Consider the following 72,089-nt stretch of genomic DNA (forward strand, 5'->3'; position numbering starts at 1 on the left):
AAGTTGAGGTTTAGGAAAATATATATATATTTTTAAAGATATGTGAAGAAAAAGATGTAAAAAGATGTATAAGGGACACGACCGGACAAAAGACAAAGACGTCTGACTGCTACGCCATCTAAGACTTTTGTCATCTAAGAAAATTGTCGATAAATGGAGAAAGTTCAGCACTGTTGCTACTCTCCCTACGAGTGGCCGTGCTGCAAAGATGCCCAATGCAGAATGCTCAATGAGGTTAAGAAGAATCCTAGAGTGTCAGCTAAAGACTTACAGAAATCTCTGGAACATGCTAACATCTCTGTTGACGAGTCTAAGATACATAAAACACTAAACAAGAATGGTGTTCATGGGAGGACACCATGGAAGAAGCCACTCCTGTCCAAAAAAACACTGCTGCACTTCTGAAGTTCGCAAAAGAGAAACTGGATGTTCCACAGCACAGATTAAACTAAAGTTGAGTTTGGAAGGAACACACAACACTATGTATGGAGAAAAAAAGGCATAGCACACCAACATCAAAACCTCATCCCAACTGTAAAGTATGGTGGAGGGAGCATCATGGTTTGGAGCTGCTTTGCTGCCTCAGGTCCTGGACAGCTTGCTATCATCGACGGAAAAATGAATTCCCAAGTTTATCAAGACATTTTGCAGGAGAATGTCAGGCTATCTGTCCACCAATTGAAGCTCAGCAGAAGATGGGTGATGCAACAGGACAACGACCCAAAACACAGAAGTAAATCAACAACAGACTGGCTTCAACAGAAGAAAATACCCCTTCTGGAGTGGCCCAGTCAGAGTCCTGACCTCAACCCAATTGAGATGCTGTGGCATGACCTCAAGAGCAGTTCACACCAGACATCCCAAGAACATTGCTGAACTGAAACAGTTTTATAAAGATGAATGGTTGAAAATTCCTCCTGACCATTGTGCAGGTCTGGTCCACAACTACAGAAAGCATTTGGTTGAGTTTATTGCTGCTAAAGGAGGGTCAACCAGTTATTAAATCCAAGGGTTCACATATTTTTTCCACCCTACACTGTGAAACTTTACACAGTGTGTTCAATAAAGACATGAAAATGTATAATTGCTTGTGTGTTATTAGTGTAAGCAGACTGTGTTTGTCTATTTTGACTTCGATGAAGATCAGGTCAAATTTTATGACCAATTTATGCAGAAATCCAGGTAATTCCAAAGGGTTTGCATGTTTTTTCTTGCCACTGTACTGTCTGCCGACTGACTGTTCTCAAAACTAGTACACAAAATGAAATATTGTGTAAGTGCTCTAAGATATTGTATTTTACTTTAAAGAGTAAGATATTTCCTATCTGACCTTATTGGAACATATTGTCTATATATGACTATGTTATTACATACCGTGGTGATCATCTGATCCGAGATGCTATTTATGTCAGTAGTGAGGCATTATGCAGTAGTGCCTATTGTCTGAACACAATGGTTGTTCTTTGCCCTGAGGTCACAGCAGACGGTCACTCCACCAGGCCAGAGTGTGTCACCTGTTCCTTAAAGCATACCACCACAGACTCCTCCTCCCGTTAACACTCAGACAAAGCGGGGGTTGTTGTTCAGAAAAGTTTCAAAAGTTTGTCACCTACTTTTTCTGAATTACATTCTGAATGATTTAATCCTCCATGTTTGCCTGTCACTTATTGTGTGGTTCACTAGAGGATACAAATATGCGTCTTATATAAATTCCAAATTAAACTGGATTACAAACGCTTATTTGACTACTTTAAGAATAATTTAAGCTACTGCTTAATGCAAGGAGATCTCACTCCCAATTATAGTCAATCTGTCACCTCCTGAGATGAGGGTGGTGGTATGATCCTGTCTCACACCCCTTACAGGAACACCTGTCGGATTGTAAATCACCTCTTTGTCTCCACGGCCCCTCTCCTTGGATTACCATGGCAACCTCTATTTAGGCACTACAGCAATAGACCGAATAATATAGAAAGGGCTTCACAAGCAATTATCAATCAGGAAAATGCAGTTTTTTTTGGGTGATACCGTTTTCTAGCACACTGCTGTGTCTGCTTGAAAATGAAAGCCTTAAAACCTGCGGTATTGTATGTGTGTGGCTATTGCCAGGGGTATTCTACCTGGAGCCTGTTGATAGGATGCAACATTATAGAATGTTCCGATATAAAAGTGTTATGTAGAACCAATATGATTGACTGTAAAGTATCTACAAATAAGAGGCAGCTTTATTCATGACATTTCCATCTGCGATATTCTGACATCGAACATCACGGAATACACCCCTGGTTGGTGTTCCCATTTGGGTTTGAAGATGGTCTCATACAGCCAGATATACACTTGAGGGGACATAACATTAAGAATACGTTCCTTAATATTGAGTTGCACCCCCTTCTGCCCTCAGAACAGCCTCAATTCGTCGGGGTATGGACTCTACAAGGTGTTGAAAGTGTTCCACAGGGATGCTGGCCCATGTTGACTCCAATGCTTTCCACAGTTGTGTCAAGTTCGCTGGATGTCCTTTAGTGGACCATTCTTGATACACACAGGAAACTGTTGAGCATCAAAAACCCAGCAGCATTGCAGTTCTTGACATAAACTGGTGCACCTGGCACCTACTATCATACCCTGTTCAAAGGCACTTAAAACTTTTATCTTGCCCATTCACCTTCTGAATGGCACACATACACAATCATGTGTCAATTGTCTCAAGGCTTAAAAATCTTTCTTTAACCCATCTCTTCTCCTTCATCTACACTGATTGAAGTGGATTTAACAAGTGACATCAATAAGGGATCATAGCTTTCACCTGGTCAGTCTGTCATGGAAAGATGTAATGTTTTCTACACTCAGTGTATGGCAATGTTTATGGCATGATTTAATGACATGAAAATGCAAAAATATATAAACAATGGACCATGGTTTAATAAAACAATCACGTAAACACACACTGTTTATATTATATGTTGTGAAATGTCATTTCCTAAAGAATGTAATGAAATTCTATGAAGCTGCTATACAGAGCAAAAGTTATATTACAAAAGCTCAGTCCATACAAAAGCAATTCAAACAAAGGAACAAGGACAATATAAGCATTAGTAATGCAGGTTACAAACTGGGAAAGTGAACACGATATACAGGGTTTATGCATCTAAACTTGTAATACTTCAACAGACCATAAACTGACAAGCATCAAAACATACTAAATCAAATGTCAGACCGTTGCAAATTGATCAACCTTCATTTCAGTATTGCATTTAAAAACAGCTTCACAAAACACAGTATTTACAAAGGAAAACCAGGTTTCTCCTTTTGGATCGAAGCAAATCATTCACATTGGTTACTGGGATAAATCCAATCCTCAATTTATACCATCTCTGGATGTTTTACTTTGTCTTTAGGTTTAACTCCGGTCCAGAGAATAGCTTTTTTATAACATATTGCTATTAAGGCCACACACATTTATTTAAATATTTGTGAAAAGTAGACTCACTCTTGTTAAAATACTATAGTGACCTTAGTTTAACACCTGGTGACCTAATCAAGAGATTTTAGCCTCTTGGGGAGACAAAAAGAGGTACAATTCAGCCATAATCAGAGAGGAAGTTGTATATCTCTACTGGAAGCCTCACAACATTGTTTTTTTGCTATAATCTTGCATTTCTTCCAACAATATCAGATTTCTCAAAAAATATATATATATATGTTGAGGGGCATCCGTTAAACATTTTATTAAATTTGTATGGCCTAATCAACTTTCAAATGATCTATCAAGATACTGTCTCAACTAATCTTTCACATACACAGCACATACATATAACATTTCCATAGCCTTATATAGGCCTAGCTATCTCATATCATTACACTTGTAATTTCGCGTTCAGTCATATGATATCCATGTGCACATATCGGTGAATGTGGTAAAACGGATTCAGCAATATTGAGCTCATGGAGATTGTATTAATCATCATACTATCAGTCCATTTAATCACAATAACGAATAAGCAGCAACCACTCAAATAATATCACTGGCATAAATAAAAGTTGAAAAGTTTCTGCCTGGCTAAAACTGCCTTCTCTGTCTTGCATTGTTAAAAGTATTATGTATAACAAATGGATTATTAATAACACAAATATGTACTGTAGTGTATATCAAAATCTTAACCGAATAATCAGAAACACAACTACAACCCATACTTTATCCTACTCATAAAAATCTACTAAAACAGCATTATTATGTCTAGGTCCAGATACAAACCAACCACACTTCTTATACATTCAATACATTCAGGGACCAGGATACAACACTCACTTGACACTGCCTCATGACATTTACATGTCTTACCTTCAACTATGGGCTACTGTACATTCAAGGATGAGCCGACTGGAAAAAGGACCTGAACACAAATATATAGCAGGCTAAATGTGGTATTTCAGTGAGTTTTTTTTATTTTAAAGATTTTAAAGAATGAGTTTCTGTAGCTATATACTATGTGTTTTGATTACACAATGGCGAATTGGCTATTGTACATACTGAGAACAATAAAGCTGATACACTACACGTTCATCACCATGCCTACTATTCATGTGTGGCGTCCTCAGAGGAAGTAATTGAGTAATAAGAAGATTGTAATAACAGGCTTATTGTCACAGTTGCTCCCTCCCAAAAGCTGGAGATCTATTAAGATCTTAGTGACTCATACATTCCCTCTCTAAGGAACACACCTCATCCTATGATCTCATCTCATACCAAACAAGCTGACCTGGCTTTCTTCAGGTTCTCTCCATCTAGGCCTCAGCCTTCTCCTTCTTCTTATTCATTTTTAGGAAGGAGGGAGTGCGAAACTTTTTCTTCTTCTTTGGGGACTTGGTTTGGCTCTCAGGGGTCTTGTCTCCCCCTGATTTCTCTGTTATGGAGATTTCAACCGTTTCTGTGGTGCTGACGCTGATCTTGGATACCTTGATGTTCAGTTTCTCCTCCAGTTCTTCCATATAGTCTTTCCCATTGGGTATGATCTCTGTTAACAGGAAGAAACCAAGTCAGCGAGGAAGGGTTGGTGAACGAAGCACTTAATACACTTTTTTTTAAAGAATACTCCTTTACAGGAAGTATGAAGATGACAATTTTGCCTGTAGTGCAACCTTTCCAAAACTATATGTATTAGAACCAATTCAACGTTAAAGAGAAGGAATGCCCTGATTTAGGAATTAAGCATCTCACTGAAACTTTATTTCACACAATGGTCTTGTTCCTTTCTAATGAAATATCCTATACCTTTGACTGGAGACATGAGTGGAGACAGGGACAGCGAGATGGTGGACTCGTCAAAAGTTGTCATCTCATCTGCATCTGTGACATCATCAGCATCTGCAAGTTCAAAGTTCAAGGGTTATCAATAGGGCCTGGAGTTTTATCCTGACCATGTGACCTGGCCAGGTAAAACATTGGGCCCTAGTCATCACTACTGTAGATAACAGAGGTGGGAATAAAATTATCTTCATCATGACAGAGTTGATATTTGTAATGAGATAGGGGAGAATCATACCATCCTGACCCAGCTGCCTTTGCTCCAAAACACTCTTATACTCTTCTAGCATTTTCTCTGTCAGCTCACTGAAGGGGTTGGGAGGAAGAGAGCGTGTCTGCTCCTCATCCTCAATGATAAAGGCCTGAGGGGAGAGAGGTACATACAAATGGGGTTAAACTTTTAACTGCTAGACTTACTGCTTAGTAACCAATGAGCTCCACAAATTCAGTTTAACCTAAAACCATTGGTAAGGCCAATACATACCTGTGATCTCCAACCCAACTACTTCGCTGAACACATAATATAAGGTCTTCTGAGCATGACAACTATGAAACTCACTACCATATGGGCCGTTCCACCAATTAGGTGCCTTTTGAGAAGTGTAACTTGCAATTTTTTTTGTTGATTTCACCTAATTTTAACATTCTTTCATGAAGATCACATGTTCAACTTTATAAAAAACAAGTCCCCCCCCCCCCCCATCTCAACAGGTTAAATAAAAAATGGACTATAGTAAGTGCTATACACAGTGCCAAATAATGTAACAGGGTTGACAATTTAATCTTGAATCAGCCATAAAATCTCTTGTGACAAATCAAATGTTATTTGTCACGTACACATGTTTAGCAGATGTTTTTGCGGGTGTAGTGAAATGCTTGTGTTTCTAGCTCCAACAGTGCAGTAACATTCTGTCATAAAGAGCACATTTTCAACTTGACAAAAAAACTAGTTGGAATGGAAGCGTGTTGTGTGCAACAGGGATGGGCAATTGCATGCAAGCTTCACAACAAAACAAAAACTTCTAGCCTATGGATAACAGGGTTGACGTGTTGTGCTCGACACACTCAGTTTTCCACCACAAAACACCAGAAAATGGCCAAAAATAGTAGAAGCAACTCATCTACTTTTACACTATGATATGACTATTAGATGTTCTTTGTTCCTTTTGAAAAATATATTTAAAAAAGGAATAGTTTCACCATTATAAAATGAGAATTGAGTTCAGGTAACTGGGTTGACTTTATAATAAGGGACAGATGTAAATGAATCACATTAAATAAATAATCATCTTCAGAAATGACTGTGAAAGCAACAAAATAACTTGGGCTTTAGAATGATAGTAAAAACTTGGCGAAACGATGGGGTTAAAATCTTCCTAGAGGTGACACAGGGTTGACGGACATGTCAAAATGGAAATGTTAAAATGCTTAATTTTGGCACTTTAGCAAGTCCCTTAGTCATAATATACATCTGATTTATTGAATTCTCCATGTGGTCTATATTAGAGGGCAATTCATTTAATATAACAGGCTTTTTATTAATTTTATTGGTGCCCAATTTCTACTTAAAATATCAAAGGGACGCAAAAGGCAAACATTTTGTGGAACGCCATCTATCATGTTAGGGTTGTGTGGTGTGAAGTTGATCCAAGTACTTACAGGTCCTGGTATGGTGTCCACAACGATGCCAGCTAGAAGATGGGACTTTGGTCCTGAAGTCATGTGATCACCAGTGTTCTGTTGCCTTATCTAAAATGTTTTTATAATAATAACAAATTTAAAATAATTGTAAGTTCTGTTTTCAAGACATTGGCATAACTCTCTGGGTAATTAGAACTATCTACTACACCCAAATGTGTCCCTAGACTAACGGGTGTCTATTATTCTGTCTATTTTTGTTCTGAAATTACTCAGTGACACCACATTTGGACTCCATCAAAATGAACAGAAAGGCTTTATGACTGATTGATCCTCTGGTCCACCCAGCTGTCATGCCAGAGGGAGACAGGTTGCACCCTATAGGTCACTGCAATCAATACGAATTTGCTTGGGAAAGAGAGTTCAATAGTATGGTCAAGCTGTTGAACTCAACATTTAACCCAGCCCAATATGTCCGAACTTTCAATCAGGAACATGATTAGAAAACACTATGTTCTAGCTCACCAGGTTCCTCTTCTCCAGAACATCAGTGGGGTTTGTGTTAAGGGGAACAAACTGGTTGGGGTCCTCAATCTTTATGGGGGTGCCAGTGCCATTGCTGGTCTCTTCAGATTTCATCCACTAAAAGGAAAGATATTGGTTTAATAAAAATACATTTCAGACTGGAGCTCATTAACACATTTGATGCATTGGGTAAGCTAAGAAGATTTTATGTAGAAAGATGTTGGTGTTTCATACATACAGTTACAAGATTCCACAAGAGGGCAGGCTAATCCACACATTTAAAACTGCTCTGGCAACCTACAGAAAAGCCTCATATTTGAGCAAATATTTTAGCTCTGCCATAGGAACACAGACTGTCAGGTTGAAGCAATATAGATATTACTGCAAGTCTACCGGTACACAAGGTAGATTGAAGAACAATGGTGTATAGCAGCTCACCATGGTCTTGGTCCTGGGGCTGCACTCTCCACTGGGTGAACTTTCAGGCACATTGACCTTCAGGTAGCTGTTGGGAGAGTTGAGCCAGCGGGTCCTCTCCCTCTTCTGTTTCTGAACCAGGACGTTAAACGGTTTTCTCTGACCCAGTTGACTGTCCACCAATGGGACAGTGTAGACTGTGGCAGGAATCTCCACGTCGTTTTTGGTCCGAATCTTTTCCCTCACTATGGGGTGGTGGTATGCGTAGCCTGTCCGGTAACCCTAGAAACACAGAGACATTGTTTCAGTCCACTTGTCAAAATGGACTCCATGAAAACTGCCGCCGGTTATCCATCAACCATAAAGCCTTTATACATGAATATTAATTAGGAAATGTGATTTCCAAGGAAAAGGTTTCCGCGACATAATTACGCTCAGTACCACAAGGTACTGTTAAGTGATTTGCACCTTGGCAGCATATAAAATCAATCTCCCAAAGACACGTTTTCGGACATTGGTCCTGCAGTTTCCCATCACAAAGTGTGTAAGATCATTTCCATCTTTAACCACGTGAAACATTACACTCCATAAAAAATGACTAAAGCCAGTGGTTTAAGCAGTTCGTAGAACACCCAATGTTCAGCCTCTCCAGTGAAGACCTTCTTTACATTGTTGGAACACTTTGTACAGTACATATAAACGACGCTTTCAGAAGTGCCTGGTTTCAAAGGGAATAAGATAAAGTCTGGCCACACAGGGGAAATGTTGTGTGGAACACATCAAAGAAAAGGGGGGTGGGGGACCGCAAACCCCAAACTCAACCATGTTGAGCGGAACCCAGGGAGTGTGTTGAGTATTCCAGTCAATCGACTCTGAAGGATTGTGTGGTCTGTGCTCTTTACTCCACACAGCATGGCCTGCCATCTGGAATCCATGATGGGGGAGGCGGGCTATGATGACACAGGGCTGTACAAGCTAACACAGCTGTAGCCTACCCAGGAAGTGGCATGTCATTAGTAGTTTCAATAGAGGATTTCTCAGAGTAGGGTGTGCTGTGCCCAGAGATTGTGTCTGTCCCTTATCATTAGTAGTGATGTTGAGATAGTAGTGTTTAAAGGGGAGAAGCCTTCTGAACATCACAGTTATCTACAGGGGATGCTAGACCCAGCATTAGCAAACAGTCTGCTAGCCGCAGGCTAAGATTGGACGTTCATCTTTGATAAACCCCCAACGGTGTGGCACTCTTTAATAGGTTATATTGGACAATAATCATGCATTAGTTCAAGGAGCTACAGCTGGCATTCATGATCTCCCATGTTTGATTCATGGGAGATCTGGTTGGGATTATGATGTCAATGTATTCCCACACATCCTCAGGATGGAAATGCTAAGCATTGTGGGAAAAGTCAGATAAAATAGTGAGGTCACTTACCAGGTTGTCCAGCATCCTCATGAGTGACTCGAACTCTGCCTCGCCCACTTTCCATTTGACCTCGCTGTCCACGGTGACCCCAGCAGCAGCCACTCCGTGGGTCAGGGGCTTGAGCCTCTCCCTGTCCAGGAGCACCAGGTCCTCCACTCCTGCAGAGCACCGCAGAGCACGGACCTGAAAGACCACATCAAAAACACATCATAGTTAAGACCGGGAGTTTGTCTTGACCATGTGAGAAGACCAGGTCTGGTGAATAATGAGTAAAGTCTAAAACTACAGACATAGGATCTTAATTTGAACCAGTTTGCTACAGCAGGAAAAATGATCCTGCAGCAACTTGAAATGTTAATTATTATGTGGATAATAATTAATGGACATCTTTGTAGGAGTTGATAAAAAAAATTGTAAGGAAAAAATCTATTCAAATTTCAAGGTGCAAATTACAAACTTCAAAAGCCTTTTAAGCCTCAAATACACTACACGTTTTACAATTCCTGAATTGCAAGAAAGTTCTCCTGCAAAAGGGTAATCAAATTAAGAACCGACATCTGTAGCTATTATAGTGAAAATATGAGGTAAAAACGTGTGTCACAAGGCGACAGTAGAGTCTAGTAAAGCACAGGAATCCGAGACTGACCACATGTGGAATGACCTGCTCAATGGAAACACTATCCCAGAAACATATGATGATAAGAGAACACTATCGGTCTGCTCCACATAGAGCTATGAGCTACAATGAGACTCAACCAGGTCCTAGAACACTAAACTCCACCTGTTGCTCTTTGAGAACAGTGGTTTCAAAGACACAGAGTCCTTGATTTAGCTTTGTTTTAACAGATGTCTGACTTATCACAAATGTCTCTTTCACGCAGAGAATATAACACCATTCAATTGGAAAACGACCAACACAAAGTTTGATTCCTTTCCAAAAACCAGGGACCATTTTTCTTTACATGAGGGAAACCATTCTACAAGTATAACCCAGTGATTTATATATACACTAGGGATGCACAATAGATCAGTAAGCATATCGGAATCGGCCGACATCAGCTAAAAATTCCAACACCGGCATCGGCCTGATGTCTAGTTTAACAGCGATGTGCAAAACCGATGTCAAAGCTGACGTGCAAACCTATATAAACGTAGGTAGATGACGTAATGATGCCACGAAAAATACAGCGCTACACAGCATTCCTAACCTCGCCCACAATGTCTGCTGTGTGGATCTATTTTGAAGTTCAGCGACTACTTAGAACAAAAGCAGAAAGAAACTAAGCGCACACTTCCAACAACTAAACAAGTTCAAGTTGAGCAGTCATTTGAAAGAGTAAGAAAATGTCAATGAGACAACTCAAAGGCGAAATCCATTAACGGCAAGATAATGGAATTCATTGCCCTTGACAATCAATCTTTCTCTGTTGTGGATGATGTTGGCTTTCGCTGACTGGTCGAGCACCTCGAGCCCCAGTACACACTACCAAGAAGGCGCTATTTTTCAGATGTAGCCCTAATGGAGTTACACAGTATTGTTGAAACACACATCCATGAGCGTCACTGCTATTAGCTTCACGACTGACAACTGCGTCTGCAGCAGACGTAATACCCTCTGTCATGGCATTGAAACGCCTGCTCAACAAAACTTCAGACAGATCGTGGGGTTAAACTTGCAAAAGTATTCTACTAGAGGCTGGGAACAAGCGATTCGGTGGTATTCTCTCTGAGCCTCTTTACTGTGTCACCACCATGCTCGATGCTAGGTACAAGGACCGCTACTTCAATGCAGACAAGAAACAGGGTTTACGTGTTTGTATGCTACAAACACAGCTGGACAAGATGGAAACGGACACGGTGACAGTGCGCACAGAGGAAGAGAGGCCATGGACAAACAGCTGAAACTTCTCTGCTTGACATGTATGATGAAATACTGGTTGAGAATGAAACGACTAAACAAATGAACAACGAAACAGCCCAGCAAGTAAGTGAAAGAAATAGGTTTTGATGATGTTTTACTGGTAATGGGGACATACGTAAATGCCAACAAAATAACTTTTTGGTCAGTGTGTGTTTCAACTATTCAACTTAACTAGAAGGCTTAAAATATTTAATATCGGTATCAGGATTTTTGGCAAGGAAAATATTGGATATTGGTACATACCTAATATACACTATATTTACACAGTATGTGGACACCCCTTTAAATGAGTGGATTCAGATATTTCAGCCACAGCCGTTGCGGACACGTGTATAAAAATCGAGCCCACAGCCACGCAATCTCCATAGACAAACATTGGCAGTAGAATGGCCTTACTGAAGAGCTCAGTGACTTTCAACAATGCACCATCATAGGATGCCACCTTTTCAAGTCAGTTCGTCAAACTTCTGCCCTGGTCAACTGTATGTCCTGTTAATGTGAAGTGGAAATGTCTAGGAGCAACAACAGCTCAGCCGCAAAGTGGTAGGCCACACAAGCTCACAGAATGGGACCACTGAGTACTGAAGCACGCAGCACATAAAAATGGTCCATCCTAGGTTGCAACACTCACTACCGAAACACTAAATTCGAAACGGCATCTGGAAGCAACGTAAGCACAATAACTGCTCGTCGGGAGCTTCTTGAAATAGGTTTCCATGGCTGAGCAGCCACACACAAGCCTAAGATCACCATACGCAATGCCAAGCGTCGCCTCGAGTGGTGTACAGCTCGCCGCCATTGGACTCTGGAGCCGTGGAAATGCGTTCTCTGGAGTGATGAATCACGCTTCAACATCTGGCAGTCCGACAGACAAATGTGGGTTTGGCGGATGCCAGGAGAACACTACCTGCACGAATGCATAGTGCCAACAGTAAAGTTTGGAGGAGGAGGAATAATGGCCTTGGGCTGTTTTTCAAGGTTCAGGCTAGGCCCCATAGTTCCAGTGAAGGGAAATATTAATGCTAGAGCATACAATGACATTCTAGATGATTCTGTGCTTCCAACTTCATGGCAACAGTTTGGGAAAGGCCCTTTCCTGTTTCAGCATGGCAATGCCCCAAAGTGAGGTCCATACATAAATGGTTTGTCGAGATCTGTGTGGAAGAACTTGACTGGCCTGCAGAGCCCTGACCTCAACCCCATCGAACACCTTCGGGATGAATTGGAAGGCCGACAACGAGCCAGGCCTAATCACGCAACATCAGTGCCTGACCTCACTAATTCTCTTGTGGCTGAATGGAAGCAAGTCCCCACAGCAATGTTCCAACATCTAGTGGAAAGCCTTCCCAGAAGAGTAGAGGCTGTTATAACAGCAATGGGGGGACCAACTCCATACTAATGCCAATGATTTTGGAATGAGATGTTCGACAAGCAATGTGTCCACATACTTTTGGTCATGTAGTGTAAAAGTAGTTATTAATTTAATACATACTGATGTGTTTAGACCACACAGGTTAAGTGAAGCAAAATAACACATATATTCTGTATATTGGATCGCAACACACCCTCATCGAATTTACATGATAAGAACACAGAAATAGCAGTGAACTAACTATTTCATGACCTATACAATGATGTGGTAGAACAAGTGTGGCTGATGAATTAAAGCGTTACCTGGACTTCACAAGCCTGCTGTGAGTGGTAAATGTAGTGGAAAGCCTCCTCTATGGTTTCCCCCAGAGCAACCAGGCCATGGTTCCTCAGAACAAGCACCTGCAAAAAGATGAAGTGCGGTATAACAACAAGTTCAAAAGGTGAAATGAATAAGTGAAAACCTAATCACGCAAAGTGGCTGTTCCACTGGATGTCATAAGGTGAACGCACCAATTTGTAAGTCGCTCTGGATAAGAGCGTCTGCTAAATGACTTAAAGGTAATGTAAATGTAAAACAAATACATTTTTTTTTTAAATGAAGTGAAAACAACTTCCAGTAACACTTATACCTGTGTAAAAACACCAATTACTACAGTAACAAAACAGATTAAATGGCAGGCATATCTAATCGCCATGGTGATTGAATTCTGTGTGTTCTGTTTCTATATATGGCACACACTACAATACCTGTTGGTGTTAAGGAAACCAATAGTTACCTTGGCAGTGGGCCCTAGGGCTTTCTGGAACTCCACCTTCTCGTCTTGATCATCCAAAAAGCCTTGGTAACTGAAGTATGCAACATCGCCCAGAACCAGAGCCTCTTGGGAAATTGGCAAGATGCCACATTTCATTGAGGACACCTGTGAATTCAGGATAAAAGCAACCGTGACAATGCTATGTCAACAACAACTACCTAAAGGCACCTTTTATTTGATTTCCGGTTGGTAAAATATCAGACATATTTCATGAACCATAAGAGACGACCTCAAAAGGCAACAGTACTAGTACATTAGGTGTATTTACAGTACAAACAATAATGAAACCAAGAGGTTTCTCTTAATTATAAACTGAGTGGTCCGAGCCCTGAATACTGATTGGCAGACAGCCGTGGAAAATCAGACCGTATAACACAGGTATGACAAAACATTTATTTTTACTGCTCTAATTACTTTGGCAACCAGTTTATAATAGCAATAAGGCACCTTGGGGGTTGTGATATATGGCCAATATATCACGGCTAAAGGCTGTTGCGGCGTGCATAAGAACAGCCCGTAGCCCTGGTATACTGGCCATATACCACACCCCCTCGGGCCTTATTGGTTAACTCAGTCATTGAGTATCATGGCCAGGTGACATGGCCACTCACTGAGTTTTAGTTGAGTGTACTCACTGCAGCGGTGGCAGAGGTGTGGATGTGTATGATACACCTGATGTCAGGGCGCATGGAATAGATAGCAGAGTGAGGGCTGAAGCCAAAGTGGTCCACCTCCAGGTAGGTGGATCCCTGGTCGACAACATCACCAATCATGTTCACTTTCACCTGGAAACAGACCAGGACACAATATCAGTAGGGCTACCATGGCAACCAGATACTGAGTCGGATACAAAGCCGCACAACTGTATTGGGAATTATTCCAACTCACTGTAGGCCGTCATTGAATATAAGATTGTTCTTAACTGACTTGCCTAGTTCAATAAAAACATTTTAGACTGTGCTACCATATTGCTGCACTATTAAAATAGATTCATTATTCCACTCTTGTTTTTTCTTATTGGAATTAAACTATATTCCGTTGTTATTATGATGACACTGTAAGAGGATTACAAGTAATCTAGTTATCATTCTATTGGGACTTAGCGCTCCATCAATACTGTAACTATTGGCAACTACATGCTGAAAAACATCCATTCAACAAAACTGTAATTTCTCCTTGACCCCTTGGTGAAGTAGAGTGAGGCGTGTCTCAGCATACCCAGAGGCTGTCTGGGTGGCTGGTTATTGATTATGTGGCCATGTCGATAGTCTGAACACATATTCTGCATGATTCACATCTCAATGGCGTTTTCTGGATACTGTTGATAACGATAGTGTTGTTCACCCACTGGAGAAAAGCACAAGCTGTTATTTTCTATGGTAGTTCTAAGAAATCTGGAATATGAAAATGCATGCACCATTATACCTACCAGACTGCCAGCCGTCACTTCAGTGAAAGAGAGCCCTTGTGGGATGATAAGAACATGGTCTTGTTCTTTGCTAACCCGGACCTGTACAAGGAAAAGGTCAAAAAGCAAAACGTCAAAAGGCATTTCCAAGAACAACATTGCACCGGTTACATACAGTAAACTGGATGTAGGCTATTCTCAAGATAAAAATGGCTAGACTATTTATTTGTACTTCAACAATGCTTGAAAATTGCTAAAATAAAATGTGTATTGGGTGACTGAGGACTGTATGTGTCGTTTTGACATGCCTACAGTAATCACAATTCCTACTGTGCTTATAATGCTACATTACGTTTGTGTTACATGTAAGTAAAGAGGTCTAATAAGGTTTTTAATGAGGGTAATACTCACAGTAATGTATGAGCTGGTGAAATGGGCCCAGCTGAAGAGGTCCACCAGTCTGTAGACACTGGCTAGCTTACAGCGACACTGTTTCTCCCCTTTAGTAAAGGATGCAGACTCTACCCCATAGAGGTCATTGACCGGGGTGACCATCCCTAGGTCTGGAGAAAACACATGCATTCATAGTGAACTGTGACAAGAGCACAGTGACTAACATCCCACAGCCTTTGTGACAACCACCACAAATGACAGCTTTCTTTGTATGTCTAAACAAGCTGGTGTGTTAACCATTCATACTACTTCAGAAATATAACATTCATGAATGTTCATGAAACAAGAACATTCTTCATGTTGAAGTTGCATTATGACACGGTCAATGTCATTTGCTTTCTCTTTGGTTTGAGCTTACAAGCACCACCTATGCTGACTTGTTTAACTTGAGCAGTTCTAAATGGTCCCGCCTCTCTTACAACATTTAGTTGAAATGATTGCTATAAATAAATGTCTCACTACATCTCAGCATCCCATGGTTAACTTTTGGATCATAAAAGAAGCTGTTCTCAGTACTCCTCATAAGAGCTCTGAATAGTACATATTTTTCCTACTGTATAAGGGCATTGGACAAACCGGAACCCTATTCTTTTACAAGTACTTTAAGAGGGACTGTTGACAGTTCTGCCTCCATTACCTCAAAGCCATATGAGACGACAGTTAATTTATATTTCCTAACAGTCACAGTAAACATTCCTAGTGTTTTTAAAATGGAACTTTTTAGCCCTAGGGTTCATAGTGACCTCCATTGAAAGACGGAGGGCAACATCATTTACGCTCCAGACAGCTGTAATTCATTACAAAGTCGGGAACATTTGGTTCACTTAGAAACATTCGGAATGTGGTTAACATGTAATTGAGCAGAATTTTGCTGCATTAGGGCTCTCAATGTCACACGTTTTTGTGAATTCCATGCCCCAAAACATTGGCAATGCAGAGAGAATCAGGATGCGTCACTGAAAGACTATGCAGAATGCGCAGACCCACACGCACACAGCTACTTACTGAGAGGAGATGTGAAGGAGCCTGGCCCTCCCATAGAACTGGCCATGATCAGATCAGCCATCTGCCTCAGAGCCAGCAGCCCTGTTGGATTATTGCCCTTCGTCATCTGATCCTGGATCAGTCCTTCCAGTTCATCCTTAAACACCTGGAAACCAAACAATGACACACCTTGGAATCCAGAACTCAGTGAAAATAGTACCACTGACCGATGATCAATGCTTACAACTCCAGGATAGTGGTCACAGGTCACAAAGAAAATGAGGAAAGGATTTTAGCTGGGTCATTCTTACTCTGCAGTGCCTTTTCTGTCCCTAGGAAATATGATTTCTTATTTAGTGTAAAATGTGGATTTAAATATAAAGGTCAGGTGCCCTTTACCTTAAAAACACCAAAATATGGATCCTGAAAGGAAAATTTATGCATTTTAAACACTTTTTGTCCATGGATGAGTTTTTGCTGTCCACAGGTGTTATTTATCAACTTCCACAAGAAATAAGGCATTAAATAAATCACATCTTTCTTCATTATTTTATAGTCCTAGTTAAAGTCTCTTTCATCAATAACTTTTTTTTTCTCACGATTATTGTATTACAATACTTTTATTTAAGATTTTCTATGTCCCCGATACCACTTTCCACCCTGTTAGTTTGTTGTACTTCTCCGTTTAAGAAAACAACCTCTTACTACAATGACCCCACATTCAGGAAGTGTTATAATTTATTTGGTGGGAAACTATGGTGCAAAGCTAAATAAACATAAACACTCAGTTTTATCTATTTGTCCATGTTTCATGTTGTTAGTCTGTATGTCCCACTCATACATTTCCACCCTGTTAGGCTAAATTTGATATAGAAATATATTATTCAACTGCTGGTATGGTCTGTGTATTTACGCAATACTTTTCACCTTGTCCCTGTTCCAATTCCATGTCTATTCAGCCGTTCGCATTAGGACAGGGTGCACAGTGTCCTCTCAGGCCTAACGAGGCCCTCCTTATTACAAGTTTACACAAATCACATTAGAGGTTTCTAAACCCCTCTTTATGTCCATGTGAATAGAGGTGACTGGGAGGTAGCCCTCCCAGTAAGTCAGCCTATTAATTTATGCTCACAGTATTGTTGTGAATCTTGGGTATCCTTTCCAAAAAAGACGATTATTCTGCAAGCCTCTGGTGCAACGCCAGCATTCCACACCATCTCAGAGCGGTTCCCATGGTGATGAGCTAAGTTCCACTTGTTGGGGTCTGTTATGCAATCACAGATGAGCGTGGGCTCATCTCATTTTTTTTTTTTTTACAGGCATGTGTTTGTTGCACCTCCTAGCAGCCTCTCTAACCACATTTTACTGCTTGATTATCTGCCCCTCTGATTCACAATGGCATATATGATGCATTTATCATCAGCGCATGTAGGCAACATTTTCTGCTTATACTCAAGGGTTTGAGTCAAATAGGAATACATACAGTGGATGCTAATACTTCTTCTGTTCATGCCTATATGTTGTTCTCTCCATTTGATTTAATTAAAGGCCCAGTGCAGTCAACAACATGATTGTGTTATACATATATATCCACACTATGATGTTGAAATAATACTGTAAAATTGTAAAAAGGATGATAATGCCCTTTTAGTGTAAGAGCTGTTTGAAATAAAAACACCTGAAATTTCAGCATGTTTTGTTGGGATGGCATTTTGGCCTGCCTGGTGACATCACCAGGTGGTAAATTAGTAGACCAATAAGAAAAAGTTCCAAACATAGAAATAGATTGAATAGATGGGCGTCCCCATTCAAGTCATTGATGGCATTATGGGTGGACTTTGCGAGTGTACCCATACGAGCAAAGCAGGAAGTAAAAGCAGGAACTGTACCCATAAATCTGTGCTGTGATTTGTTGAATCAACTCAACTGACATTACAAAAAATACATTCCATTACATGAGGCACATCAGTTAGAATGAACAATCTACATTACCACAGAAATTATTGCATAACAATACCAGGCAGTCATTATCACATGATACTAAGTAATTCCCCATCGACCACACCCACAAATTGGGGGACCCCCCCCCAAAAAAAATCATATTGACCCCCATTGTAAGAGACAACTTCGTCGTAGATTTTTTGTTATACAGAAAGAACAAAACATGTCGAAGAGTTGCTGTGTTGTTCAATGTACATGTAACCAGCTAAAAAATCCAGACCTAAAGGTTCACAATGCTCTCACGTAGGGAAATGGAGCCTGTGAGAAGAGCTGTGACCTCAGGGCTATTCAGCGTGGAAGAGTGGGAAATGTGGGAACCAGTTGTCCAAGTAGGCTACACGTAACTATATGTGTGGAAAGCATTTCCCCACAGGTAAGACATTTAACTTGTTTAGTATAGACCGTTTGTAACGCCACTCACTAGTAGATGTATAGTCCGTTTGTGTTGTTGGTCTTGGCTGGCTAGCTAGCACTCACGTGGCTGCTAGCAACATCAAAGTTGTACTTTTCTTAAAATCTAGTTTTGTAATTGACTAAAACAAGCAGACAACAATAAAAATGTAAACTTTTTTTTGTTGCTGTGCACCAATGGGGTAACCTAGGTAACCACAGGTTGTTTCCCCACAAATTGCCTGGGCTAGAGGTTCTAAGCCCATTATGTTTTCCAAACCTCTGTCAATAACAGCTAGTTTTCATTCTTCCCCTCCCCACTCAGACCACTCCCTGACAGTCCTAGCAAAATTCTTGCTCGAGAAAATCGCTCTTTGCTAAGAAGCTATTTTTTAATAATTTCTGACCATTTTAATTGAAAACAATCACGGTAAGATACTTAACTGTTACCCAGAATTGTTTTGAAATGTAAATAAAAATGGCTGCATTGGACCTTTAATAATGCTAAACTGTGAACTTGGTCAGGCAATGTATATTAAAGCTGACATTTATTTTTGGACTGGTTAATATTTAATATTGTTTCCTCTGACAGTAGCACATTTCACTTCATTGGAACAAATATTAACACTGTACAAACATGGTGTCAGTTGATTCAATGTTTTGCCACCATTGCTGGTCTGACCAATCGGAATCCACGCTTCAAGATTGTTTTGATCATGCGGATTGGGACATGTTCCGGGTAGCCTCAGAGAATAATATTGACGTATACGCTGATTCGGTGAGTGAGTTCATACGGAAGTGCATAGATGTTGTACCTACTGTGACTATTAAAACCTACCCTGACCAGAAACCGTGGATGGATGATCACGCAAAACTGAAAGCACGAACCACCGCATTTAACCATAGAAAGGTGACTGGGAATATGGCCGAATACAAACAGTGTAGTTATTCCCTCTGCAAGGCAATCAAACAAGCAAAATGTCAGTATAGGAGTAGAGGTTGACCGATTAATCGGCATTAATTAGAGCCAATTTCAAGTTTTCATAACAAATCAACCTTTTTGGACGCCGATTATGGCCGATTAGATCGCAATCCATGGGGAAACTGCATGGCAGGCTGACCACCTGTTACACGAGTGCAGCGTCAAAAGGACCGTGTGGCTGCAATAAGCCAAGGTAAGTTGCTGTCTAGCATTAAACTCATCTTATAAAAAACTATCAATCTTCACATTATCACTAGTTAACCTAGTAATATCATCAACCATGTGTAGTTAACTAGCCTGTCCTGCATTTCATATAAGCAATGCCTGTTAATTTATCATTGAATCACAGCCTACTTTAACTTTGCCAAACAGGTGACAATTTAACAAAATCGCATTCGTTGCACAAATGTACCTAACCATAAACTTCAATGCCCTTCTTAAAATTAATACACAGAAGTCTATTTTGTTTTTTAAACCTGCATATTTAGTGAAAATAAATGCATGTTAGCAGGCAATATTAACTAGGGAAATTGTGTCACTTCTCTAGCATTCAGTGCAAGCAGAGTCTTGCTATTGCATCTTGCCTATGCCTCTGTCATTGCTCATCCATATATTTATATATTCCTATTCCATTCCTTAGATTTGTGTGTATTCAGTAGTTGTTGTGGAATTGTTAGGTTACATGTTAGATATTGCTGCACTGTCGGAACTACAAGCACAAGCATTTCACTACACTCACAATAACATCTGCTAACCATGTGTATATGACCAATAACATTTGATGAAAACATCAATGGTGTAGTGTTTCTACAAGAGCCAACCACATAGGCCTGGATCTCAAAGAGCAAACCTTTTCAGGCCATTTGATGGTCTCCAACCAGATAATGAAAGTGACTGTACTGTGTACACACATTAACATAGACAGACAACAAGCAACATACTGGACTCTGTAGAATCTGAGTGACTCTCTTCTTCTGCTCCATCATGTTGAAGTCCTGCTGTATTTCAGGTGACATGTTCCTGCTGCGGAGGTACTCAGGGTCGCTCTCATCCACCCGGTCAAAGTACCTCTCCTTGGAGTCTGTGCTGGATAGGGACAGGGTCATGGACCCAACAGCCTGTGTGATCTCCACCAAACTCATACTGTCCAAATCTTCAGGATCGCGCCTCCCTCTCTCTGGTCCTCACCTGCCACACTGCAGGACAGCTGGCTCTGGGAATCTGTTGGGGACAGACCAAAACTTCAGTTTCTCACCAGAGCTAGTCAAGTGGGGCCAGATGTTGAAAATGTATTTATTTCACAGGAAACTCGATTGATACGAAATCAGTTCATTTTATTGCTGAGGAAATCTAATAGGAGGCTTACACCAAGTTGCACACACACACACTTTGGGCCACTGAGTGGCGCAGCAGTCTAAGGCACTGCATCTCAGTGCTAGAGGCACCACCACAGACCCTGGTTCGATTCTAGGCTGTATCACAACCAGACGTGATTGGGGGGAGTCCCATAGGGTGGCGCACAATTGGCCTAGAGTCATTAGGGTTTGGCCGGGGTAGGCCGACATTGTAAATAAGAATTTGTTCTTAACCGACTTACCTAGTTAAATAAAGATTCAATAAAATAAAAAACCTCTAACCACTATCTCTGCAGGCAGACAGAGAATCCCGTGTCCACTGTAATCTGTGAGGGAAGGAAACTACAACCACCTACGTCTACTGCCATGCCAACAGCCATAAAGCATGTCAATAAAACATCATAGGGGTGCTTTGTGTTACCACCTCACGTAAATCAACTAGTTTTAGGGTAGTTAGCACCTCGGGTGTTAAAGTAACAGCCATTGGGGTGGTGGGCAACATACTTTTTTGTTGTTGCTCTACTATGCCTGATCAATGTCAGGGTCGTCAGCACGTTCTTATCAACACAACTAGATGTGATGAAGTCTGGACAAAAATTGTGGCAACAAATATTTTTACTCGTTTTACAGTGTCAAACGTGGGCTATTCAATGTACCTTTTCTGCCAAAGATAACTTAAACTGTTATCTGAAGATAACATACAGTAATTACAGAAAATATCAGCAGAGCATTTCCTGTATTGTACCCATAGAATAACTAATGATGGGGGGCTTCTAATCTAAATAAATGGTAAATTAATTCAACCATATGTTCAAAAAGGAGTAAAATGGCTAATTCGTACTGGCAAGCAGCATACAGAGGCACTCAATAGAGTTAACGCTTAAAATCACCTCCAACAATGTGATGTGATGGAAGAGCAGACTAAACAGAGAAAATTGCATGCATGAGATCAATCAAAAGTTTAACGAAGATACTCAACTCTCTGGAAATAGAGATTATGTATATTTTGTACGTAGTCGAGTATACTTAGAAAACTCGAATTCGGCTACTCCATTGAGGAGCGCATCAAGACAAAAAGTTGAAAATGCATGCCAATTTATAGTCGACATCGACTAGTGACTTTCACCTTCCATGAATATTATCAAGACGCAGAGTGCTACAACACTTTGCACAAATCCAGTCCCAAGGAAACAGACAACATAGTATGCAGTAACTATTTGAAACATCAAACCTTTTTGGCAGTGATCGTATCCTCGTAGGCTATCTAACCGAAGAAGAAACCAGTCCTGGACAGAATTAGAATTCAAAGATCGAGAGGGAAAAGTGTTACATGTATTCCAGATTTCGATGCATTCTGACTGCAATGGTGTAAAAAATTAATCCGTATGTGCATTGTAGCTAGTGAATATCTAAACAGCTATGTGTGCACGATGGAGTACGTCCGCGTGTTGAGTGTGGGCATACTGTACTCTCTTTGGAGTGGGTGTGTTTGTGTAGGGAAAAAGGGAAAAGAGAGACCATGTGACTTCTCATATCCGCCTACTAATTAGCCAATTTGGCGGGACAAAAAAAGGAAATTCGCCCCCCTCTCCCTCAATCCAAACGAATCCAACTCATGATCAATTGACTGGCTTCGGTAACAGTAGGCTAATTACATATAAAGTGAAGTGAAACTCAGTTATGTTATCAAGACCTCCAATAGGCTACAGTAAAACAGATCATGGATAGATCGTATTGCTGGACTAATTTCCTGAATATTTATACTTATAACAATGGGAATAGGAATGATGTCACTGTTGGGAAAAGTGTGCGTATGTGTATGACGATCTTGAAAATAACCATCCGCTATTTAATTTCATGAATAATTGAGAAATCTGCCTTTCCCATGGCCTTGCAGAAGAGGTTGACGTTAAGTCTTTGGCCAAACATTACCAACAAATTAAACTTAAAAGCCTCAACGTGCTGTGTATCTCCCCTGACGAATACAGTCAAAAAGTGAATGCAGGCAGTAAGTAGTAGGCTGGTGGTTTGCTCTGTGGCCCAGTGGAAGCAATGCAACACAAATGTTCACATATGCATGCCTCAATAATACACATTACAGGATTGTCCCTTCAGTTCACAGAGATCAGACATCCTTTTAGGAACAGGAGTATTGTGTATGTGTCACACTGAAATAATCCCATTTCCACAATCTTGGATTTGTCAGAATATGATTTAACCTACAAAGCACTTTGAAGGGCAACACATTGCATACAATTGCATCACTTACTGAGAGAGCTCTTGAGTCTAGACATCATAGCTACATTTGATCTGTTTCTTGAATAATCTGACTGTTCTATAAATACAATTGACACCAAGTCTAACTCTCAAGGGTATATTTCACAACTCTCAGAACTTTAGATTGAAAAATGATGTATCAAATGGACACAATTAATTTCCTTTGCCAGAGGGCACACATAGACATCACATTTCAAACAACAACATAGTGATATGCCCCTCAAGCACTGGTGGGATTGTGCAGATATCGTGTTGATTAGCCTACAAACATAGATCAAATTATTCCAGTTCTAGTCAACGGTTGAATTAATTAGGAACATTTAAAAAATAGAAATTACAGTTCATTACCTCTTCAGATTGATGTAAACATTTTATTCCTTACTTGAATTAAATGTAATTGTATATTCTGGCATCCTTTTAAAACTATATTTTGATAGAATGTGTATCTCTAGCCCCTGTTTTGGTCCCTTGGGAATGTGGTTCACTGGCCCATTCAGGAAATAATACTACTTAACTCTATTAACTCTGTTAATGAACTCCCACTCTGGGTTGTGTCCTAACAACTCGCAAAACATTTTTGTTCTGAGAAATTAAAATGGCTTTGTTGCACAAAAATAGAAATAAGATTGACACAAAAGTTGGTAGAACACAAACACAAAGACATACAAATTACAACAAATCATTTATGTGCTCTGCCAACTTGTAGGAGCAATTAATAACATTGACTTACTATAGGAACACAGATGCACTCACTCCCACGCAAACACACACAGAAAGTTTAGAGTAGAATTTGGTCTCCAAATGCACCAAACGTAAACATTTCTTGCTGCACCAAGGACCTCTAACCTATCGGTTCAAAAGGTGACACACACACACACACACACACACACACACACACACACACACACACACACACACACACACACACACTCGGGGAGAGGAAGCAGAGTGGAGTCTCCACGGCGAGGCAGATACGGGGACATATGGGTTGATTTAATGAAAAGCAGAACATTCTCACTGCAGAGTTGTGTGACCCTTCAACTCCCAAAGGCTAGCATGGTTTCAACCCTGCCTGCACACTACACTAAACATGTAGTGCACATACACACACATACTCAGCATCCTCCCACTGAACCCTTACATTCTCTGTAACTCTATTTTGACTTTTTAAACAGGGCAATCCCTCTCGTGTAGCATTGACCAGATGTCTTGTGTTATTACTAGAGATCGTATTCATAAACAGTAAGAAATATGTATCAGAAACACAAGCATACCTCTTTCTTATGATTGATTACTAAGGGCCTAAATACAATCCTCCAAAACACATAAAGGAAAATTCCACTCAAAAACAATATATTGTTATTTGTTTCATTAGCCCATTGTTGACATAGTCCCAAAATGTTTTGCTTGTCAGCAAACAAGTTTTCATGAAGAACTGAGGAAACCCACATTATCTTAGGATAACAACTAGAGCGATAACAGCACAAAAGCGTTTATGAGATTCTACGTCATCCCTGACATGAACTTGACCTCACTCCTTGGCAGAGGGAACCATATAAAAGGCTGATTTATAGAATAAAATTGGTTCACAGTAACACGTCTCACTGCTCTTCCAAAGGATTCCAATGAACTTCCAAGATGTCCACTCTAACATTATTAACAAGTAGAAGGAGACAAAGGAGATGATTGTGGACTACAGGAAAAAGAGGACCGAGCACGCCCCCATTCTCATCGACGGGGCTGCAATGGAGCAGGTTGAGAGCGTCAAGTTCCTTGGTGTCCACATCACCAACAAACTAACATGGTCCAAGCACACCAAGACAGTCTTGAAGAGGGCACGACAAAACCTATTCCCCCTCAGGAGACTGAAAAGATTTGGCATGGGTCCTCAGATCCTCAAAAGCTTCTACAGCTGCACCATCGAGAGCATCCTGACTGGTTGCATCACTGCCTGGTATGGCAACTGCTCGGCCTCTGACCGCAAGGCATTACAGAGGGTAGTGTGAACGGTCCAGTACATCACTGGGGCCAAGCTCCCTGCCATCCAGGACCTCTATACAAGGCGGTGTCAGAGGAAGGCCCTAAAAATTGTCAAAGACTCCAGCTACCCTAGTCATAGACTGTTCTTTCTGCTACCGCACAGCAAGCGGTACCAGAGAGCCAAGTCTAGGTCCAAGAGGCTTCTAAACAGCTTCTACCCCCAAGCCATAAGACTGCTGAACATCTAGTCAAATGGCTACCCAGACTATTTGCAGAGCGTCAACTAGCTGGTGCCCCGCACATTGACTCTGTATCAGTACACCCCTGTATATAGTCTCACTATTGTTATTTTACTGCTGCCCTTTCATTTCTTGTTACTTTTATCTCTTATTCTTATTCAAACCATTTTAAACTGCAATGTTGGTTAGGGGCTCATAAGTAAGCATTTCACTGTAAGGTCTACAACTGTTGTATTAGGGGCATGTGACAAATATAATTAGATTTGTTTTGACTCTAGACTCATCGCAAAGTTATGCATTTACATACAGAATCACTGAATAAAACTTGTGCATCAATCTAAGTAACATAATTGTAAAAATCCCCATCAAAATCCGTAAATTTAAGGTCGAAATATCCGTTTTTTTGCAATCCACTGCATCCGCCTATGTCGGGTTTCCGCATCTGTGGTGGAAGGTGGAAGGTGGCCGAGCTCCAGCGGTGTTTGTCAGACCATGAGACATCCCAAAAATCGGTCTTCTCATGAAAACACATGTAGCGTCCAAACGGTTTGGCCTACAAACTATTATGACCACTCCATGGAAAGGGGAGACTCCCACAAGTGTCACGGGACTCGTTTGAAGGTAACCCATACAAACAAATGGAAGTATGTTTTGTGCCAACAAAAATAAGGGGTTAATTATGTGTCCATAAAAACACATATTTCCTTAGCTTTCTTATATCTCCTAGATATAGGACAGACACTTCAAAACCTTATACCTTATGATGTATTTTTAGACTGTCTTTTTTGCCATTTATGAATGTATTATTCAATGCGTTTCTGTGGGCTTTAGTAGTAAAGGCCAAATTCTATATTTTATAAAATATTTTTTATATATTTTGGGGGGATACCTAAAGGGGTCCTAAAATTCAAAATGTAATAGCTAACTGACTCATATTATGACCATCTTAAAACAATTCCATATGTTAGCTAAGTAAACCCCATGCCCCCTCCCCTACCACCCAAACGGCTTAGACTTTTAGATTGGTAACACGTGAATGGCACATATCCACTCCAGAAGATGCAATATGCTGCACGTCTTTTGGGTCAGTTATGTGGTCTGTTCTCATTGTCAAAATGTGCATAATAACTTCCAAACAGTGTTTTTTACAACTCGCAAAATAATTGTGAAAGCGAAAGTTTGGCAGGAATTCAATTAGATTTCAGCTTTAATGAATCACTGGATCAGAACTCTGGCAGGCAAGACAGTAGTATATCCTAATAAACTGACTGTAATGGCAACTAAAATCATTCATTTATACCTTTCTCTCCATGTGGTTCTTGTCCCCATGTGTTAATTTTGCTTTTTGTTTTCTTTAGCTGTTTTTCCCATCAGAGCATCTAACTCAACACAGCATTGGTCAAACAGGAATGTTTTGGCCAGTGTGTTTTTGTTGTTGTTTGTTTTTTAGCTTACTCCGTCAGTAATTGATTGATTCTCACAAGAACTCTTGATGAAAATATGTTTTCTATTTCAGTGTTCACATTTTATTTTCATCATTTTCTAACAGACTTTTATTTATCAAGCTATGCTAATAGTTATTACTGTACTAATCTGAAATGTAACACAACATTAACTATCAATGAATCTAATCATGGAATCTCCTTCACATACTCCGCCAAATGTTTCTAGCTGACAAGACTTCTGGTTCGTTGGAGGCCATTAAAGTTTATAGGCATTATTATTATGTCTGTTGCTCAAACTGAGGAAATCATTTCCACATCATGGTGGCTGTCAACGTAAGTGTGGGGATAATGAGAAAAACGACATCTCTTCACAGGAAGCCTCATGGTGAACTCTGGGCTTCCAGACAAAAAATCATCTGTTTGTCATCGCAGAGAAAGAAAGAAGAGAGCGAGAATCCTAATAATGTAGACCAGCCAGCCCTATCTTCCCCCAAACTTCCTTTTTCAATTAATCAATCACATTTTCTTTATAAAGCCATTTTTACCTCAGCAGTTGTCACAAAGTCCTTTTCAGGGGGAGTCTAGGTGTCTTGGAGGTGGAAACATCCTTTTCTCATCAGTCAATATTACAGGTCATGTTGACTTCTTGACTGATTATTCCTGCCGTCAGAGCAAAATGTTAAAGGTCATATCCCCTTATCAACCATTCGCATTCGCATTCGCTCTACGTCATATCTGTTGATTTTCTTGTGTCTAGTTAAGGACTCTTTAAAGACTGAAAGGTCAACTTTTCTCTCTAGGGTCTATGAAATATTTCCAGAGACTTTTATGTCCATGTCTGTCCCCTCCCCTACCTCAATTTCTGGTAATTATCCTTTGGCCTCTGTGATGGGGAACACCATATTTTATTATCAACAAAAGGACCTTTGACCCTAACCCAAATAATTGATACCAACTGTTGAGAACCAACAGACACCAAAAATAAAATGTGTTGTTTATGAGTTAATTTGATACAGTAAAATGTCCCACCGCATAGTTTCAGAGTTTGAGGAAATGGATACCTCATCGAATTCCACCAACAGCACCTTCAAGTCGGTTCCACTGAGAAGAAATATCCATCAACAACAGCTCTCTCAAGAGAATACCACCATGGACCAATGTTGAACAACTTCACAACTCCCTAGATACAGTATGCATAAACATGAACATTCTTAACCTTGACACATTTGCTTTGAGAGTGTCTTAGCCACTGAATTTGTTACCCACTTCAAGCCTTTTTGTAAGTAATGAAATAGGATTAAGCCTCTGTAATGCTGATTAAATTGATACCTCACTGTAAATGGGTGGTGCACAGCTTTCTCATATAATGGAAATGTAGATCATTTGCCCCAAGAGCCTTATGTAATAACCAAGTCAGTGTCAAAGGCCTGAGAACCGTCTATTTTTGAAACCCTATTTCAGGATATTGAACACTGCATAGCTTAACTGAAGGCTACTCCTGCCTTTGGTCTGAGCTATTGTTCCCCCTTGTAGTGTTCTAAGTTTACTGGCAAATGCACAAACAAGAGAACTACTTTTACAAACATTTACATGTATGCTGAACTCTATAATATGAAGAACATGCTATAGGGGAACCTAATCATATGGAATTTCTAAATAATAAACCCTCTGACTGCAAGTCTATCTTTTCAATACAATCACACTACTTATGAATATGCATTGTACTCACTAGACTTGAACATGGTTCTGCTATTCACTTTAGCAGTGTGGGTGATGAGCAGCAATATACATGCACAGGCAACCAGGGACCTGGAGCAATTTACGTTGCTGCAGTCAGAACAGTATTTTCCACAGCTTTATATAGAATTTAAAACTGACAGATACAACACATACATAATGACTAGGAGAGAGGATTGAGCTGGATGGGGGAGATTGAAGCGACGGCCAAGCTTTGTTTATTTACAGTACATGGAGGACCTGGCAGAGACTGGACTGGCCTCTATTGCCTCCATCATAGGATGTGGTCTAGGGTGCGGCTGACTATTGGGCTGGAGTAAGGGTCTGGCCTAGTTTAACTCCTGGTGGGTTTATCATATAAAACTAGACCATGGGAAGATGAAGCTGAAAGCTAAAACATATACACTGAGTGTACAAAACATTAAGGACACCCGCTCTTTCCAGGACATAGACTCCAGGTGAATCCAGGTGAAAGCTATGACTCTTTATTGATGTCACTTGTTAAATCCACTTTAAACAGTGTAGATGAAGGGGAGGAGACAGGCTTAAGCCTTGATACAAATGAGACATAGATTGTGTAGGTGTGGCATTCAGAGGGTGAATGAGCAAGACAACAAATTGAAGGGCCTTTGTATGGGGTATGGTAGTAGGTGCCGGGAGCATCGGTTTGTGTCAAGAACTGCAACGCTGCTGAGTTTTTCATGCTCAACAGTTTCCCGTGTGTATCAAGAATGATCCACCACCCAAAGCACATCCAGCCAATTTGACACAACTGTGGGAAGCATTGGAGTCAACATGGGCCAGAATCCCTGTGGAACGCTTTCGACACCTTGTTAAGTCCATGAATTGAGGCTCTTCAGAGGGCAAAAGAGGGTGCAACTCAATATTAGGAAGGTGTTATTAACGTTTTGTGCACTCAGTGTTTACATAAATAACTTTACTTTTAAGAACATGGCAACTATTTGAGTAAAATTCATGGCTAAAGAGATTTGTGTTGTGTAGAAAATATCCAATATGTTCCAAATTATGTCTTTCTTATTATGATATACTGCATCTGTCCCTCCCACTCCCTATTTTGCTGAAACATTGCTTAAACTTGACAAATTAATTGATAATGCTTAATGACATGGTTAAAATGGTTTGGGTCACGACCCACTGCATGTAAACTTGATGGGTGTCTGAAAACCTACATTAAAGGACACAATTAGCTATGAAATCTTGCATGTCTCAATTCCACTACACACGCCTACCCAGTGTATAATATTTCTAGAGAGCGAGACATTCATTGAAACAGCTATTGGTAACTTAATTAACTCAGCATCTGGAACTGATGAGGTTCTGGTCAGAGAAAGACCAGACAAACAATAAAAAATATATCTCGGCATCAGCAAAAAGACATCTAGATGGTTCTTAATTTTATGTTATTTCACCTTTATTTAACCAGGTAGGCTAGATGAGAACAAGTTCTCATTTGCAACGGCGACCTGACCAAGATAAAGCATAGCAATTCGACACATACAACAACACAGAGTTACACATGGAATAAACAAAACATACAGTCAATAATACAGTAGAACAAAAGAAAACAAAAAGTCTATATACAGTGAGTGCAAATGAGGTAAGATAAGGCAGTTAAGGCAATAAATAGGCCATGGTGGTAAAGTAATTACAATATAGCAATTAAACACTGGAATGGTAGATGTGCAGAAGATGAATGTGCAAGTAGAGATACTGGGGTGCAAAGGAGCAGGTGGCGATGTAATTACAATATAGCAATTAAACACTGGAATGGTAGATGTGCAGAAAATGAATGTGCAAGTAGAGATACTGGGGTGCAAAGGAGCAATATAAATAAATAAATACTGTATGGGGATGAGGTAGGTAGATAGATGGGCTATGTACAGGTGCAGTGATCTGTGAGCTGCTCTGACAGCTGGTGCTTGAAGCTAGTGAGGGAGATATGAGTCTCCAGCTTCAGAGATTTTTGCAGTTCATTCCAGTCATTAGCAGCAGAGAACTGGAAGGAAAGACGACCAAAGGAGGAATTGGCTTTGGGGGTGACCAGTGAGATATACCTGCTGTAGCGCGTGCTACGAGTGGGTGCTGCTATGGTGACGAGTGAGCTGAGATAAGGCGGGGCTTTACCTAGCAGAGACTTGTAGATAACCTGTAGCCAGTGAGTTTGGCGACACGTATAAAGCGAGGGCCAACCAACGAGAGCGTACAGGTCGCAATGGTGGGTAGTGTATGGGGCTTTGGTGACAAAACGGATGGCACTGTGATAGACTGCATCCAGTTTGTTGGGTAGAGTGTTGGAGGCTATTTTATAGATGACATCACCGAAGTCGAGGATCGGTAGGATGGTCAGTTTTACGAGGGTATGTTTGGCAGCATGAGCGAAGGATGCTTTGTTGCGATATAGGAAGCCAATTCTAGATTTAATTTGGGATTGGAGATGCTTAATGTGAGTCTGGAAGGAGAGTTTACAGTCTAACCAGACACCTAGTTATTTGTAGCTGTCCACGTATTCTAAGTCAGAGCCGTCCAGAGTAGTGATGCTGGACAGCGAGCAGGTGCGGGCAGTGATCGGTTGAATAGCATGCATTTAGTTTCCCCTGCGTTTAAGAGCAGTTGGAGGCCACGGAAGGAGTTGTGTGGCATTGAAGCTCGTCTGGAGGTTAGTTAACAGAGTGTCCAAAGAGGGGCCAGAAGTATACAGAATGGTGTCGTTTGCGTAGAGGTGTATCAGAGAATCACCAGCAGCAAGAGCAACATCATTGATGTATACAGAGAAGAGTCGGCCCGAGGCTTGAACCCTGTGGCACCCCCATAGAGACTGCCAGAGGTCCAGACAACAGGCCCTCCGATTTGACACACTGGACTCTATCAGAGAAATTGTTGGTGAACTAGGCGAGGCAATCATTTGAGAAACCAAGGCTGTTGAGTCTGCCAATAAGAATGTGGGGATTGACAGAGTCGAAAGCCTTGGCCAGGTCGATGAATACGGCTGCACAGTAATGTCTCTTATCGATGGCGGTTATGATGTCGTTTAGGACCTTGACCATGGCTGAGGTGCACCCATGACCAGCTCTGAAAACAGATTGCATAGCGGAGAAGGTACGGTGGGATTCAAAATGGTCGGTAATCTGTTTGTTAACTTGGCTTTCGAAGAACTTAGAAAGACAGGGTAGGATAGATATAGGTCTGTAGCAGTTTGGGTCTAGAGTGTCACCCTTTTTGAAGAGGGGGATGACTGCGGCAGCTTTCCAATCTTTGGGAATCTCAGACAATACGAAAGAGTGGTTGAACAGGCTTGTAATAGGAGTTGCAACAATTTCGGCAGATAATTTTAGAAAGAGAGGGTCCAGATTGTTTAGCCCGGCTGATTTGTAGGGGTCCAGATTTTGCAGCTCTTTCAGAACATCAGCTATCTGGATTTGGGTTAAGGAGAAATGGTGGGGGCTTTGGTGGGTTGCTGTGGAGGGTGCCGGGCAGAGTACTGGGGTAGGGGTAGCCAGGATGGAAAGCTTGGCCAGCCGCAGAGAAATGCTTATTGAAATTCTCAATTATAATAGTTTTATCAGTGGTGACAGTGTTTCCTAGCCTCAGAGCAGTGGGCAGCTGGGAGGAGGTGCTCTTATTCTCCATGGTCTTTGCAGTGTCCCAGAATCTTTTTGAGTTAGTACTACAGGATGCAAATTTCTGTTTGAAAAAGCTAGCCTTAGCTTTCCAAACTGCCTGTGTATATTTGTTCCTAACTTCCCTGAAAAGTTGCATATCACGGGGGCTATTCAATGGTAATGCAGAATGCAACAGGATGTTTTGTGCTGGTCAAGGGCAGACAGGTCTGGAGTGAACCAAGGACTATATCTATTCCTAGTTCTACATTTTGTGAATGGGGCATGCTTATTTAAGATGGTGAGGAAGGCACTTTTAAAGAATAGCCAGGCATCATCTACTGACGGGATGGTCAATGTCATTCCAGGATACCCCGGCCAGGTCAATTAGAAAGGCCTGCTCGCAGAAGTGTTTTAAGGAGTGTTTGACAGTGATGAGTGGAGGCCGTTTGACCGCTGACCTATTACGGATGCAGGCAATGAGGCAGTGATAGCTGAGATCTTGATTGAAAACAGTAGAGGTGTATTTGGAGGGTGAGTTAGTTAGGATGACATCTATGAGGGTGCCCGTGTTTACGGATTTGGATGAACCTGGTAGGTTCATTGATAATTTGTGTGAGATTGAGGGCATCAAGCTTGGATTGTAGGATGGCCGGGGTGTTAAGCATGGCCCAGTTTAGGTCACCTAGTAGCACAAGCTCAGAAGATAGATGGGGGGCAATCAATTCACATATGGAATCGAGGGCACAACTTGGGGCAGAGGGAGGTCTATAGCAAGCGGCAACAGTGAGTGACTTGTTTCTGGAAAGGTGAATTTTTAGAAGTAGAAGCTCGAATTGTTTGGGTACAGACTTGGATAGTAATACAGAACTCTGCAGGCTATCTTTGCAGGAGATTGAAACACTGCCTCCTTTGGCAGTTCTATGTTGACGGAAAATGCGGCGCTGCCGGAGTCTCCCGCCTGTCCGAATCTCCCATCTATTCGTGGCCCGTAGTAAGGGTCCCCAGTCCGAGGTCGGCGGAGAGGGTCGCCTCACAAAAGGCGCCACTTAAGATGGCCAAGACTATGGTGGAGTGGGGTTCACGTCCCGTGCCAGAGCCACCACCGCGGACAGATGCCCACCCAGACCCTCCCCTATGGGGTTTTGCGGTCGGAGTCCGCACCTCTGGGGGGGGGGGGGGGGGGGGGTACTGTCACATCCTGACCTTAGTTCCTTTTGTATGTTTCTATTTTAGGTTGGTCAGGGCGTGAGTTGGGGTGGGCATTCAATGTTTTTGTTCTATGTTTGTATTTCGATGTGTTTGGCCTGATATGGTTCCCAATCAGAGGCAGCTGTCAATCGTTGTCGCTGATTGAGGACCATACTTGGGTTGCCTGTTGCACCATACTTATTTATTATTATACTTATTTTCCACCATAATTTGCAAATAAATTCATTACAAATCCTACAATGTGATTTTCTGGATTTTTGTCTCATTTTGTCTGTCATAGTTGAAGTGTACCCATGATGAAAATTACAGGCCTCGCTCATATTTTTAAGTGGGAGAACTTGCACAATTGGTGGCTGACTAAATACTTTTTTGTCCCACTGTATGTACAGTATATATGTACACTACCGTTCAAATGTTTGGGGTCACTTAGAAATAAATGTCCTTGTTTTTTAAAGAAAGGCCATTTTTTGTCCATTAAAATAACATCAAATTGATCAGAAATACAGTGTAGACATTGTTAATGTTGTAAATTACTATTGTAGCTGGAAACGGCAGATTTTTATGGAATATCTACATAGGTGTACAGAGGCCCATTATCAACAACCATCACTCTTACGTTCCAATGGCACATTGTGTTAGCTGATCGGAGTTTATCATTTTAAAAGGCTAATTAAAAGGCTACTAGAAAACACTTTTGCAATTATGTTAGCACAGCTGAAAACCTTTGTACTGATTAAAGAAGCAATAAAACTGTCCTTAGAATTGTTGAGTATCTGGAGAATCAGCATTTGTGGATTCGATTAAAGGCTCAAAATGGCCAGAAACAAAGAAACTTGTCAGTCTATTCTTGTTCTGAGAAATGAAGGCTATTCCATGTGAGAAATTGCCAATAAACTGAAGATCTCGTACAACGCTGTGCACTACTCCCTTCACATAACAGCGCAAACAGGCTTTAACCAGAATAGAAAGAGGAGTGGGAGGCACCGGTGCACAACTGAGCAAGAGGACAAGGACATTAGACTGTCTCACAAGTCCTCAACGGGCAGCTTCATTAAATAGTGCCAGCAAAACACCAGTCTCAACGTCAACAGTGAGAGGTGAGTCTGGGATGCTGGCCTTCTAGGCAGAGTTGCAAATAAAAAGTTATATCTCAAACTGGCCAATAAAAAGAGAGGATTAAGATGGGCAAAAGAACAAAGACACTGAACAGAGGAACTCTGCCTAGAAGTCCAGCACCTCGGAGTTGCCTCTTCACTGTTGACGTTGAGACTGGTGGGAAGAGGGAGGGGGGCTTGTTGGGTTAATAAAAAAGACTACTGAACAGGATAACACATCTGGTAAGGGAAAGCCTTATCAGTCCAACGTTTCCTTCTAAACAGACTTACAGGTGATTCATTCCATTCATCCATGATATGGATTGTCATTCTGATCAGTCATTGAGCAAGTCTTTATGGAGTCTGTATAAAGTAATCGTCTTAAAATGAGGAGCTACTTTCAAAACATTTCCTGATTTACAGATATGACATAAAATATTTAAAAAAACTTGCCCTGTTTGCAGTTACAAACTACTGTAATAGTTCAATTCACTTGTCTCAACAACCACCATTGCAAAAACTTGAATGCTGTTCCACTTACCTCTCTGTGGGGGAATTTGTCACATAAAACTCCCACAGTTCTGCCAGTTGTCAGTCTGCAGTTTACATTATCACAATGGGAAGGGTAAAAATCTAGCTCCAACTAGGATGAAGGACTGCTGCTTTGCCTCTCATCTCCCTCAGTTCCTCACTGACATGCACTGTACATTCTCACAGCTTGCTCGGAAAAACCTCCAAACATGTCAGACGAGGTTGTGGAGATACCAATCTGTTGTATGGGACTGTATTGTGCAAAAGTGGGAGGAGCAATACAGTCACACATCCACCAGATATGTTCTGGCAAAGATGACTAGAACAGGAATATTGAACGTTTTGAGAGTGGGCTTTAAATAACTAAACAGTTCATATCAAATTAAATAAATGGTAGTATTGGAGTGTTACACAAAGATCTGTGACATTACAATGATGAATCAGGGATTACCAATGAAATAAATCATTTGATTAATTCATACTTTATTGCTTTTTTCACTTTCAGTTGTCTGGATGAGATATTTTCAACCTGCTTTCTGTGTGCAGCTAGGCTACATGTTGTAAATTGTGCAGCTCGGAGGACAATGCAGAGAATGCTTGCCCACTATCACCTCATCCTCCCACACAGGAGTGGATGAGTAAAAGAGCACTGCTTCCCTTCTCCACTGTGCTGCCTGCCTGAATACATGACATATAGTACATTTTATTCAGTACATTGTGGCCTAGAGCCAAGCATTTGCATAAAGAAGCAGTAAAGCAATACAAAGACACTAACAAAAATAAATACCACATGAGAGAGAAAGTGTGTGTGAGAGGGAGAGAGAGATAGAGAGAGAGAGAGAGAGGGAGAGAGAGAGAGAGAGAGAGAGAGAGAGAGAGAGAGAGAGAGAGAGAGAGAGGGAGAGAGAGAGAGAGTGAGAGTGTCAAAGAGTGTTTGTGTGGGAGGAAACAGAGAGATGGAGAAGAGGAATATTACTTTTGATATAGGAGATATGAACATCTATCATAGGGGGTACTGGGTATTCTCACGATGTTTTAGGGGAACCCAGTACTGTAGACAGTGTGTGGGACCGACTACCACGTTGTTCCTTTATGTATCTATTACACATTTGATTAGACGACAATAGAATACACACATATAATACAGAAGTATAGACAATATAACTTTAAGACAAAGAATCAACATTGATAATGAATCATCAACTTTAAGGAAAGAAAAATGGAAGAGCATCAGTAGTGATTTTAGGGCCTCTTTACACTACACTGCTTCCACAACATAAAGTAGGTTCAAGAGAGATACTTGTATAATTTATTAATGAGCCGGATGTAGATTCAAATCTCTCTTTGAAGACATTAACCCGGAACTTTGCCGACTACTAAAGACTTTTGAAACCTGCATAATACATGCATAATCTATGAGCAGAATTACAGATTTACCTCAATTAGCCATGAAATCCCTAGTTTGAAAGTGACTGTTTTTCCACTATGCGGGCCAGCCCCTAGCAATTCGAGCAGGTTGACATAAAGTGTAGTGAACTTTGCTCTAAGGGCAGAAATATTCTGATTGGTTTAGGGAAGAACAAATCCAATTGGTTTCAAAAAGATCAATGGGCGGAGATTAACAGATGCATAACTTTTTAAAACAAGGGTGGAGGTTTCAACTGAGAATATTGTAAAGAAAACTTTGAGTTACAAGATGTAATAAATCATTATTGTGTTACAGTAGTCAGACAAAAAGTGACAAAATCTCTAAAACACAACTGGTAAAATACAGCAAGCTAGCAGCAACATGCTAAACTACTCAGAGCAAGCAAATGAGCTAAGTATTTAGCAACTTCTTACCTACCAATGTTGAATTAATAAATAGAGCTAGCTAGCTAGGTGTCAAATATACAAGAAAGTCAGCTGACATCTGATTTATTGAAATGTTATGTTGAATAATATATATGAACATAAAAATGAGAGATGGACAGTTATGCTGCCCAAGGGGCAGCAACGTAAAATGCTAAGTTTAGCAGAGCTAGTTGGCTAGCAGATAACTATCTCTTACTAATGCTGAGTCATAGAATATACCAGTAAGTCATCTCCCACTTACTTTATCAAACTATTTAGTTGAATACGTTATATAAACTTAAAAATTGGAACAGATTGTTATGCTTCCTGGGGTTAGAAATGTAAAATTCTACACTAAGCTGAACTAGCTATCTAAGCAGTTAGCTACCTATTACTAATGTTGAATAAAAAAGCAGAGCTAGCTAGCTAGCTTTCAAATATGCCAGTAAATGAGAAAATGATTACCAAAACGAATTGGTAAGATTAAGCTTAATAAACTATAAATTGGAATATTTAGTTTAAATAAAACTGAAAAAAAAATGTGGCAAACAAATTAACACAAAGTGCTATATTTGGTGCAAATCCAACACAACACATCACTGAGTACCACTCTTCATATTTGTGGCTGCATCATGTTATGGGTATGCTTGTCATCGACAAGGACTAGGGAGCTTTTTAGAAAAAATAAATAGAATAGAGCTAATCACAGGCAAAATCCTAGCGGAAAACCTGGTTCTTCTTTCCAACAGACACTGGGAGATAAATTTGCCTTTCAGCAGGACAATAATCTAAAACACAAGGCCAAATATACTAGAGTTGCTTACCAAGACGACAGTGAATGTTCCTGAGTGGCCTAGTTAGAGTTTTGACTGAAATCGGCTTGAAAATGTCTGTCTAGCAATAACCAAAAATGAACTTCACAGAGCTTGACATTTATTTAAAATAATCATGTGCAAATGTTGTACAATCCAAGTGTGCAAAGATTTCAGAGACTTATTTCTGTATTTTATGTTCAATAAATTTGCAAACATTTCTAAAAACATGTTTTCACTTTGTCATTATGGGGCATTGTGTGTAGATGGGAGAACATAATTCATATTTAATTCATTTTGAATGTAGGCTGTAACACAACAAAATGTGGAATAAGTCAACGGGTATGAATATTTTCTGAAGGCATTATATGTGACATAGTATGCATATTTGGGTAAACGCTTTTTCTCCCACATCACGTCCCTGCAATAATTACCTTCATTACTTTAACAGTAAACAGCATTTTTGCTCTGTTAGCTGAACAAAAAATGAAATGTTGTGAATCATTGCATTAATCAAGTGTGCAACACCATGTGCAATATGGTTTAGATGAGAAGCTCCTGTATAGTATAGTAATAGCTGTACTCACACAAGAAGCAGGAATGTGGCTTGGGCCACAACACATCCAAGGCTAGTGTAAACAGAAAAGTTGCAAATCGGATGTTGAAGAGAGATAGATCTCACTAGACACATTTTACTAACGTAAATCCTCCCTTATTTAGATTGGCTGCAGCTTCTTCCACCCACCATGTTGTTGTTGTTTTTAATAGGCTGAAAAAAACGTTCATTTCCTGAACTTTCTCCAATCAGTAAACCACACCCGCAGGATAACACCCCATCCCAGGAGCACACCCAACAAGGCCAGTGTCATAAAGTTAGGAGGTTTAAAACTAGGAGTTAAGCATTTGTAAACAAGCCCATGTCAATGGCTAAGATCTCTGCAATACATGCATGAAAATGTAAGCAACACTTTCTCGTAGGAGGAGTCTAAAAACGAAATAATACAACACTTGGTCTCATAACGTTTTGGATTTTGTGTAGGCCTATTAGCATATCTGGAAATATCTGTAACAACTCCAGTGCTTGCTTACACTGCCATCTAGTGAAAGAAATATACAATAATAAAAGGGCTATAGACCTAATAATATTCTCTTTTCAGTTTTACCTCTCTACTTTTGTTCTACATTTATTACAAAAAAGAAAGACCTATACAATGAATGTAAATAAAAACCCATCATATATTTAGCATTTAAATGTTTTGTCCTCTTGGAAAACATTCCATAAGATGAACACATTAGTAGATGGGCCAGAGTAAAATTGTCTACGTGACACTGGTTAATGCCAAGACCATTTCTATTCAGTCTGGAAAAAACCTATAGAAGCCAAATGAAATCAATCAAAGAACTCTGTGTACTTCAAAATCAATAGGCCTATAAGATTATTCAATATACGCTCAAATCAGGAAGTGTGTGACAATGAAAGATTCAAAGTCAATATCATTCAGGGCAAGCTAAGGTAAACACAGCTATTGAAATAGATATTTTTAGAGCTTAAAAATCTCTCTCTAACTACCTCTCTCCGTCCATCTCTTTCTCTCTCTTTCTCTCTCTCTGCAAAAGCTTTTACTGCACCCCATGTTAATCTAATGGGACTATGGGTCAGGCACTCAGTAAAGGGGACAAGATACAGCCAGGAGACTTCCTCCATGTCCCTATAGGAACCTGCACACAGATATTACCTGATTGCTGCCTTTAATAGGCTGAGTTTAAACTCCTGAAATTTGAGACACAATTGATTCCCACAGTACGTTAAAGTTTTTTTTTCATACTCCTGCTGCAATAAGATTTCAAAATCCTCAAATACTGCATATTGGTGGTCGGTTTATGGTGTGTTTCAATATGGATAAGGAAGTTGATAACTCATTCAATCATGGTGATAAAACCTTTACATTTCAATTGTGTCTGAATAGCTACTGATATGTTGATATGCTTACCTGAAATAACTAGATTCAACTGAATCCTGAGATGACCTAGCCATATAACCACTGGGAATCTGGTGTATTTGTTCCACAGCACTACAACCTAGACAGAAATAGGCTGGCATTTTCAGACACTTACGAAGACGTCACTCCAAACAATATGAATTAGCCCAGACATGCTCACTCAAGAAGACACTTCTATACACTACAGCCTAGCCAGTCTTTGAACTCTGTAAAAGGTCCTCATTTCATCATTCACCACCTCAAGAGCTCTTTACTAGAACCTCTCATGTCGACAGAAGAGCCTGAAATGTAGTTCCTTCCCTGTTTCACAGATTGCCAAAGCTAGTTCAGACCAACCGATTTCTCCTGAGGTGACTCGATACCTTAATTACCCTTTGAACAGATGAGAACTTTGTGAACATCACAGGCAGTCTCACTGCATTCACTCAGACTTTCCAAAGGAGGCAATTACAACTTCTGCCAAATGTTCGGCTTGGCTTTGAAACTAATAGATAAGAAACAACCATATTCATGGTTTAATAATTTTGACGCTCTTTTAAACCTTTGCTAAAACAGTAATGGTTTAGCAGGGGTGTCAAACTCATTTTGCCTCGGAGGCAGCATTCTGTCTTCAAAGAGGTCCTGAAAATGAACACTCAGTTGTGTACAAAACCCCCAGCGTTGGTGTATTAATAACCAGAGTTGAGTGTGATTGTGTCATTTTGACTCTGTCTAGAAACACTGGAAACTCATTATCATATTTCCCAACATGCTCTACTGCAGCTTGATTTTCAGAAATGTTTACTTCAATATCTTGTTCTTTGCATGTGCATTGATTGGTTGACTAACCTCATGCTGCACGAAGATAAATAACATACATTTTTCTAAACGAATCAATGTGTTAGCAGTTGGACTATAGCACCCGTTAATGAGATGGTTGTTCCAGTTTAAAAAATGTAGGTCATCTCAGTACTCAGTCTTCCCTACCCTGTTAGTCATTCTGAATGCAGGTTGCAGGTGTTTCAAATTGTTGGATAACCTCACTCTGTCTGGATTCCCATAAGAATCATACATCACTTTACAAACCAGCATAATGTGACTTGCAGGCCTGATGTATAAACTGTTTTTGGAGGGTTCTAGGAAGAACGTTCAAAGGGTTGTTGGTAGAATCGGTTTATGGTGTGATGCAGAATGGATAAGGAAGATAATAACTCATTCAATGATGGTGTTAAAACCTTTTAAGGCCAGAATTGGACTTGTCCAGAGTAGATTGTGGATAAATACTAAAGATATGTATGTAAAATGAGTTTTTGGTGATTTTTTTCCACAAAACTAGGACCTAGACAGAAATAGACTGACATTTTCAGACACTTACAAAGAAGTCACTCAAAACAATATGAATTAGCCCAGACATGCTCACTCATGTAGACATAAGACACTTCTACACACTCCAGCCTAGCCAGTCTTTGAACTCTGTAAAAGCTTCTCGTTTCATCATTCACCACCTCAAGAGCTCTTTACTAGAACCTCTCATGTCGATAGAAGAGCCTAGAGTTACCTCCCTGTTTCACAGATTGCCAAAGCTAGTTCAGACAAACGGATTTCTCCTGAGGTGACCCGATGCCTTAATTACCCTATGAACAGATGAGAACATTGTGGATATCACAGGCAGTCAACCTTCAAACTTTCCACATGAGGCAATTGCAACTTCTGCCAAGTGTTTAGAGTGAAGTTTAGAGTAAGACTGGATACAGGCCAAAATTCAGCAACCTATTCATAATAAATAAGTTCAGATGTGAGAGCCACCTGCATGGGCACCTCAGAGACATAACCCAGTAAACAAAGCTCTAGAATATGTATTTTACAGACGTTGAAGTTAGGTTCATTTTGGGTTCTGAATGAATGGTGAAAATACGTATTCTTTGGGACTCTGAAAATATGTATTTTATGGACGTTGAAAACGCTTATTATTATTTACTTTTTCTGATATTTGTCTTCCCCTTTTATTTGAGATGTTTACTACATATACAAAGGTATATGGGGTGGCAGGTAGCCTATTGGTTAGAGTGTTGGACTAGTAACTGAATGGTTGCAAGATCGAATCCCTGAGCTGATAAGGTAAAAATCTGTTGTTCTGCCCCTGAACAAGGCAGTTAATCCATTGTTCCTAGGCTGTCATTGAAAATAAGAATTTGTTCTTACCTGACTTGCCTAGTTAAATAAAGGTTAAAATAAATACGAACAACAACTTTCAGACATGCAAACAATGACTCCATCTACTCTGTCCAGACTCACATGCTCACACCCCCAACCCTATTACCTTCATTATTGTTTGCCACATGGCCTCAAATTCTAACAATTTGTTTTTCTCGGTCACCCATGCTATTTCAATATTTCAATAATAAATCATTATATTTTCCCATTGTGTTAATGATTACGGATTGGTTGATTTCCAAGTTTTTAGTATGCGTTTTTTCAAGATGATTGTTAAGAGAATTTCAACTGCACACGCTGTACATTCTCAATGAAGTATTATATTACAATAATTATTTTTTAAACCACTGAATAAGAAAGAGGAGCCAACTGAAGATCACAACATAGAATATTTAGTATTGCTGTCACACTATTATATTAGCTTTTTCAAAAGCTTTAAAACTGACAGACGTCCAGACCGGCCAAATCAAGGCTGGTCTGGACTGGACCAAATCTGAACCAATTATAGACATCTATGTTTGGGCCAAATATAGGCCGTTCTGGATGTCTGTGGGTGTTGAAATTGAGGCCGGTCCGGACAGGACCAAATCTGAACTAAATATAGACGTCTATGTTTGGGCCAAATCAAGGCCAACCGGACTAGACCAAATCTGAACAAAACAAAAACATCTATGATTGGTTCAGGTTTGGTTCGGACCAGATAAAAAAATAAATAAATAAATAAAAGACTTCCATAAGACGTCAGTGTCAGTCCATGCTTAGTGGGATGAGTTTACGACAGATTATAGCAACGAGTTCACTAGAGAAGTTCACATTTTTATATGGCCATGAGTATGTCTGTTGAGGGGGACTGAGGGGACATCTGCTCTGAGACATATAAGCATGTTTGAGCTACAGTCAGTGTAGGCCTGCACCTGTGTGTATTGAGTGCCAATGTGTATAGCATTCTCTCAGGTTGGTGCATCAAGAAGAGTGCCACTGAGTGAGTCACCGAGTTTGTACAAAGAGAATGCGCTGCTGCCTTTGTTTACTATGCTGAACCCAGCAGCAATAGCAATAGTGATGGGAGTGCCTAACTGAGATGGGTGAAACGTCAACCTCAGAAATGGCAACCCGTTAACGACCAACCACTGGTGCCCCCTCCTCCCCGAAATGTTTTTTTGATGAAAATGCAAGGTTGCCAGGACATTCAAAACTTTCAGAACAACCACATGCCAAACTATCCAAAAAAACACATGCCATTGTTGGGCAGCCTAATTGTGATGCACACACACCTGGCACTCGCCTTGACCACATGAGCTATTCATTTGATGAAATAGCTATTTAAGAGCTACTTATTTTAATAAATAGAAAAGGTATTCATTTTATTGGTCGTTAGGGTACATGGTTTAAATTGTTAGCATTTTCACTTGGCTAAACAGCTGTCCGTTTGGGAATGCATTACTTATAAAGCAGCAGACCTACTAAACAATCTTGAATGCTTTTCTATAGGACACAGCCACAACAGACAATTCACTGAAGCTGTATTTGCCATTGAGGAATGAAATCCATAGCTATTCTACAGCTCTCCAGCTTTCCTTCCATATAAGGTTTTGCTATTCTTCTACTAATCCCTCTCTATATTGAAAGCGGTCAGCTCAAGAGGTTTAAACATGTATCCAACGCTAAGATACATGTTATCTTGCGTTTATGGTAACCCAAGGATATGCACATGCACGGAAACATGCATGCACACGCATGCACACCAACACTGTGTTACAGTATCTGCAGATATCTCCTTTACTTTACAAATAATCTTGAAGTTAACCTTGATGCAGTCTTCAGTGTCCAGTTTATGAGGCTATTCGTGGCACAGTACAAAGAGGCATAAACTCAGTGTGACAGAAGCGTTCAGCTCTGTACAGCATTTAGTGACAGGGTCACAGAGAAGAGAGGTTTGTGTACCCTCCATTTGATGTTATCTGTAATGTGCCATTGTTCATCACACAGACAATCACACATTCACACATCGATGCCGACACTGACGGAAGCTCTGCCACCGTGCCACTGATAGGGTATGCTGTTCAAGGGTGTCATGTAGAATGAATCCCATAATGCATTTCATGTTGAGGCACAACACCTGTTGAATTCAACGAGAATAGAAACCCTTTAGGAAGTAAAGCTAACCAAAGAGATGTATTCCATCCACAAATACTAAACATGCCCATTTAATATATAGAAACATCTGGATTTGGGGGATTTTGAAATTGAACAAGGTTTATTAGAGGTATGGGTAGCTCCAACTTGAATTGCCATAGTAACGACTGACGCCAATGTTTTGCCAGGGGACTGAAAGTGAATGCTGCCACTGGGAGGTGCCTTGCCTCCACTGGACCTTAATGCCTCGATCACACCGACAGCGTCATGACATTTTGGTACACCAGAATTACATTCATTTCCAATGAAACGCTGCGTTTGCATTGCATTGCAGAGGCGGTTGCAGTGCCTTCGGTGTGGTGCATACGTTGGATTTATCAAACGTATGCGTCAAACTGTATGCGTAGACGGTAGCAGAAGGTGAATGTTAAACTTTTGTTGCATACATATCCAGATGATGCTGTGGACTATTTTGCACAAATATACTATTGGTGTGATCAAGGCATAAAGGGTTCTCACAACTTTGACAGCTTTGTCATGAGATCAGGACAACGATATTAAAGTAAAAAACTGTGTACACTTCGGTTTTGTGTTGGTAATTAGAGTATCTGTTCAGATTTATAAGATGAGTCTGTGAAATGAACTTCTCATAACAAGCCGAGTAGACAGTCTGCAAAAACAAGGCAAGGCAGCTGTTTAGTCAGATATCTACGTGATTTACAGTACATTCAGACGGTATTCAGACCCCTTCCCTTTTTACACATTTGGTCACAATACAGCCTTATTGTAAAATGTATACAATAATATTTTTCCCTCATCAATCTACACACAGTATCCCATAATGACAAAGTAAAACAGGTTTTTACACATTTTTGCAAATGTATAAGAAAAACTCAACAGAAATACCTTATTTACATAAATATTCAGAACTTTTGCTATGAGACTCGAAATTGAGCACAGGTGCATAATGTTTCCATTGATCATCCTTGAGATGTTTCTTGATTGGAGCTTACCTGTTGTAAATTCAATTGAATAGACATGATTTGGAAAGGCACACACCTGCCTATATAAGGTCCCACAGTTAACAGTGCATGTCAAAGCAAAAACCAAGCCATGAGGTCGAAGGAATTGTCTGAAGGGCTCCTATACAGGATTGTGTCGAGGCACAGATCTGGGGAAGGGTGCCAAAAACACAGTGGCCATCATTCTAAAATGGAAGAAGTTTGGCACCACCAAGACTCTTCCAAGAGCTGGCCGGCCGGCCAAACTGAGCAATTGGATGAGAAGGGCCTTGGTCAGGGAGGTGACCAAGAACCCCATGGTCACTCTGACAGAGTTCCAGATTTCCTCTCCAGAAGAACAACCATCTCTGCAGCACTCCACCAATCAGGCCTTTATGGGTAGGGTAGCCAGACAGAAACCACTCCTTAGTAAAAGGCACATGACAGGCCACTTGGAGGCACCTAAAGGACTCTCAGACCATGAGAAACAAGGTTATCTGGTCTGATGAAACCAAGATTACACTCTTTGGCCTGTATATCAAGCACCACGTCTGGAGGAAACCTGGAGGGATGTTGGGGATGTTTGGGGATGTTTTTCAGCGGCATGGACTGGGAGACTAGTCAGTATCGAGGGAAAGATGAATGGAGTAAAGTACAGAGAGATCCTTAATGAAAACCAGCTTCAGAGCACTCAGGACCTCAGACTGGGGCGAAGGTTCACCTTCCAACAGGACAATGACATTAAACACACAGGCAAGACAACGCAGGAGTGGCTTCAGGATAAGTCTCTGAATGTCCTTGAGTGGCCAAGCCAGAGCCCGGACTTGTACCCGATCAAACATCTTTGGAGAGACCTGAAAATAACTGTGCAGCGACGCTCCCCATCCAACCTGACAGAGCTTGAGAGGATCTGCAGAAAATAATGGAAGAAACTCCCCAAATACAGGTGTGCCAAGCTTGTAAAATCTCACCCAAGAAGACTCAAGGCTGTAATCGCTGCCAAAGGTGCTTCAACAAAGTACTGAGTAACGGGTCTGAATGCTTATGTAAATGTGATATTTCAGTTTTCTATATTTTATAAATGTGCAACATTAATAAAAACCTGTTTTTGCTTTGTGATTATGGGGTATCGGTTGTAGATTGACGAAGGGAAAAAAACGATTTAATCAATTTTAGAATAAGGCTGTAACATAACAAAATGTGGAAAAAGTCAAGTGTGTCTGAATACTTTCCGACTGCACTGTAGCTCTTCTCTTGTCTTTTCATGAACTGGTTAGTGTCTGATTCTACTGGCTAGTGTCAGATTCTATAGAACCTAGCTAGCCAGCCACAAAAGTAAAATAAACGATACCCATATAATGATTAGCTAGCTAGCTAGATAACTAGGAGAAGCAATCTGCCTTCTGTGTCCAAAGCAGCAAAGAAGCAAGCTCGCTACCTATTTTATTTAAAAAATATATATAATTCTTCACATTTTCAAACAGTCCATTTAGATTTTCCAACGGGGCTATACATTTGGGTGAGTTTGTTTTCTCGCCTGAGTAGCCTCGTTTCACTGCCAAAAATAAAATTCAACCATCTAGAGTTCAGCGAAATAACAACACAATGTCAAATACAGGTAGCATATTCAAATAATTAACATCCAATCACATTAACCGTTACTCTCTCACGGGAATGGGCCATATGTAGCCGGTGCTCATTCCATTTGCTCGATAATTGATTAATGTCGCGGCCAGCTGCGGATATACACTTTTGAGGTGTATTCTGACTTTGCAGACATTTGGCCCATCAAGGTCACTGATGTCGCTTTCGCTGAACTCCTCCACCTCAGTCTCAACCACTTTCACCTCCACCTTTGCCCCATGACTCCTTTGCCTTGATGACAGCTTTACACACTCTTGGCATTCTCTTGTTTGGTTACTACATGGTTCTATATGTGTTATTTCATAGTTTTGGATGTCTTCACTATTATTCTGCAATATAGAAAATAGTAAAAATAAAGAAAAACCCTTGAACAAGTAGGTGTTCTAAAACTTTTGACTGGTAGTGTACATCTAACTCTCCATTTCATTCTCTTTTACCACAACAAACTCGGGTTACACATATCTTCCATACCAACATGGAAGAGCAATAAGAATGTGTCGTGTACATAAGTAAATTGCCTGTGGCGGAGATAAACAGCACAGTCCTGTAGCAGCATTCACGTGACAAATGGATAGAATATTCAAGTTAAGGCTACTGGAAACACATCATAGCAAAACAGCATGTATAACTAACTTTATTTTCCCAGAGAAAAATGTGTGGTGTCAGATACATCAAGCACAATTTAAAGCTCACATAACAGTGCATTATTACATAATTAACAGGATGTACGTGCACTAGCATATAAAATACTGCGCATGAGGGTGTAGCCCAGGGGTAGGCAACCCTGTTCCTGGAGTGCCACAGGTACTGCAGGATTTTGTCCCAACTAGGCAACACACCAGACCACCTAAGCTAATTGATCAGTTCAATGATTGACTAAATACAACACACCTGGTCTTCCAGGTTGGTTAAATCAAATACATTAAGTGTCTGCGGCACTCTTGTACGAGGGTTGTCTACCCCTTGTGTAGCCTATTAATAAATGTATCCATAAATCTCTAAATAGGCCGCCAGGGTGCCTAGGAGGACAGCGAGGACAGAGTGCAGCACTCAATAGCCTTATGGAGGCAGGTATAAAGCTAGAAGCCATTTCCACTATCCTGTGCCCTGATTGTAGGAAAGCATACTGAAATTATGTCCTTGCCCTTTTTTTATGCCTATTCTTGTCTTTGAGGCCGCATAGCTAGCTACCGAGTATCTTGAAACTCACTGACAACTTTTTTCACTTACTTTTCCAACCTGTTATGGTTTGTGACCTGTTACCCAGCACAGTGAGGGGCCAGAAGCATGAGTGGACTTGGCCAGGCGGAACTGGTTCTGAGCCAGGCAGCTGGTAGGTCCTGGCAGCAGGAAAGAAAAAAGACCACATGAAGATACATTCAATGTAGTGTATAGTGTAGTGGCACATACTTAAAAGGACTTCAGTTTGTGCTTAACAATCCAACCTACTGTTATTTTTTGCATATCCCCATGGTATGTGATAAGATTTTACAGAGGAGGTACACAAACACCAAAAAAGTATACTGTTTTTGTTTTAAAGTAAGCTGATCTCCTTCTCATGTAATATCACAGTGTCGGTGCCTCCTGAGTGGCGCAGTCGTGTAAGGTGCTGTGCCACTAGAGATTCTGGGTTAGAGTCCAGGTTCTGTTGCAGCCGGCCTCGACCGGGAGACCCATGGGGTGGCGCACAATTGGCCCAGCGTTGTCCGGTTTAGGGGAGGGTTTGGCCAGCAGGGATGTCCTTGTCCCATCGCGCACTAGCGACTCCTGTGGTGGGCCGGGAGCAGTGCACGCTGACACGGTCGCCAGGTGTCCAGTGTTTCCTCCGACACATTGGTGCGGCTGGCTTCTGGGTTAAGTGGGCATTGGGTCAAGAAGCAGTTGGGTTGTGTTTCGGAGGACGCACAGCTCTTGACCTTCGCCTCTCCTGAGTCCGTGTGGGAGTTTCAGCGATGAGACAAGACTATAACTACCAATTGGATACCATGAAATTGGGGAGAAAAAGGGTTTAACATTTTTTTATTTTTTAAATGCCACAGTGTAATTACTTAACACTTACTTTCCTTGTTAGCTTATCGAGTAGCATCTGAACCTTTGTGGAAGTGTATTTCATATTACTGCCCATGTGGATATGCCTTGTTTGACACTGTTTCAGCATATGAATGAGGGAGTTGATTAAGCTGAACCGGTGTGCACCGGGCTATGGCTCATGACATGAACAGGCTTAAGCAGTGAGGGAGGAGTGCCCTGCTCAAATAGAACCGTAATCTGGGCCACCAGGTCATATTGTCATCAAGGCAGCATGGTGCATTGTTCAGGAACATACAACATGTATTTTCCATAAATAAATGTAAACATTTTCAAACTAGTTTAAGGCAGATAAAGTATGTACTGTATGTGTTTTTATCAAGAGTAAGCACTTTGCATGTGTTGTAATCATTACTCCACGTGCATGACTTACGTCACTTTGTTTTGAGCCCAGGTGACTTACGTCACCCGGCTCACGCCCAAGAGGCAGCCCAGGTTTCAAAAGGAATGCAATCACTTTTCAACCGGTGAAATTTCCACCCAACCTGGCACCTCGACCAGTTTAATCGAATCCTCACATTGGGACTTAAAATCGGGGCACAGAGCTCGGCTGTTTACATAGGCCATATAACCTTTTACATTTATTTTTTTGTCTGCAATCAAAATAAAGCTATCCGGGCGACCATATTATTTCTGGAAGCCCAATTGATTCTGAATTCTGGAATTTAAAATGTATTGTTATGCTTAGACCTCTTGATGTAAGGGCTAAGCCAGAGGCGTTACACTCAATTCCTGGAGGGGCGAGTGTCTGTTGGTTTCTTAGTTTGGACCTCCTCTCACCTGGTCTTCTAGGTCAAAACTAAACACAAATTCAAAGGAAATAACTTAGCAGACACACAGCTCTCCAGGAATTGAATTTGACACTCCCGGACAACGGTTTTGGACTGACTGTACGAGGGATTCCCAGCCTGGCTACCCATCAAAATGTGCTTTAGTAGGATAGTATGGATATATTCATGGTAGACTAATGATATGCAGACATAGTACACTGAACAAAAATATAAACGCAACATGCAACAATTTCAAAGATGTTACTGAGTTACAGTTCACATAAGGAAATCAGTCAATTGAAATAAATAAATTAGGCCCTAAAGTATGGATTTCACATGACTGGGAATACAGATATGCATCTGTTGGTCACAGATACTTTAAAAAGTTATTGGCATGGAACAGAAAACCAGTCAGTATCTGGTATGACCAACATTTGCCTCATGCAGCGCGGCACATCTCCTTCACATAGAGTTTCGCAGGTTGTTGATTATGGCCTGTGGAATGTTGTCCACTCCTATTTAATGGAAACTGGAACACTTTGTCTTACACGTAGATCCAGAGTATCCCTAACATGCTCAATGGGTGACATGTCTGGTGAGTATGCAGGCCATGGTAGAACTGGGATAGTTTCAGCTTCCAGGAATTGTGTGCAGATTGTTGCAACATGGGGTCATGCATCGAAGGTGTGCATTGGCCCACTGAAGTCGTTTACGACGCCGAACTGCAGTCAGCAGTAGTGTTGCATGGGTAAAATCACTGAGGAACCCAAGCCAGGGGAAAAAGCCATATTACAACCTAAACTCAGCAAAAAAAAAGAAAAGTCCTCTCACTGTCAACTGTGTTAATTTTCAGCAAACTTAACATCTGTAAATATTTGTATGATCATGACAAGATTCAACAACTGAGACATAAACTGAACAAGTTCCACAGACACGTGACTAACAGAAATGGAATAATGTGTCTCTGAACAAAGAGGGTGTCAAACTCAAAAGTAACAGTCAGTATCTGGTGTGGTCACCAGCTGCATTAAGTACTGCAGTGCATCTCCTCCTCATGGACTGCACCAGATTTACCAGTTCTTGCTGTGAGATGTTACCCCACTCTTCCACCAAGGCACCTGCAAGTTCCCAGACATTTCTGGGGGGGAATGGCCCTAGCCCTCACCCTCCGATCCAAAAGGTCCCAGACGTGCTCAATGGGACTGAGATCCGGGCTCTGGCCATGGCAGAACACTGACATTCCTGTCTTGCAGGAAATCACGCACAGAATGAGCAGTATGGCTGGTGGCATTGTCATGTTGGAGGGTCATGTCAGGATGAGCCTGCAGGAAGGGTACCAAATGAGTGTAACACACAGTGTTGAGATTGCCTGTGTCATGACGTTGGCCTGGGGTTAGGTTTATAACAGTCATATATAACTCTTCCCCCCTTTTTACTCTCTCTACCCTACTGATGTTACATTTGCAAAACCCTTGGTTGCAATAGAGATTTCGGGAACATCAGAAGGTGGGGGGAAATGAACTATATTTTGGTGATCCGACCAATTGAACATATGGGGTGGTACTTAATGAATATGATGTCAGTTTGGTTGTCATCTGAGACATTCTCATCAATGATAAGATGACATAAACTCTACAGTGTAAAGTCTACACATCAGAGTTATCGGATTCACATGGAATTGTTGTTCAATTTAAATATTTGAATATGAAATTATTCATGATGGGATGAAATGTGATTTTAGCTTCTAAAATGTGAGAATTGGGTTTTCATGAGTGAATAAGGCCCGACTCAGTGGCCCGCCCACGTAAAGAGGCCCTTACACTTCAGTGTTGTGATGCCAAAGTTCTAACAAAATGCATAGCGCATAGAATTAAAAAGGTATTGTCGGATATTATTCATCCTAATCAGACACGTTTTTTAACATGGACGATACATTGGAGATAATATAAAGAAGTACTGGAAACGATGGAACACTATGAAAAATCTAGAAACCAGGCCGGGTATTGAAATCAAATCAAATCAAATTGTATTTGTCACATGCGCCGAATACAACGCGTGTCGACCTTACAGTGAAATGCCTATTTAAAAGCCCATAAGAAATAGAGTTAAGAAAATATTTACTAAATGAACTTAAGTAAAGAATTTAATAAAACGTAACACAATAAAATAACAATAACGAGGCTATATACAGGGGGTACAGGTTAGTCAACGTAATTTGTACATCTAGGTAGGGGTAAAGAGACTATGCATAGATAATAAACAGTGAGTAGAAGCAGTGTGAAAACAAAGGGAGGGGGGGTCAATGTAAATAGTACGGGTGGCCATTTGATTAATTTATCAGAAGTCTTATGGCTTGGGGGGTAGAAGCTGTTAAGGAGCCTTTTTCACCTAGACTTGATGCTACGGTACCGCTTGCCGTGCGGTAGCAGAGAGAACAGTCTATGACTTGGGTGACTGAGTGACTGAGTCTTTGACAATTTTTTGGGCCTTTCTCTGATACCTCCTAGTATATAGGTCCTGGATGGCAGGAAGCTTGGCCACATTGATGTACTGGCCCTACGCACTACCCTCTGTAGCACCTTACGGTTGGATGCCGAGCAGTTGCCATACCAGGCGATGATGCAACCGGTCAGGATGCTCTTGACGGTGCAGCTGTAGAACGTTTTGAGGATCTAGGAACCCATGCCAAATTATTTCTCCTGATGGGGGAAAAGTGATGTTGTACCCTCTTCATGACTGTCTGGGTTTGTTTGAACCTTGATAGTTTGTTGGTGATGTGGACACCAAGGAACTTGAAACCCTCGACCCACTCCACTACAGCCCAGTCGAATTGAATGGGGGCGTGATCACCCTTCTTTTTCTTGTAGTCCACGATCAGCTCATTCGTCTTGCTCACGTTGAGGGAGACGTTGTCCTTCCACCACACTGCCAGGTCTATGACCTCCTCCCTATAGGCTGTCTCATCGTTGTCAGTGATCAGGCCTACCACTGTTGTGTCGTCAGCAAACTTAGTGATGGTGTTGGAGTCGTGGTTGGCCACGCAGTCGTGGGTGAACAGGGAGTACAGAAGGGGACTAAACCCATTCTCACGTAGATGTTATTTTTCTCCAGGTGGGAAAGGGTAGTGTGGAGTGCGATTGAGATTGCATCATATTATTATTATTCAACCATGCTGGTCATTTATGAACATTTGAACATCTTGGCCACGTTCTGTTATAATCTCCACCCGGCACAGCCAGAAGAGGACTGGCCACCCCACATATGCTCTCTCTAATTCTCTCTTTCTTTCTCTCTCTCGGAGGACCTGAGCCCTAGGACCGTGCCCCAGGACTACCTGACATGATGACTCCTTGCTGTCCCCAGTCCACCTGACTGTGCTGCTGCTCCAGTTTCAACTGTTCTGCCTTATTATTATTCGACCATGCTGGTCATTTATGAACATTTGAACATCTTGGTCATGTTCTGTTATAATCTCTACCCGGCACAGCCAGAAGAGGACTGGCCACCCCACATAGCCTGGTTCCTCTCTAGGTTTCTTCCTAGGTTTTGGCCTTTCTAGGGAGTTTTTCCTAGCCACCGTGCTTTTACACCTGCATTGTTTGCTGTTTGGGGTTTTAGGCTGGGTTTCTGTACAGCACTTTGAGATATCAGCTGATGTACGAAGGGCTATATAAATAAATTTGATTTGATCATCTGGGGTTCTGTTGGGGCGGATTGCGAATTGGAGTGGGTATAGGGTTTGCGAGATGATGGTGTTGATGTGAGCCATGATCAGCCTTTCAAAGCACTTCATGGCTACCGACGTGAGTGCTATGGGGCGGTAGTCATTTAGGTAGGTTACCTTCGCTTTCTTGAGCACAGGGAATTTGGTGGTCTGTTTGAAACATGTAGGTATTGTCTGTGTCTCTGTGTGTTGAATAAAGGTGGTCTAGAGATTTTTTCCTCTGGTTGCACATGTGACACATGCTAGTAGAAATTAGGTAAAATGTATTTAAGTTTGCCTGCATTAAAGTCTCCGGCCACTAGGATTGCCGCTTCTGGATGAGCATTTTCTTGTTTGCTTATGGCCTTATACAGCTCGTTGAGTGCGGTCTTAGTGCCATTATCGGTTTGTGGTGGTAAATAGACAGCTACAAAAATATAGATGAAAACTCTCTTGGTAGATTGTGTGATCTACAGCTTATCATGAGGTACTCTACCTCAGGCGAGCAATACCTTGAGAGTTCCTTAATATTAGACATCGTGCACCAGCTGTTATTGACAAATAGACACACACCCCCATTCAGCCACAACTCGTTGAAACATAAGATATTACCGTTTTTAATGTCCCGTTGGTAGGATAGTCTTGAATGGAGATCATCCAGTTTATTCTCCAGTGATTGCACGTTGACCAAAAGAACGGATGGCCGAGGCGGGTTACCCACTCGCCAACGAATTCTCACAAGGCACCCTGATCTCCGCCCCCTGTATTTCTGTCTTTCCTTCACGCGAATGACAGGGATTTGGGCCTGGTCTCGGAGAAGCAGTATATGCTTTGCGTCGGACTCATTAAAGAAATAATCTTTGTCCAGTTCATGGTGACTAATCGCTGTTCTGATATCCAGAAGCTATTTTCGGTCATAAGAGACTAGCAGCAACATTATGAACAAAATAAATGACAAACAATGCAAAAAAACACACAAAATAGTTCAGTTGGTTAGGAGCATGTAAAATGGCAGCCATCCCCTCCGGCGCCATTATTTCCATAATTATTTATTTCATAGCTGACTTTGAAAAGGCCTTTCATACCTATGTACGAATGGAATTTATATATTAATTTTTGAGAATCTCTTATACAATGGGTTAAAGTTATGTATAGTAACACCAGTTGTAAAATAGTAAATAATGGCTACCTTTCAGAAAGTATTGAATTGTCAAGAGGAGTAAGACAAGGGTGTCTACTATCGGCATATATATTTATTATGGCCATCGAAATGTTAGCTATTAAAATCAGATCCAAGAATAATATGAAGGGACTAGAAATCCAGGGGTTAAAAACAAAGGTTTCATTGTCCGCTGTTGAGTCAAGTTTGATTTAAAAATAATAATAATTTAAATAGAAAGATAGCCAAATTAGATAAGCTCTTTCTGCCATGGAAAGGACAACACCTGTCTATTTGTGGAAAAATCACCCGGATTAATTATTTAGTCATATCCCAGTGTACCTATTTATTTACGACTTGCTTTTATAATTATATGAACAACGAATATTCCAATTTATTTGGAACAGCAAGCCAGACATGTTTAAATGCGTTTATTTATATCATGAATAAGAATTCAGAGGGTAGAAAGTATTACATATTAAAGCATTGGACCTCACACTTAAGGCTTCAGTCACACAAAAACTATACTTAAATCCGAACTGGTTCTCTAAAAGATTAGTAAGAATGACTCACCCCATGATCAAGAATGACCTTTTTCCATTCATTCAGATTACCACCCTTCACTTTCAGTTATTCAGAAATAATCTAAAAAATATTGCTATTTTTTAAAACAAGTCATAGAAAGCTGGTTTCAGTTTAATCCACCAAAAAAGACAGAACAAACATTACGACAAATATTATGGTTTAATTCAAATACAGCAATTGATCTTAAAATATCTAATGTTGTAGATGTTTTTTTAACGGTATATTCTTTGCAAATGATATCATAAATAGGACTGGTGGAGTTATGTCACACATGCAGTTAACACATTTTATTTTTTATTTTTTTTATTTGATTTAACCTTTATTTAATCAACAAAAGCCCATTGAGACCCAGAGTCTCTTTTTCAAGGGAGACCTGGCCAAGAAAGCAGCAACAATCAATACATTACAGAATTAAAACACACAGCGACTTCACATTTGCGATAAAGCGCAAGGATGCATGATAAACAGAGTTCAGTCTCTGTAAGACAGAGGAGGCTGAATGCGTGTACAACAAGTGACCATAATCAATTACAGAGAAAAAAGTGGCCTGAACAAGGTTCTTTCTAGCCATAAGCGGGAAGCAAGCCTTATTACGAAAATAAAAACCCAATTTCAATATAATCTTCCTCACAAGATTATCCACATGAACTTTAAAGGACAACTTGTCATCCAACCATATACCTAGGTATTTGTAGGATGACACTTTTTCAATGACACTTATTTTTTCGATAAGCCATCAGATGTGACAATGCTAACCTTCTCTGGCTGAGTGCGAGCTCTAGTAAAGGTCATGAATGTATTTTTTTTGCACATTCAAGACCAGTTTGATACTGTAAAGGGAGGCCTGCAGTGACTGAAAATAAGTCTGGAGCTCTTCAACAGCCTGAACCAGAGAAGGAGCACATGAATGTATGTCTGCTCTTTCCAAAATTACAACCAACTGATTGCAGCATTACCGCAAAAATGGAGGAGGCAAGTGGAAGAAGGAGAAGGTAAGGAACCTGTCTGTCGGTCATGCATTAAAGACCAAAATTGGCACATGGTTTATGAACTGATACACCAAATGACACCGGATTCAAAACATAGAGTTTTTCAATTTACATTATTATACAAAATTCTTGCAACCAACAGAATGTTATATATATATATTGGGGATGCAACCATCCCAGCTCTGCAGATTTTGCTACTTGTTTTGATACTTTCCACATGTAGCTTGTTTTTGGTCGCAGGTTCAGGAATGGCTGAAGTATTGGAACAGTTATCTGGAACTCTGCAAATAGTACTGCTGGGTGATTTAAAAAGTGATTGTCAATCGATCAGTAATATAATGATAATCTTAGTAAAAAATGTAAGCTTTAATTTACAATCTGTGGAAACTATGAGAATTGAACATTTGTGAAACATCACAGCACAGTTGAAAATCAGGATGGTGTTCAAAGATAGATGGGAGGGGTTGAGTGGAGCTGAATGGAATAAAAACAGCAAGATAATAACTAATGTAAAATATACTGTGTTCGTAAAATATATATGTCGTGCATTTGCAAAGTATTGAGACCCCTTGACTTCTTCCACATATTGTTAAGTTACAGCCTTATTCTAAAATGTATTAAATAAATCAAAATGATCAGCAATCTGCACACAATACCCCATGATGATGAAACAAAAACAGGTTTATAGAAATGTTTGCAATTTTATAAAAAAACAAAACAGAAATACCTTATTTACATAAGTATTCAGACCCTTTCCTATGACTGGAAATTGAGCTCAGGTGCATCCTGTTTCCATTGATCATCCTCAAGATCCTCAAGATGTTTTTTGTAAATTCAATTGATTGGACATGATTTGGAAAGGCACACATATATGTTGCGGCAATGGGGTCAATATATAGGAGCGGACCCCAGCCATGACACAGGTGTACACTGGAGTAAATCTATAAATCCTCACCTTGGATGTATCCCTTTGCTGCGGAGTGATGCCAAACGTAACTTGAATACAGAATGTATTACAACAATTGTATTTTTTCTCAATGATTTTTCAGTAGAAAATATGACATGCAGCAGTGGTTTTATTATGTTTGTGCGAATATTGAAATTTACTAGTGATGGGGACGAATATGGAAAGTCTATCGATATTAGTAAAAATGTTTGATACAATGTCTATCATATCTGTTTTATAAATAGCAGTGCAACTGTGTTCCTTTTCTGTTAGTTTTTTGTACAGTAAGTGTCATATTTTCAATAGTACCAAACTCTAAACTGATAACACTTGTAATGCCTCCTATCTTCTGCTCACAACCTTTGATTGTGCATTCATTGGGGTTTCACACATCTTTCACCTTCGAGTCATTCATGCGAAGTGGAAGTTTTCAGTTTCCATGGAAACATTTTGTTTAGTCACCAATACATCAGATAATAATAGGCTCACCATTTAGTCATTTTAACTACGATTTAATCCAATAGCAAAAAATATACTGAGCAAAAATATATTAGTCCCCTTGTTTAATGAGCTGAAATTAAAGATCCCAGTAATGTTCCATATGCCCAGAAAATATTATTTCTGTCACGCCCTGACCTTAGAGATCCTTTTTATGTCTCTAATTTTGGTTTGGTCAGGGCGTGAGTTGGGGTGGGCATTCTATGTTTTGTGTTCTATGTTTTCTATTTCTATGTGTTTGGCCGGGTGTGGTTCTCAATCAGAGGCAGCTGTCTATCGTTGTCTCTGATTGGGAACCATACTTAGGTAGCCTTTTCCCACCTGTGTTTTGTGGGTAGTTGTTTTCTGTTTTGTGTCTGCACCAGACAAGTGGTGTGCACAAATTTGTTTACATCCCTGTTAGTGATCATTTCTCCTTTGCCAAGATAATCCATCCACCTGACAGAAGAGCCATATCATGAAGCTGATTAAACGGCATGATCATGAAACAGGTGTGATGGGGGACAATAAAAGGCCACTCTAAAATGTGCAGTTTTGTCATACAACACAATGCCACAGATATCTCAAGTTTTGAGGGAGTGTGTAATTGGCATGCTGACTGCAGGAATGCCCCCAAGAGTTGTTGCCAGATAATTGAAAGTTAATTTCTCTACCATAACCCACCTCCTACGTCGTTTAAAGAATTTGGCAGTACGTCCAACCAGCCTCACAACCCGCAGACCATGTGTAACCACGACAGCCCAGGACCTCCACATCCGGCTTCTTCACCTGCTGCATCATCCAAGATCAGCCACCCCAAAAGCTGATGGAACGGTGGGTTTGCACAACCAAAGAATTTCTGCACACTGTAAGAAACCATCTCATGGAAGCTCATCCTTATCAGGGTCTTCACATGACTGCAGTTTGATGTTGTAACCGACTGCAATGGGTAAATGCTAACCTTTGATGGCCACTGGCATGCTGGAGAAGTGTGCTCTTCATGGATGAATCCCGGTTTCAACTGTCCCGGGCAGATAGCTGACAGTGTGTATGACATCGTGTAGGGAAGCGGTTTGCTGACATCAACATTGTGAACAGAGTGCCCCATGGTGGCGGTGGGGTTATGGTATAGGCAGGCATAAGCTACAGACAAAGAACCCAAATGCATTTTATCGATGACAATGTGAATGCACAGAGATATGTTGACGAGATCCGGAGGCCCATTGTCATGCAATTATTCCGCAACCATCACCTCATGTTTTAGCATGATAACGCATGGACCCATGTCGCAAGCATCTATACACAATTCCTTGAAGCTGAAGATATCCCAGTCCGTCCATGGCCTGAATACTCAATGTCACCAGTGACTATGTTTGGAATGCTCTGAATCTGTGTTCCCGCCAATATCCAACAACTTCACACAGCCATTGAAGAGTGGGGCAACATTCCACAGGCCACAATCAACAGCCTGATCAACTCTGTGCGAAGGAGATGTCGCGCTGTATGAGGCAAATGGTGTTCAAACCAGAAACTGCCTGGTTTTCTGATTCATGCCAATACCTTTTTAGGTATCTGTGACAAACAGATGCATATCTGTATTCCCAGTCATGTGAAATTCATACATTAGGGCCTAATTAATTTATTTCATTTGACTGATTTCCTTACATGAAATGTCCCTTAGTAAAATCATTGAACTTGTTGCATTTGCATTTACAGTTGAAGTCAGAAGTTTACATACACCAAGTACATTTAAACTCAGTTTTTCACAATTCCTGACATTTAATCCAAGTAAAAATTCCCTGTCTTAGGTCAGTTAGGATCACCACTTTATTTTAAGAATGTGAAATGTCAGAATAATAGTAGAGAGAATGATTTATTTCAGCTTTTATTTCTTTCATCACATTCCCTGTGGGTCAGAAGTTTACATACACTCATTTAGTTTTTGGTAGCCTTTAAATTGTTTAACTTGGGTCAAACGTTTCGGGTATCCTTCCACAAGCTTCTGACAGAGCTGGTGTAACTGAGTCAGGTTTGTAGGCCTCCTTGCTCGCACACAATTTTTCAGTTCTGCCCACAAATTGTCTATAGGATTGAGGTCAGGGCTTTGTGATGGCCACTCCAATACCTTGACTTTGCTGTCCTTAAGCCATTTTGCCACAACTTTGGAAGTATGCTTGGGGTCATTCTCCATTTGGAAGAGCCATTTGCGACCAAGCTTTAACTTCCTGACTGATGTTTTGAGATGTTGCTTCAATATATCCACATACTTTCCCTGCCTCATGATGCGATCAATTTTGTGAAGTACACCAGTCCCTCCTGCAGCAAAACACCCCCACAACATGATGCTGCTACCCCCATGCTTTACGGTTGGGATGGTGTTCTTAGGCTTGCAAGCATCCCCCTTTTTCCTCCAAACATAACGAGGGTCATTATGGCTAAACTGTTCTATTTTTGTTTCATCAGACCAGAGGACATTTCTCCAAAAAGTACAATCTTTCTCCCCATGCGCAGTTGCAAACCGTAGTCTGGCTTTTTTATGGCGGTTTTGGAGCAGTGGCTTCTTCCTTGCAAAGCGGCCAGGTTTTTCAGGTTATGTCGATATAGAACTCGTTTTACTGTGGATATAGATACTTTTGTACTTGTTTCCTCCAGCATCTTCACAAGGTCCTTTGCTGTTGTTCTGGGATTGATTTGTACTTTTCGCACCAAAGTACGTTCATCTCTAGGAGACAGAACGCGTCTCCTTCCTGAGTGGTATGATGGCTGCATGGTCCCATGGTGTTTATACTTGTGTTCTATTGTTTGTACAGATGAGCGTGGTACCTTCAGGCATTTGGAAATTTCTCCCAAGGATGAACCAGACTTGTGGAGGTCTACAGTTTGTTTTCTGAGGTCTTGGCTAATTTCTTTTGATTTTCCCATGATGTCAAGCAAAGATGCACAGAGTTTGAAGGTAGGCCTTGAAATATATCCACAGGTACACCTCCAATTGACTCAAATGATGTCAATTAGCCTATCAGAAGCTTCTAAAGCCATGACATCATTTTCTGGAATTTCCCAAGCTGTTTAAAGGCACAGTCAACTTAGTTTGTATCAACTTCTGACCCACTGGAATTGTGATACAATTAATTATTTTGTGAAATTATCTGTCTGTAAACAAATGTTGGAAAAATGACTTGTGTCATGCACAAAGTGGATATCCTAACCAACTTGCTAAAACTATAGTTTGTTTACAATAAATTTGTGGAGTGGTTGAAAAACGAGTTTTCATGACTCCAACCTAAGTGTAGGTAAACTTGCGACTTCCACTGTATATTTTTATTCAGTGTACAAGATACTGTAGAATAGCAGATCCAGAGTAGTCAAGTGAGGTGATTGGTGGGAATGAGGAGGACCCATGATTGTACAAAAACAATACTTGAATTTATTACAGATCCAGGGTCTCAGGATACATGGCTTGTCTCGATAAACAGTTGTCAATACTCACAAAAATGACAGATGACGGCGAGTCTAAAGTTCAGCCCCTCAAGAGGGTTCATACTGCAGCTAAGACTAAACTTAAATGCTAAACAGCATAACTAGGGATTACCCCTTTTCCAGCTCTAAGCAGAACCTACTCTACCCTTACTGGTACTAAAGAGAGTCTACCAGAACAGCCTAAATTAACTGCCTGTACACACAGGACACAACAAACAAACTGCTATGGAGCACATCGTAAAATGATGTTCAACCCTAAGCTGAGAGAAGAGGACAGTATTTATCCCTTTGCGCCTCAACTCCACCCACACTTATTAAATTGACCAACGAGAATGAGCATTTTATTAGAATAACTTTACTTTGTTAATTAGACCATGTAAAATTGGCCAGTGTAAACAAATGTTAATTTTCTCGGTGTCAAATTTTTTGTGTTGAGAGGTGTTGATTTAAGAGTTGTTTTTACACCCTGTGCTAATATAACTCCCAATTGAGAGTTACTGTACAGAGGTTGGGCAGTGGCACTGAGCAGTGTTGATTGAGCTTCCGGGTTTAACTTGAAACTTCCTTTTCATCTAATTGCCGATGATGCAAGAGCAGCTGGAATTGTGACGTGTGAAAGGTAAGTAATATGTTTATGTTTTAATATATTTTTTAATAAGTTAGCTGGTGGCCAAACTTGTTATTTCAGCTAAGTGAATGGTCAAAATCTTTGTTTGTAAATTTGTCTACATCTGCGATGTTTAGATTTAGAAAGTTTATAACTAGCTAATGTGGTTAGTTAACATTTGCACTAGATGAATTAGCTATCTAGCTAAATGTTAGAGGGGACTTTGTCTCAACTTCATTAGTTCGTTAAAATTAGCAAACCATTCTATTTAAGACAATGAATCGAAATCCAAAAGGATCAGAGTTGGGCTGTACAGTTACTGTAGGTGATTTCAATCATGTGCATGTTGAGTTCATGAGTTTTGGCCAGTTTCTTTCCTATATATAGGAGTGTTGGTGGTAACGGTTTGTAGCAAGTTTGTTAGCTTGATAGTTTGTTTGGTTGATTTCACTGAAATATTGCCTTGCCAAGCCTGGGGTCTGCAGGCAACTGTTACACCATTAAAGTGGCATTCGGAACAAAGGGTTGATCCACTGCAGGGAAGACAAAGGGTATAAGGGGGCATTTTGTGTGATTGTTTCTATATGTACAGCTATACCATAAAATGTTTGCAACCAAATTTAACTTAAATACAACATTATGTGTAATTGCAGTGTAACATGTTGGAGAATGTCCAATGCCAAAAATGCAAGAAGTTCATGAAGTTGCAGCCTGGGTTCTCTTATGGAGATTTCATCAATCAAGTTGAATATATGAACTGTCTGATGTGTTTTCTTAATTGAACCCTTGGGCTTGATTTGGGTCAGACTCATTCTGTAGCCCCCTAGGTGACTTATCTCCCTGTATTCTGATTAGTCTCTCTTTTTGTAGACCAAAATAGGTTTGGACTGCCCTTTGCAGCACACATACACAATTTGATGATTCCCAAACGGAGGTGGAGGATGTCTGGCTGGACCTGATTGAGGCCAATCCAGACCTGTGCCTCACAATCAAAGATCTTGATGAAGGTATCTTTCTACAGTCTCAAATAATGATATCAAATAACACGAATGTATAGATTGATTGCTTTGATCCATTGTTTGTGCTCAGACTTTTCTCCTACAGTCTGTTCGACACCGAGTGTGTGCACAGACACATTATCCCTCTTGTCAAGTGACTTAGACCTGAGATCTTCAGAAAGACTGTCTAAAAAGGCCCACTCAACATTAGGAGACGAGGCCATTGACTCCGCAGCAGCAAAATAGGTATAATTACAACTGATATTGGAGGTTGATAATCCCATTTTTGTGTTTGCTCTTCATGGAGATTCTGACAGCATAAACCAACCCTAAATTATTAAACTTTTCTCTTGTCTTAACAGATGGTCCGAGATGTCCTGACTAGTAGACCTGGCGGGCAAGACGTGTATTAGAAGAATACCAGACAACTAAAACATTGGACCACAGAACCAGGAGAGAGATTGCCATCTTAGTCAGCCGCATGAAAGAGATGCATGAGTAAGCTTCTCATTAGCCAATCTGGCCACAAACAATGGATCAAAACAATCAAACTATACATTAATGTTATTTGGCATCATTATGAGACTGTAGAAAGATGCAGTACCGTCATCAACAAAACCATGGTTAAATATATATTTGCTGTGTGCTTTATTGTTTTTGAGCAGGAGGCTTCCCACTCATCAACAGAGAGAACGTTATGCTCTGAGAATTCAGGAGGCCCAACCCATAGGAGGAAAACTGACCTGGACCATCAGCTTGTTGGTGATGCCTGCAAGGAGCCCATATCATTCCTTGTCCACACAGCCAATGAAAAACAAAATCTATCAGAAGATGTAGGAGGTATTCCAGTATCGCCAGGAGCTAGTTTATAGTCCAGACAGAAGCACAGATGTCCTCAGTCTTTCCCAGGTTTCTGGGAATCATACGATTGGTGAGTGATGTAGTATGTATTGGAATCAGAACTACAGACTATTTGTCTGATTGAGAACATTATTTTGTGTTGGTCATGAAGTTGAGTTGATCCACTTTGTTTTAGGTGAGTCAGGACTTTTTGCTGATGTTCGACGATGAAACGTCCTCTAAGCTCCTTGAAAAATGGGACACTGTATTGAAGCCTAAAGTCATCAAACTGGCAAAATCCCTGACTACCACAGCTCCTGAAGTCTGCAGAAAAACTGCTGGAGAATGACAGCAAAACCAGTTAGTGGATTCTCGTGGGTAGTGCAATATTTCAAATTCAGGATATTGTTTTATGTGATTTGAGGTTGTTTGCTTTTTCTTTCCCTCAAACTGTCACAATATGTCCTCCCTGCTGCTGCTTCATCTCCTCCCTCCACAAGCAGGAGGGAAGAGGACCAAACTCAGTGCCAGTGATGCTGTCGGCAGACTAGTGCACTTTCATAAGGTAAGATGATACAGTAATTGTTGTGTCATTTATTTTTGGGTTGTCTCTTCATTGTCTTAACATGTGGAGTGTGACTTAAGACCCTTTGTGTGTTGCAGTCATGCTGCAGCATTGAAGACCATCTTGATGGGAGCCATGTTCGACAGCCATACCTCCTTGGCGTCGGAAGAAGACAGAGCAAGATTGACAACTACTACATCGTGGTGGACAAGAGGCTAGTTCCCTGCCAGGCAACTAGTGATCTGTGTGCGTTTGATGAACTATTCAAAGTCCACTTTGTCTTTAACCTGACAAACTCAGTAAAAAAAGAAACGTCAACTGCATTTATTTTCATCAAACTTAACGTGTTTAAATATTTGTATAAACATAACAAGATTCAACAACTGAGACATAAACTGAACGAGTTCCAGAGACGTGACTAACAGAAATGGAATAATGTGTCTCTGAACAAAGGGGGGGGGGTCAAACTCAAAAGTAACAGTCAGTATCTGGTGTGGCCACCAGCTGCATTAAGTACTGCAGTGCATCTCCTCCTCATGGACTGCATCAAATTAGCCAGTTCTTGCTGTGAGATGTTACCCCACTCTTCCACCAAGGCATCTGCAAGTTCCCAGACATTTCTGGGGAGAATGGCCCTAGCCCTCACCCTCCGATCCAACAGGTCCCAGACGTGCTCAATGGGACTGAGATCCGGGCTCTTTGCTTGCCATGGCAGAACACTGACATTCATGTCTTGCAGGAAATCACACACAGAACGAGCAGTATGACTGGTGGCATTGTCATGCTGGAGGGTCATGTCAGGATGAGCCTGCAGGAAGGGTACCACATGAGGGAGGAGGATGTCTTCCTGTAACGCACAGCGTTGAGATTGCCTGCAATGACAACAAGCTCAGTCCGATGATGCTGTGACATGCTGTCCCAGACTCCACCTCCAACTCGATCCTTCTCCAGAGTACAGGCCTCGGTGTAACGCTCATTCCTTCGACGATAAACACGAATCCGGCCATCGCTCCTAGTGAGACAAAACCGTGACTCGTCAGTGACGAGCACTTTTTGCCAGTCCTGTCTGGTCCAGCGACGGTGGGTTTGTGCCCATAGGCGACATTGTGCCAGTGATGTCTGGTGAGGACTTGCCTTACAACAGGCCTGCAAGCCCTCAGCCCAGCCTCTCTCAGCCTGACGAGGACAGTCTGAGCACTGATGGAGGGGCTGTGTGTTCCTGGTGTAACTCGGGCAGTTGTTGTTGCCATCCTGTACCTGTCCCGCAGGTGTGATGTTCGGATGTACCGATCCTGTGCAGGTGTTGTTACACGTGGTCTACCACTGCAAGGATGATCAGCTATCCGTCCTGTCTCCCTGTAGCGCTGTCTTAGGCGTCTCACAGTATGGGTATTTCCATTTATTGCCTATGCCACATCTGCAGTTCTCGTTCCTCCTTGCAGCATGTCTAAGGCACGTTCACGCATATGAGCAGGGACCCTGGGCATCTTTCTTTTACTGTTTTTCAGAGTTCGTAGAAAGGCCTCTTTCGTGTCCAACGTTTTCATAACTGATCTTAATTGCCTGCCGTCTGTAAGCTGTTAGTGTCTTAACAACTGTTCCGCAGGTGCATGTTCATTAATTGTTTATGGTTCATTGAACCAGCATGGGAAACGGTGTTTAAACACTTTACAATGAAGATCTGTGAAGTTATTTTGATTTTTATGAATTATCTTTGAAAGACAAGGTCCTGAAAAGGGGACGTTTCTTTTTTTGCTGAGTTTATGATGATTCTCGTCAACTTCTACATTGTGCAGACAATCCTTTGTTTGACATGATTGAGGAATAGTCAGATTATTGCCAACTTTGTCAAGAAAATTGCAGAATTAGTCTTAGGAGGACTTCCACTTGTGTTAAATAGTAACTCTGCAAATACTTGTTCGCATATAATACATGTACTGATGTGTCTGTGATGCACTGATTTCATTCTGATGCGCCTGTGATGCACTGATTTCATTCTGATGCGCCTGTGATGCACTGATTTCATTCTGATGCATCCTCTCTTTGTAACCTAAATAAATTAAACAAAGCATTAATCTTGTAACAAATCCTTTTATTGCTCATGTTTAAATCCCCTACAACTTGCAGGCTTGATTTGAGTGGGAGAGAACCAGACACAAAACATGTTATTTCATAGTGTGAATATTTAGCACTTCCTGGTGTCAATTCAGCTACAGGATGACTTCTCTGGAGTTGATCCTCAACACTGAAAGGTGTTGCTTAATACTGAGGGTGTTGAAAAAACACTCCCATGGGTCATTTGAACAACAGTGTCATTTTAACTCTCCAAGTGTTTCAATAAGAACACTACCAAACGTGTTAAATTAACACTGATGGGAGTGGACCTATAAACCCTGGACAAGTGTATAAAATTAACACTTTCAAATTTGCTGTGTAGAAAACATGATTTAAGTTAATTGCATTCATTAGTTTAAATTACCATATTTTGCCTTTTACACTTTAGTTTAAAAGACAGTGCAACATCAAATAGAACATGATTAGAACTACTTCTCATGGAGACTGAAAGCTTGATGCGTGAACTACATGCTAATTATATAACTCCCCACAACTGGCTTAAACCTGAGCGACCAACTCTGTAGCAAACGATTAAGGACAAGCACACCTAAACTGGTATATACAGTGCATTCAGAAACGATTCACACCCTTGACTTTTTCCACATTTTATGTTACAACCTTATTCTAAAATGTATTAAATAGTTTTTTGCCCTTATCAGTCTACACACAATACCCCATAATGAAAAAGCAAAAACAGGTTTTTAGAAATGTTTGCAAATGTGTATATTTTATAAATACAAATTAAATATAACATGTACATAAGTGTTCAGACTTTGTTGAAGAACATTTGGCATTGATTACAGCCTCGTGTTTTCATGGGTATGATGCTATAAGCTTGGCACACCTGTATTTGGGGGATTTCTCCCATTCTTCTCTGCAGATCCTCTCAAGCTCTGTCTGGTTGGATGGGGTGTGTCGTTGCACAGCTATTTTCAGGTCTCTCCAGAGATATTCGATTGGGTTAAAGTCCAGGCTCTGGCTGGGCCACTCAAGGACATTCAGAGACTTGTCCCAAAGTCACTCCTGCGTTGTCTTGGCTGTGTGCTTAGGATTGTCATCCCATTTGGAAGGTGAACCATCGCCCCAGTCTGAGGCCCTAAGAGCTCTGAAGGAGGTTTTCATCAAGGATCTCTCTGTACTTTGCTCTGTTCATCATTCCCTTTATCCTGACGAGTCTTCCAGTCCCTGCCGGTGAAAAACTCGGCCAACTTCTCCCCCAATTGCTCAGTTTGGCAGGGCGGCCAGCTCAAGGAAGTCTTGGTGGTTCCAAACTTCTTCTATTTAAGAATGATGGAAGCCACTGTGTTCTTGGGGACCTTCAATGCTGCAGATATTTTTTGGTACCATTCCCCAGATCTGTCTCAACACAATCCTGTCTCGGAGCACTACGGACAATTCCTTTGACCTCATGGCTTAGTTTTTGCTCTGACATGCACTGTCAGCTGTGGGACCTTATATACAATAGACAGGAGTGTGCCTTTCCAAATCATGTCCAATCAAATGAAATGACCACAGGTGGACTCCAACCAAGTTGAAGAGCTCAATTTCGAGTCTGAGCTCAATTTTGAGTCTCAGCCGAAGGGTCTGAATTCTTATGTAAATAAGGTATTACTGTTTTCATTTTGAATTAGTTGTACACGGACACAGATCTGTGGTCACAACTCCCAGGTCAGTTTCTACCTGACACTGCATCATTTGTCATAAACAGACATCAATGACAGACAACCCCCACACACATCTCATTCACTCTAATTTATAGTCTTAATGAACATAATTAAAGCCCACAGCCACAGGAGAACAAATCCCGACCTAATTACCAACCCCCGACATCAGTCCCCCACAAACTGGATGTTTACAACCATGGGTGAAACGACATGGATGAAAAAAACACACATTCTATTACCTCCTGCCAAGCTCCCCTCATAAATCATGAGGTGTGAAAAACAGTTTGACAGATTAAACCCTACTGATATGTTTCAAGATGAACATCTCCACATGGTCAACCTTCCCTATAGGCCTGGGCCAAAATTAAAATGCAATCAAAATGCAAACAATGCAGTTCTAAAAATGTAATAGTTTTTGTTTATATGTTAATTTGTTTGTTTTATCTCGATTGCCCACTGGAGTATATATTTGACCCATTACCTACTTTTTTGTACCACTACATCACTGATTTTGATATGGAATAGTGAGTCGTATTCTAATCATTCATGTGAATGTGATAATACAATCATCTGTGGGCTCCAACGATGTCTCTTTGTGCAGAAATGGATTAGTAATGCCTAAGAATACAAATATGAACGCTATGTCATTTGAAAAAATAAAATTTTATGTAAAGAGTTCATGATTTTATGCAATTCATCATTACAACTGACTGAACAGTCACTGATGCTACGTGTCAGTGTGAATCATTTCTCATATTTCCCCCTGTTCAGGGGTATAACATTACAATTGTATAGATAGTAGCTATGTGTTTGTAGATCTGAGGTGAATGAATCTACAGCAGCCAAGGTGATCATGGCTGGGGTCATTTTTGCCCGTTTTTGCTGATCTCCGAATATCAAATCAAATCAAATGTATTTATATAGCCCTTCGTACATCAGCTGATATCTCAAAGTGCTGTACAGAAACCCAGCCTAAAACCCCAAACAGCAAGCAATGCAGGTGTAGAAGCACGGTGGCTAGGAAAAACTCCCTAGAATAGAATTTGAAAGTTTTTTTTATTGTGTAGAAATGCAGTAAATGAGCTTCAATATAAAACAAATTGTGGACCTCAATAAAACTCAAATGCTGGTTACGGCCCTGCAATGAACCATTAAAAATTAAAGTTGACAAACCTGAGAGGGAGTCAATGACCTTCCGGTTTGAAAAATGAAGCCAATGAAAACTGTGTGGCAAACATCAGTCTCCTGAGTTTGAACTACACTTAACTTTGGCCGCTGCAGATGATTTGGATGCACAGAAACAAGTTATTTTTGGCAATATAGTTCCACACACACCCAGGGTGAACTAGAAAATAGACTTAATGACTTTTGGGCTATGAAAGGATTGTCTAGTCAAGTGTTAATCCAATGTGAAGATTCTGGATACATCCATTATTTAACAGGTAATTGTTGTTGCAGTTAAGTTGTCCATGGACAGAACATCCCAGCTAGCACATTTGGTTCCTTTGAAGTTGTGGGAATGCATGTTTTTGGCTTCACATTAGTTGTTGGAACGAAGCCATACGTTTCTGAACGGCAAAAGGGAACGTTTTTTAAATGTTCTGAGAACAGAAGTGAAAATGTTGCTTGTTCTGCAAACATTTATTTTTAGGTTGCAGGGATGTTCTGAGAACGTTTTACTCTGCTTCCTTGAAAGTTTTCCTGGGAGGTTTTATTAATGCTCTGAGAATAGAAATTATAGGTTATTAGGAGGTTTTTGAATAACTTCCTTAAAACTTTTACTGAATATTTCAATAAGATTTTCAAGCTGATTTAAGTCAAAACTGTAACTAGGCCACTTAGGAACATTCAATGTCGTTTTGGTAAGCAACTCTGGTGTAGATTTTGCCTTGTGTTTTAGGTTATTGTCCTGCTGAAAGGTGAATTAATCTCCCAGTGTTGTAAGGAAGTCTGTGTTTAGCTGATGTATAGGAGTCAGGCGCAGATATGACAGCAGATATGAGTAAATAAACGTATTTTACTCAACATAATAATAAATGCAATACAAAAACAGAGCCCACAATAACAGACCCTTCTACATAGAAACAATCACTCACAAACTAACATGGGGGAACAGAGGGTTAAATAATGAACAGGCAATTGGGGGATTGAAACCAGGTGTGTAAGACAAAGACAAAACAAATGGAAAATGAAAAGTGGATTGGCGATGGCTAGAAGGCCGGTGACGTAGACTGCCAAACGTCGCCCGAACAAAGAGAGGGACCAACTTCGGCGGATGTCGTAACAAGTGTCTGATGGAAAGCAGACTGAACCAGGTATTCCTTTAGGATTTTTCCTGTGCTTAGCTCCATTCCATTTATTTTTTATCCTGAAAAACTCCCCAGTCCTTAACTATTAAAAGCATACCCATAACATGATGCAGAAACCACTATTTTTGAAAATATGAAGAGTGGTACTCAGTAATGTATTGGATTTGCCTCAAACATAACACTTTGTAATCAGGATAAAAAGTGAATTGCTTTCCCACATGTTTTACTGTATTACTTTAGTGTCGTGTTGCAAACAGGATTCATATTCTGTCCAGGTTTCCCTCTTTTCACTCTGTCAATTAGGTTACTATTGTGGAGTAACTACAATGTTGTTGATCCATCCTCAGTTTTCTCCTATCACAGCCATTAAACTCTGTAACTGTTTTCTTAAAGTCACCATTGGCCTCATTGTGAAATCCCGAGTCGTTTCCTTCCTCTCCAGCAACTGAGTTAGGGAGGACACCTGTATCTTTGTAGGGACTGGGTGTATTGACACACCATCCAAAGTGAAATTTATAACTTCATAATTCTCAAAGGGATATTCAATATCTGCTTGTTTTATTGTTACCCCTATACCAATAGGTGCCCTTCTTTGCGAGGCATTGGAAAACCTCCCTGGTCTTTGTGGTTGAATCTGTATTTGAAATTCATTGCTCGACTGAGGGACTTTATAGATAATTGTATGTGTAGAGTACAGAGATGCGGTAGTCATTCAAAAATCATGTTAAACACTATACAACTTGTTATGTGACTTGCAACTTATTATGTGACTTGTTAAGCAAATGTATACTCCTGAACTTATTTAAGCTTGCCAGAACAAAGGGGTTGAATACTTACAGACTCAAGACATTTCAGAAAAAAAATGTAGTAATAAAATAAAGCAAAAACATAATTCTACTTTAACATTATGCGGTGTTGTGTGTAGGCCAGTGACACAAAATCTCAACTTAATCCGTTTTAAATTCAGGCTGTAATACAACAAAATGTGAAAAAAGTCAAGTGGTGTGAATACTTTCTGTAGGAAATGTGTGTGCTAGCTGAGCATGTCCTTGCATTATTACTATAACACAGGACCTAAGTAATCTCATACAAAGACAGAAATAAACTTTGATGACAACACATAATAAATGATATATGGAGCAAAGAACATCAACAACGCCTCTAAGTTGAATCTAGTTTTGTAGTAATTTTCATTTTGTCTTTCTCTAATGAGTTATTTGTCTCATAGCCAAGCCTTCTCTTGCCCTGTGGGTTTCTATTCAAGTGTGTCTGCTAATGTTGTTTTGGAGTTACCTGAGGGTATGCTATTGCCAAATCTATTCTCTCTTTCTGTGCCCTAGATAGGTTGTGACGTACTCAAGGGTTGCATCGCAATAGTTTAAAATGGCTTTCTCGCCATTCTTCTCTAGACAATGCACTTTAGATTGTTTAACTTTATTGGGAAGTAGGGTCATTGTAACACTTGATTTTAACACTTGATTCAAAGCACATGTCAAACTCATTCCACAGAGGGACGAGTGTCTGCGGGTTTTTCCTCGACCCTTGTACTTGGTTGACGAATTAAGGTCACTAATAACTAAGGAACTCCCCTCACCTGGTTGTCTAGGTCTTAATTGAAAGTGAAAACCAGACACTCAGCGGAGAGATTTTCACAACTCTGATTCAAAGCATATTGCTCAATGACATCAACAAGGTGTAATTTTAGCAGACACTCTTATCTTACCCCCCCCCTTGAAAGATTTAGATGCACTATTGTAAAGTGGCTGTTCCACTGGATGTCTTAAGGTGAACGCACCAATTTGTAAGTCGCTCTGGATAAGAGCGTCTGCTAAATGACTTAAATGTAAATGTAAATGTTATCCAGAACAACTTATAGTAGTGCATACATTTTCTTACTGGTTCCCTGGTGGACACAAACCCACAACCTTAGCATTGCAAGCGCTGTGCTCTAGCGGCTTAACCACACAGGACCCGATTTGAGAAATAAGGGGATGCAAACTCAGTGTCTTGGCTACCTATCCCATACAACCCTCATCCCTGGGTCATTTAATGATA

General features: G+C 40.6%; 1 protein-coding gene across 3 annotated transcripts; it reads right to left on the bottom strand.

Annotated features, from left to right (window-relative positions):
• Positions 1-2,900: 2,900 nt before the first annotated feature.
• On the bottom strand, positions 2,901-38,447 carry add3b (adducin 3 (gamma) b). 3 transcript variants are annotated; one of them, XM_029669358.2, is made up of 15 exons: positions 38,356-38,447; positions 20,578-20,857; positions 16,285-16,429; positions 15,238-15,389; positions 14,848-14,928; positions 14,054-14,203; positions 13,380-13,523; positions 12,904-13,002; positions 9,318-9,491; positions 7,907-8,167; positions 7,469-7,585; positions 6,965-7,054; positions 5,544-5,667; positions 5,273-5,365; positions 2,901-5,015 (listed from the first exon to the last, which is right to left on the bottom strand). In XM_029669358.2, exons 2-15 carry the CDS (start codon positions 20,776-20,778, stop codon positions 4,786-4,788), a joined length of 2,061 nt encoding a protein of 686 aa, XP_029525218.2. In that variant the 5' UTR covers positions 20,779-20,857; positions 38,356-38,447; the 3' UTR covers positions 2,901-4,785. The 3 variants fall into 3 exon arrangements, with proteins under 3 accessions (XP_029525218.2, XP_029525217.2, XP_029525216.2); XM_029669357.2 differs by lacking the exon at positions 38,356-38,447 and adding an exon at positions 35,134-35,342; XM_029669356.2 differs by lacking the exon at positions 38,356-38,447 and adding an exon at positions 22,223-22,480.
• Positions 38,448-72,089: the final 33,642 nt, after the last annotated feature.

This window comes from Oncorhynchus nerka, linkage group LG10 (genome assembly GCF_034236695.1).
Source record: "Oncorhynchus nerka isolate Pitt River linkage group LG10, Oner_Uvic_2.0, whole genome shotgun sequence".
NCBI lineage: Eukaryota > Metazoa > Chordata > Actinopteri > Salmoniformes > Salmonidae > Oncorhynchus > Oncorhynchus nerka.

Coding starts and splice junctions, on each gene's coding strand:
- add3b (XM_029669358.2), bottom strand. CDS start 20,778: ATGAGTTTGGTGGAGATCACACAGGCTGTTGGGTCCATGACCCTGTCC. Junction 14,929..15,237: donor TCACCAGCTCATACATTACT/GTGAGTATTACC, acceptor TTCCTTGTACAG/GTCCGGGTTAGCAAAGAACA. Junction 5,366..5,543: donor AAGGCAGCTGGGTCAGGATG/GTATGATTCTCC, acceptor TTGAACTTGCAG/ATGCTGATGATGTCACAGAT.